Source organism: Zingiber officinale, chromosome 1B, assembly GCF_018446385.1.
Source record: "Zingiber officinale cultivar Zhangliang chromosome 1B, Zo_v1.1, whole genome shotgun sequence".
Classification (NCBI taxonomy): Eukaryota; Viridiplantae; Streptophyta; class Magnoliopsida; order Zingiberales; family Zingiberaceae; genus Zingiber; species Zingiber officinale.
The window spans coordinates 138,488,353-138,560,441 of record NC_055986.1 but is presented as its reverse complement, the minus strand read 5'-3'; the positions used below and the strand labels follow the sequence as shown (position 1 = coordinate 138,560,441).

The 72,089-nt window shown below is 36.1% G+C and overlaps 1 protein-coding gene and 3 pseudogenes across 1 annotated transcript; 2 read left to right on the top strand and 2 right to left on the bottom strand.

Annotated features, from left to right (window-relative positions):
• Positions 1 to 17,742: 17,742 nt before the first annotated feature.
• On the bottom strand, positions 17,743 to 19,778 carry LOC121981802 (H/ACA ribonucleoprotein complex subunit 2-like protein). Its single transcript, XM_042534532.1, has 3 exons — positions 19,549 to 19,778; positions 18,997 to 19,102; positions 17,743 to 18,354 (listed from the first exon to the last, which is right to left on the bottom strand). The coding sequence occupies exons 1-3, from the start codon at positions 19,578 to 19,580 to the stop codon at positions 18,193 to 18,195; spliced, it is 300 nt and encodes a 99-aa protein (XP_042390466.1). The 5' UTR covers positions 19,581 to 19,778; the 3' UTR covers positions 17,743 to 18,192.
• A 14,136-nt stretch (positions 19,779 to 33,914) lies between these two features.
• LOC122042657 lies at positions 33,915 to 44,240 on the bottom strand (annotated as a pseudogene).
• Positions 44,241 to 47,047: 2,807 nt separating this feature from the next.
• Positions 47,048 to 47,174, top strand: LOC121995198 (annotated as a pseudogene).
• A 781-nt stretch (positions 47,175 to 47,955) lies between these two features.
• On the top strand, positions 47,956 to 48,138 carry LOC121995206 (annotated as a pseudogene).
• The last annotated feature ends 23,951 nt before the right edge of the window (positions 48,139 to 72,089 follow it).

Genomic DNA, 72,089 nt, shown 5'->3' with positions numbered 1-72,089 from the left:
GACCGGCGATATTGGGCCATTTAAGGTGAGTGATATTACTTTTTACTTCAAATGTGTCATTTTTTTCCTGGACAATGGTACAATGACAGAATGTCTTCTCAATTTTTTAGGTATATATGATTGAGTTTCAACTTTGATAAATTAACGGATGGATTTTCTTAATGGGCGATTAACCTAATAACACTGAGCTAATAAGGCAGCTGCTACGAGTGCTTCCCGATTTACCTTGGTGGTCGGTAGAAAACTTCTATAGGATCGATCCAATCACCCCATGATTAATCGGTGTAAACTGGATATTTAGTGCCAATTACAAAAAGTGTCATTTTTGAGTCTACAAAGTTTAACATGATGGTAATAGACCCACCCGACTCCGGGACGAGTCCGAACCAAACTCATCCTAGACCTAGAATCGGGTCAATGAGCTAGCTACCTATTGACCTATTTTTGGTTCAAAAATCATATTCGACCCGGCCAAGTATCGAGGCGGCTACAATTAAACCTCTCCAAAAATTGCCAATCAATGGTTAATCGTCATTTCGAACTACCGATTCAATCATATTTTTTTAGTATTGGACTGTTGGAACCGGTAGTTCTATATTTTTCAACAGTTAAGATCATTTGACCATTTTTTTAATCAATGACTACGATTTAGTATTCGTTACTATTGTGCAAAGAGAGGGCAACACCTCTCAACCTCTAACGTGCGTAAGAAGAGGAAGAGAGAAAAGAGATCGCGTGGAGCAACAAGACAAATACGGACAAAAGGAGAGCAAACACGAGGAAGGAGAAGAAGAAGAGAAAGAAGAAGAGTTACCGTGGTTCGGCGTGGTGCCTACTCCACATAAGGGCCGAAGCTTTATTAGAATTCTCTCTACACAAGTTAATCACATCTAATTATTCTTGTTGTACAATAAGTTTACAATGATCCCTATAAATAATTATAAACCCCAGACTCAGTAAAATCATAACAGAATTTTGTTATGAAAAATCACAACAAAATTATGTTATAAAAAATATAACCAAATTCTGTTATATAAAATTGTAACAGAATTTTATTATGAAAAATCTTAACAAATTTTTCTTCCATATCATCTATTGCATTGACCTTCATCCAAATATGGGCTACCTGTCAATAATCTCTACCTTGGCGAATATTCATCCCTTCGAAGAACACTAGTATCTGAATAAATCTCCACCTAGATCTCTAGGTATGAGCTTCCTTCCTCTAACATCTAGAGATATGGATTAAGTTCAAACAATGCTTGAACTTCTCTGTGGTCACTAGCTTTGTTAGCATGTCTGCAGTGTGAACCTTCTCAAGTTGAATTTCTCCGGAAGCAATCAACTCTCTGATCTTGTGAAACCTCACGTCAATGTACTTAGTTCTCGTATGATACACCTGATTCTTTGCTAGATAGATAGCACTCTGACTATCGCATAATAACTTGACTCCACCTTGCTCAATACATAATTCTCTGACCAACTCTATAAGCCATAAAGCTTCCTTTACAACTTTAACTGCTATCATGTACTCTAACTCCGTAGTAGACAATGAAACAATAGATTGCATCATAGATTTCTAACAAATAGGTCCTCCTACCACAATGAACACGTATCCTGTAGTAGACCTCCTGTTATCTAAATCTCATGCATAGTTCGTATCTATGTACCCAGCAACTGAATGATCTTCCGGTTGTTTACTGAACATGATGTCATAATCAGTTGTATTTCTCAAGTATCTGAAAATCCACTTCACTGCATCCCAATGTGGTCAACCAGGATTTGAGAAAAACTTGCTTACCATACTAACTGCTTTCGCCAAATCTGGTCTCGTACAAACCATAACATACATCAGATAACTAACTGCACTGGCATAATGAACCTTTGACATCTTTTGGATCTCATCATCCGTCTTTGGACACTGTATATTGGATAACTTGAAGTGATGTGCCAGGGGTGTGCCCACCGACTTTGCATTCTTTATGTTAAACCTATCCAACACCTTCTCCACATAGTTATGTTGAGACAACTATAATGTCCTTACAGCTCTATCCCTGTGAATCTCCATCTCAAGAATATTCTTGGTCTCTCCCAAATCTTTCATGTCAAATTTCTTGCTCACTAGTCTCTTCAATTTGTCAACCTCTTTCATCTTCTTCATAACAATGAACATGTCATCTACGTATAGTAGTAAGAAAATTAGTGATTCATCTTCAAGGATCTTCACATATATACAGTAGTCATACTCATATCTCCTATATCCATTTTAAATCATGTATTAATCAAAACGTTTGTACCATCACCTACAAGATTATTTCAATCCATAGAGTGATTTCTTCAACTTGCAAACCAATCGCTCTTGTCCGGGTTGGTTAATCCCTCAGGTTGTGACATAAAAATATGCTCCTCCAAATTTCTATGAAGAAATGTTATGTTCACATCCATTTACTCCAGCTGCAAATCGTGATGTGCCACCAAAGCCAACACCGCTCTAATTGACGTATATCTTATCACTGGAGAAAAAATTTTTTCATAGTCAATCCTCTTTTTCTATGAATACCTCTTTGCTATCAACTGAGCCTTGAACTTCACTTCTTCTCCCTCTGACATTGCTTCTTTCTTCTTGAATATCCACCCGCACCCTATAACTTTCTCTCCTTCAGGAAGTTTCACTAGATCCCACATTTGGTTCTTATGCAACAACTCCATCTTCTCTGCAATAACACCCGTCCACCTGTCTTTCTCAGAGCTGTGTATCACCTCTTGAAAAGATGTAGGGTCTCCGCTACTAGTGATAAGGGCTTAAGATACCAAGTCTTCGAATCTGGTGGGTAATTTTACGATTTATCTCATTTTGCCACCAGCTATAGTGCGATGCTCCGTGTGCTCTGAGCTAGAATCACCGGAGTTATGAGTCTCTAGCTTCATCTGCAAACATTTTTCTCCATGTTACTTTGTGGTGTTTCCTTTCCTTCTTCTTGAGTATACTGTAGCATAGTTTTCTTGTCAAACACCACATCTTTGCTGATCACTGTTAGGATCTCTTCGTACGCGGCTAGAGAGGGGGGTGTGAATAGCCGCCCCAAATCACTCGTTTCTTTCTACAAATCAGGTTAGCGCAGCGGAAAAATAACAACAGAAACGTAAATGGAGAAATCAAACCTTAGACGCAGCGATGTAACGAGGTTCGGAGATGAAACTCCTACTCCTCGGCGTGTCCGTAAGGTGGACGAAGCCTATCAATCCGTCGGTGGATGAGTTCCCGGAGAACCGGCTAATATATACTCCTTGTGGGTGGAGAAACCTCGCCACAATAACTCTTGCAACAGCAAGATAGAAGTACACAAAATACAAAGAAGCACAAGACAATATGAATGTAAAACAAACACGCTTGCCTTCTCGTTGACTGGTTGAAGCAGCAACTTCACGAGACGCCTACAACAGCAGGAACCCAGTCGAAGAAGCTCACACGAAGCTTCGGAACTCAACAAAGCTCAAGAGCACAGCAGCAGCTCAGTAGGAAGAAGAGGAAGCAGCATCACCGAAGTCCTGTAGCCCTCTTTTATACCTGCGAAGAAGAAGAGCAGAGAACTAGCCGTTGCGTCGCAACGGCTAGATTCCTGATCGGTCCATGGACCGATCGGACTATGTGTGGATCGGACACAAAAAACTGATCTCCTCTGATCGGTCCAGGCCGATCAGAGAACTCTGATCGGTCTAGGGACCGATCAGGGCTTTATCTGATCGGTCCCGGCCGATCAGCCCTCTGCGCCTCGCTCTGTTCGGCTCGATCGACTCACGATCGGTCACGGGCCGATCGGTTATCCTACGATATGCTACGATGTATTCTTGATCGGTCACCGACCGATCGAGAATATTCATGATATCCGGATCGATCACGGATCGATCCGACTCATGGTTTTCGCCCAAACCAAGTCCAAACCAACATCCGGTCAATCTTGACTGTTGGTACATTGCGCCTAGCATCCGGTCACTCCTTGACTGCTAGGACTCCCCAAGTGTCCGGTCAATCCTTTGACCCACTTAGACTTTCTCTCCGTACCAAGTATCCGGTCACTCCTGACCTACTTGGACTTCCCATCACCAGGATGTCCGATCACCCTTGATCCATCTGGATTTTCCTGGCCGGCTTCACTCACGGGACTTTCACCTAGCTTCACTCACTAGGATTTTCACAGCCTCACTTCATTCACCAATTGCCTGGCTTCACTCACGGGACTTCTCCTTGCTGGCTTCACTCACCGGGACTTTTCAACCGCCTAACATCCAGTTAGGACTTTCCACACCGCCTAACATCCCGCTTGGGCTTTTCCGTGCAAGTCTCCATACTTGGACTTTTCGAGTCAAGTCTCCATACTTGGACTTTTCCGTGCCAAGTCTCCATACTTGGACTTTCCGCCAAGCTCCTGCTTGGACTTTTCCAGCCAAGTCTCCATACTTGGAATTTTCTAGTGCCAAGCTCCTGCTTGGACTTTTCCGTCAAGTCTCCATACTTGGACTTTTTCGAATCAGTCAACCAGGTCGACCTTGACCTACGGTTGCCCAATCTCCAAAACATCTATTCTTGTCCCATATCAAGAATACAACTCTTCCACAGTGTCAAACATCAACATGCAACTCAACTAGGTCAACCTTGACCTAAGGTTGCCCCAACAATCTTCCTAAGTCAAACATCAAAATACAACTCGAGTCAGGTCAACTCGAGTCGGTCAACAGGTCAACCTTGACCTAAGGTTGCACCAACAATCTCCCCTTTTTGATGTTTGACAAAACCCATAATCAAGTTAGGTTAACCCGATAACCTAACTTAGGTTTTCCAACCATCTTCCAATGTCCAATGTTCTTTCCTTGAACATTCTCTGGACATTCTCCCCTTAGGTTAACCCGATAACCTAACTTGGGTTCTCCAATAATTCTCCCCCTTTTTGACACACATCAAAAAGAATTCCAATGTTCTTCCTCGAACATTCCTTGACATTCTTCCCCTAGCTTAGGTTAACCCGATAACCTAACTTGGGTTTCTCCAATAATTCTCCAATGAACACTCTCCCCTTTTTGACATATATCAAAATGAAAAAGGAGGGTATCAAGGTCAAGAGTTTCTTCCTAATGAAAGTCCCATACCTTTCATTGAAACTCTTAATTTCCCCCTTGATACTAAAATCCAACAATCAACTTAGTGATAATCCCATATCACTAATCCTCAAAAGTCTTAAGGAGTAAAAACTCCCCCTAAAAGTCAACTCCCCCTTGACAATTAGGTAAAACTCCCCCTAAAGGTTAACTCCCCCTTGACCATTGCACCAATAATGTCTTTGTGAGTTCCAAACCTTTAGAAATCCACAAAACCCAACTTCCAGCTGAAATTTCAGACCAACAGCTGAAAATCAGAAACTGGCACGCTCTGATCGGTCCCCAGACCGATCAGAAACCCCATGGATCGGTCCCCAGACCGATCCACCCTTCACTGATCGCACTGGATCGTCACTGATCGGTCACCAGACCGATCCAATTCACTGGATCGGTCCACAGACCGATCAGGACTTACCTGGATCGGTCCCCAGACCGATCCAAACTCTGATAGGCAGATTTCTGAAATTTCCTTCCCGAAATTCAGAAACTCCTAGAAAATTCCAAAAAATTCGAAAAATTATGAAATTTTGAGGATACATTCCTCATAACATATACTATCATGGAAAAATAGTTTTCTATGAAAATAACTTCCATTTTTCAATCTTGATAAAAAGTTCAAAAACTTTGAAATCGTTCAAGTTTAACTCAACTTTGTATCACAATGTTCAATGATGAATGCTATCACTAGGAAAGATTCATCAAGGTTTTTCAAATCAATTTTAAAATACTTTTAAAACCATTTGAATTTAGGACCATAATCTTAGGGCTAGATGTACATGACTTGTACACAAGCTTTCCCTATGATCCTTAATTTTTTGAATTAGGGTCATCTAGGTACAAGGACAATGCACCTTGATCCTAACTCATGATCCTAATATCTCACACACATCTAAGGTGTATCAAACCACATTCAAGTCAATTTGATGTGAGATATGGGTTAAGGTCAACTTAGGCTAAGTTCTCATGCATTTTCTAAACACCAATTTGATCTCAATATCAAATTATATGTTTGTCCTTAAATCAATTTCATTGATTATAATGCAAGAGATGATGACATGACATATAATGATATCATAAGTAAAAACATGTGCCAATGTCATGATGTCATGGCATAAAGTTTGAAAACTTAAATAAAGCATGACATATAAACTAGCCTAAGCATTATCATGACATTTCAAATGATAATAAACTAAATATGATGTCATGGCATGGCATATGGCAACCAATCATGGCAAGTTAGCACAAATAAAATACCTAAATTCCCTATCTAAGTATCTTTAGCCTTAGCTAACTTAAAATCTAACCCTAGATTGCCCATATATCCCTAAGAGAAAACCAAACTCCCAATTATGGTATTTCTCTAGGTTTTCTTAAATTATGCCAAATAAGATTAAAATCGATATTTTTCAAATATGGCACAATTTACTCTTCAAGGAGTAAATAATAATTCTTTTTCATTTTCAAAGGTTATCAAAACCTTGAAAATGCTCCTTGAGTGTCAATTTCCTCAAAGTTAGGTTAACTACCCTTCTAATTGGAGTTGACACTCTCTAACTCATCTATGGGATAGAGAAGATGCTCCTAGGAACCCAATATCTATGTGAGCTCATTGGGTTCACTAAATATTCACTAGGGATGACTTCCCTAGCAACCCTCCTAATGACCCTCTTAGGCTTTGAAGCCTTGGTCATTTGGGACTCATCAAGATCAACTCTAGGGGTGACTCCCCTTGTGACCTTGGTGGTGGTCTTCCTAGCCCTAGATTTTGTTCCATAATCGAATGGAACACTATGATAAGTGGGCTTGACCACTTGGGACTTAGGTTTGTGACCCAAACTTTTCTTGTCCTTGGACTTGGGTTTTTGACCCCTAGACCCTAGAGTCAAATCCTTAAGAGCCTTTTCTAGAGAGTCAAGTCTTGACCTCAAGACTTGATTTTCTTTCTCTAATACCTCAAGTTTTGATTTATCATTTTTCTTTGAGGTATTCCTAGGCATATGTCTAGTTGTCTTGGGGTTTCTACCTAGGTTCTCCTTAGCCTTAGATGAGTTAATTCTAGGGTTAGCATTTCTAGAATTGTTCTTATCTAGGCTAACATGCTTGGCTCCTAAGCACATGTATTGATTCCTAGTGTTAACATGCTTATCATTATTGACTAATGCAATAAAATTACTAGCATGTATCCTACTAGAATTGCACGAATGAGCCTTAAAGGATACCTTAGGGTTTGCCTTCGCTCCCCCTTTACACGTGCTTGGTCTTTTGTCCTTGTGAGATTGCCTCCCCCTTGGACATTGACTCCTATAGTGTCCCCGTTGCTTGCATTGGAAGCACACCACGTGCTCCTTGCCCTTGCGTTTTGGGACTCCGACTTCCTTGATCTTTGGCGCCGGTGGAGTCTTCTTAGTCTTCTTTGGACATTTACTCTTGTAATGTCCAAATTCCCTACACTCAAAACACATTATATGCAATTTACTTGAACTTAAAGTGTTTGAGTTACCTAGGGTCGAGGATGGATGGATGCTCTCTTCTTCATCCCTCCCGGAGGTAGAAGCTTCTTCTTCGTGCTCCGATCTTGAAGAAGAACTCGCCTCCTCTTCTTCTTTAGATGTTGAGTAGCCCTCAACTTCTAATTCCTCACCTCCACGATGTGAGCTACTTGGCTCATTAGGCTCCTCTTCATGGCTTGAAGTGGGGCTCTCCTCATGGAGTTTGGCCAAGTTGTTCCACAACTCCTTGGCATTATTGTATTCACCTATCCTACACAACACATCATTAGGTAAAGAGAATTCAATGATTTTCGTTACCTCATCATTGATGGTTGATTGGTGGATTTGCTCCTTCGTCCACTCCTTCTTCTTGATAGGTTTTCCTTCCTCATCCATCGGAGGGGAAAACCCTTCTTGTACACAAAACCAATTTAACATGTTAGTCCTAAGAAAATACATCATCCTTACCTTCCAATATGTGAAGTTGTCGTGAGACTCGTAGAAGGGTTGAACCGTGACATCTTCTCCATAGAGATCCATCTCTAGCCCGTGCTCCCCCGGGTGTTGATCTGTCGAAGAGCAACCTTGCTCTGATACCACTTGTTAGGATCTCTTCGTACGCGGCTAGAGAGGGAGGTGTGAATAGCCGCCCCAAATCACTCGTTTCTTTCTACAAATCAGGTTAGCGCAGCGGAAAAATAACAACAGAAACGTAAATGGAGAAATCAAACCTTAGACGCAGCGATGTAACGAGGTTCGGAGATGAAACTCCTACTCCTCGGCGTGTCCGTAAGGTGGACGAAGCCTATCAATCCGTCGGTGGATGAGTTCCCGGAGAACCGGCTAATATATACTCCTTGTGGGTGGAGAAACCTCGCCACAATAACTCTTGCAACAGCAAGATAGAAGTACACAAAATACAAAGAAGCACAAGACAATATGAATGTAAAAACAAACACGCTTGCCTTCTCGTCGACTGGTTGAAGCAGCAACTTCACGAGACGCCTACAACAGCAGGAACCCAGTCGAAGAAGCTCACACGAAGCTTCGGAACTCAACAAAGCTCAAGAGCACAGCAGCAGCTCAGTAGGAAGAAGAGGAAGAAGAAGAAGCTTCACCGAAGTCCTGTAGCCCTCTTTTATACCTGCGAAGAAGAAGAGCGAAGAAACTAGCCGTTGCGTCGCAACGGCTAGAACCCTGATCGGTCTGTGGACCGATCAGGGAAGAAGCCTTCGCTTCTGTTCCATCCCTGATCGGTCCATGGATCGATCAGGGAACCTCCTGATCGGTCCACAGACCGATCAGGGAACTTCCTGATCGGTCTGGGGACCGATCAGGCTTTATCGATCGGTCCCGACCGATCAGCCCCTCGCCTCGCTCTGTTCGATCGACTCACGATCGGTCACGGACCGGCGGTTATCACTGATATACTCGATGTATTCGATCGGTCACCGGACCGTCGAGAATATTCATATCCGGATCGATCACCAGATCGATCCAGCTCATGGTTTTCGCCCAAACCAAGTCCAAACCAACATCCGGTCAATCTTGACCTGTTGGTACATTGCGCCTAGCATCCGGTCACTCCCTTGACCTGCTAGGACTCCCCGCTAAGTGTCCGGTCAATCCCTTTGACCCACTTAGACTTTTCTCTCCGTACCAAGTATCCGGTCACTCCTATGACCTACTTGGACTTCCCATCACCAGATGTCCGATCACCCTTGATCCATCTGGATTTTCCCTTGCCCGGCTTCACTCACCAGGACTTTCACCTAGCTTCACTCACTAGGATTTTCACCTGGCTTCACTCACCAGGATTTCCCGACTGCCTGGCTTCACTCACCAGGACTTCTCCGACTGCCTGGCTTCACTCACCAGGACTTTTCAACTGCCTAACATCCCAGTTAGGACTTTCCACACCGCCTAACATCCCAGTTAGGGCTTTTCCGTGCCAAGTCTCCATACTTGGACTTTTCCAGTGCCAAGTCTCCATACTTGGACTTTTCCCGTGCCAAGTCTCCATACTTGGACTTTTCCAGTGCCAAGTCTCCATACTTGGAATTTTCTAGTGCCAAGCTCCCTGCTTGGACTTTTCCGTTGCCAAGTCTCCATACTTGGACTTTTTCCCGAATCAGGTCAACCAGGTCAACCTTGACCTACGGTTGCCCCAATAATCTCCAAAACATCTATTCTTGTCCCATATCAAGAATACAACTCTTCCACGAGTGTCAAACATCAACATGCAACTCAACTAGGTCAACCTTGACCTAAGGTTGCACCAACAATCTTCCTAAGTCAAACATCAAAATACAACTCGAGTCAGGTCAACTCGAGTCAGGTCAACCAGGTCAACCTTGACCTAAGGTTGCACCAACAATCACCACCTTGTTTGCCTTAGAATCCCAAAGCTTGAAGCCTTTAACTCCTTTTTGATGCCCAAAAAAAAATGCACTGCTTTAACTTCACATCCAGCTTTTATCTTTCCTCACTAGATATGTGCATATAGGCAGGACATCCAAAAACTTGAAGATGAGAATAATCTACTTGATTCCCTGTCCATACTTCCTCTGATACTTTGCCTTCTAGTGCTGCCCTTGATGATCTATTAATGAGATAACATATCATGTTAACCGCTTTCGCCTAGAAATTCTTTGCAAGCCCTACATTCAGCCTGAGACATCTTGCATTCTCAATAATTGTCCTGTTCAACCTTTCCGCTATCCCGTTCTATTGAGGTGTCCTGCGAACCAAGACATGTCTCATTATCACATGCTGCTCATAAAATTTCTGAAACTTTGAATCTATGTACTTAGTCTCATTGTCTAACCTAAGGCATTTGATCTTTCTTTCGGTCTAGCTCTCCACTTCAGTTTTCCACAGTTTAAACTTTGCAAATTTTCTGACTTGTGACACATAAAGTATACCGAGACCTTTCGTGAGAAATCATCTGTAAAACTTATAAAATACAAGAGCCCTCCACGTGATGCTACACTGGCTGGTCCCTAGAGATCCATATGTACATAGTCCAAAATTCTCTCCGTCTTGTTTATTGCCGTCTTGAATTATATTTTTCTTTATTTCCCAAGAACACAAAATTTGCAGAATTCAAGCTTACACGTCTTGACATCCTTCAACAAATCTCTCTTGTAAAGTTCTAGCATCTCACATTCATCCATATGCCCTAGTCGTATATGCCACAAGACTATATTGTCTGATTTAGACTCCACCGAGGTGACTCCACCTACAACTGTAGTCCTTATCAACTTTTAGATGTTTCCTGCTATCTTTTGTCCTTTCATTATCGTCAGAGCTCCCTTGCTAACCTTCATCATCCCGCTCACTGATTTGTAATTACAACAAATACCATCCAGTGTGCCTAGTGAGATCAAGTTCTTCCTTAGCTCTGGTATATATCTGACATCACATAAAGTTTTGATCACACCATCAAATATCTTGATTCTGACGTTCTTATGCCGATAACTTTGCATGACGTATCATTTTCTATCAACATTGAACCAGAATCCACTGCCCTATAAGTGTCAAACCAATCCTTGTTTGGAGTCATATGATATGAACATGCAGAGTCTAAAATTCATGCATCTATCAACTACTCCAAACTCGATATAACTGATAATATATCTACATCACCGCTCTCTGAATTTTCTTCTTTAACTATGTTTGCAGACTTTACCAAGCTACCTTTGTTCTCTGCAACATGTTTCTTTATCTCCGAACAATCTCTCTTGATATGACCTTTGCCTCCACACTTGTAGCACGTGATCATCTTCTTCCTTCATGATTTAGAACGAGCCTTGTTGTTATTACTCGATCCATGTCGAGATTTGCTCCTACCACGCTCTTAGTTGTTATTTACCAAAAGTTCTTCTCCCTTAGAAACTTCATCGCTTATTTTCTTCCTTTGGTGAAAACCTAACAACGCCCCTATGATCTCCCTAAACCCTTACCATACATCAAAGTAGTAACCAAATTCTCGTACGTAGGAGATGAAGGTAGAGAATTCAACAACATCAGCACCTTGTCCTCGTCTTCGATCTTCACATCAACCCGCTTCAGATCACTCACAATCTGATTGAATACGTTGTGTACTGGCACAGATCGGTTCCTTCTGTCATCTTCAGCTCAAATAATTTCTGCTTGAGATACAACTTGTTTGTCGATGACTTTGACATGTACTGACTTTCCAGCTTTTGCCAAACTGCCATCAATGACTCCTTGTCCATGACGTGATACATCACATCATCTGTAAGATAAATCCTAATTGTTGTTATTGCCTTCACCTGAAGTTCTTCTCAATCTGATTTCTTCATGCTTTCCGATTTTCTTTCTCCTAGTGCCTTCACCATGCCTTGTTGTACCAACAAGTCCTTGACTTTTCTCTGCCATAATCAGAAGTTTTCAATTCTATCAAACTTCATCATATTGAAATTCACAGAAGTCGTCCCCGACATGTTGAAGAAATCCATCAAAACTTGTAGCTCTGATACCAATTGTTGAGAGAGGGCAACACCTCTCAACCTCTAACGTGCGTAAGAAGAGGAAGAGAGAAAAGAGACAGCGTAGAGCAATAAGACAAAGATGCACAAAAGGAGATCAAACACGAGGAAGGAGAAGAAGAAGAGAAAGAAAAAGAGTTATCATGGTTCGGCGGTATGCCTACTCCACAAAAGGGCTGAAGGTTTATTTGAATTCTCTCTACACAAAAGAATCACATCTAATGATTATTATTGTACAGTAGGTTTACAATAATCTCTATAAATAATGCATAAACCCTAGACTCGGTAAAATTATAATAAAATTTTGTTATGAAAAATCACAACAGAATTCTGTTATGAAAAACCATAACAGAATTCTGTTATATAAAACCGTAACAGAATTTTATTATAAAAAATTTTAACAGATTTTTCTTCCATAGCATCTATCACATTGACCTTCATCCAAATATGAGCCACCCGTCAATAGTTACTCTCCAAACTCTATAAATAGAGAGTTCATTTCATTATTTTCACTTACATCTTCTCTACTTATTCTAAATTCCACAATATCTATAAGCTTTTGACTCCACCTCAACACACTTTCGGCTTCCTCTTTCGAGTTCCGATTACAATGGCAGGATGTTGAGGGCAAAAAGAAGGTCGAGGGCGAGGAGGTTCATCTTCATTATCTTGATCTAGGGGGGGGGGGCAAGGAAATAGTGATTCTGAACATTCAATCCATCGATGATGAGACTGAGAAAATTCTAAATTCGACTATGGCACACAAAACACAAGGAAGTACTAATATAATTACTTCTAAGGTTCGGGAAGTTCCTCCTTTAAAATATTCTATTTTTACTAAACATTTTGATAATATCACTCTTCCGTTAGGAGAATTGCGTGCAAAATGAAAATATTATAATACTTCCTACAAATTCTAAGTTGGTGATGACTATGGGTCATTGGAACGATACATAGAAGTGAAGCACCCAATAGAATATGGAATTGATTGTGCTAAAACACAATTATCTAGATTTTTCATTAGTGGAAGTAGTGATTTTAGTTTATTTTTATATTATGATAATAAATTAAAAAAATTATTAGCTAGATTTGTTTCTGTAGAACATCTTTCATTTAATTTTGAATCTAAATATACATTTGAAGATTTTTATAAAAAATTTCTTAATCCATCTGCTAAATGTATTCCTAAAACTATACTTACTCGTGCAATTAAAAATTAGTAAAACAAGGGGAAAATTTTAATTAAATAATTTAGTAAATTAAATAATAAAGTTGCTTTATGTTTCAATATTTGGAGTGATCGCAAACACATTCATATATGAGTGTGATTTGTCATTGGATCGATAATTCCTAGAATATCCAAAAAAGATTGTTATAGAGTTTTTGACGAATCACATAGTGTTCACAACATCTCATAATTATTATGTTTAATTTTAAAAGAATATAGATTAACTTATAAAATATTTTCATTATCATTTGATAATACTAGTTCTAATACCACTAGTATTGAAGAACTAAAATTTATATGTCAACCTATTATTGGTTATTTATTTTTTCATATTTGTTGCATTGTCATGTTTTAAATTTATGTGCTCAAGATAGATTAAAAATTTTAACAAACAATATTAAACTAATTAGAAATGTTATTTCCTATTTATGGTCGCATTCATCTATAGTAAAATCAAGGGGTAACTTTTATAAAAATAATGGAATGAGACCTATAAAATTTCCACATGATGTACCAACATATTAAGATTCAATATATCAATTATTACAAAATTTATTTTATGCTTATTTTTTACATAAAATATTAATAATGCTAATATATATTTATTTTCACAATAATGAAATGTTTGTAGTAGTATTTGTGAAAATTTTAAAATATGTAATGATGCAGCCGAATAACTTTTGGATTTTTATTATCCAATATCTCATTTAGTATTAGGAAATTTTGTAATATAGTATTAATTTTAAATGAAAATAGTGCAAATGAATTTTTATCTTCTTGAATATTAGCAATGAAAATGAAATGAGAAAAATATTTTTTTTGATATTCCTGAAATGTATTAGTGATACAATGATGAAAAGGGGCCCACAGAAGATGGGTCAAAGTAGGAAAGAACGGTTGATGTGAAGGTCAAAGTACAAAATAGTCAAATTACAGGTCACCTGGCTAGGTGTAGTGGGTTGAACGGACTACACGACCGGTCGAACGTGACTATTTGGATGGTTGGCCGCGAGGAGCCTGTGACTATGGTAAGAGATAAGGCGGAAATCCCCCGAACCCTAGTCCCGGCCGAATGCCATGGTCGGTCGAATGAAAGGCAACCCTCCGACAACAGAAAGGTGGAATAAAGGAAGATAATTCTCTTCAGCATGACCGAGCAGGGACTTCCTTGCTGAGCATCCTCTGATCAGTTCTCAGTCGGGCTATAGTGGGACCCACCTGCGTATCTCATCATACCCTTTTGGAGGTTTGTGCCCCTGACAATGGAGCATATCCAGTAGCCAAATTATGCTTTAGAAGTTTTCAGCCTATCACATCAGAGATTTGTGTGCTCGCTTAAGGAAAAGTGTCAGGGATATTGGATTGCAAGGTTGCAAATAAAGTCCCACATTAAAAATATATGAAAAAGATTATAGATTTATAAGAGAAAAATATCTCTATTGGTGTCAGACCTTTTAGGTAGAGTCAAAAATAGAATCATGGAGGCTTAGGCACAAAGTGGACAATATCATCTCACTATGGAGATATCTAAATCCCTTTTAGGTCCAACAATTAGTATCAGAGTTCGGACTGCCAGAAGGACTAATCGTCAACTGTGCATAAGAGTCATGGACCTTGAACGAAAGAAGTGGGGGCACCCATGCCCGGATCAAGAGAACCAGACACCAGGCAAGAAGTTCTAGTAGATCCGATGACTGAGGGGCAGGAAGACCTGGTGGGTCAAGAATCGGACGTGGGAAGCCTATGGTCCTTCGTTTGAGGAGGGATTGTTGGGTTGCAAGATTGCAAACAAAGTCCTACATTGAAAATACATGGAAAAGATTATAAATTTATAAGGAAAAGATATCTCCATTGATATGAGGCATTTTGGGTAGAACCCAAAAAATAAAACCATGAGGGCTTAACCTTAAAGTGGATAATATCATGTCATTGTGAAGATATCTAAATCTGTTTTGGTACTAATAAGGGACATTTTTTGACTTATATTTTCCTAAGATATTTTGGAAAACGTGCATATATTTTGAAATGTGTACATAAATACTACAGTGATACTATAAAAAAGGCTTCCTATCTACATGCGGAGGTATGCGTAACTTTGTTATTCTACACGCTCTAGCTATAGTTTTCTACTATTCTTTACTAAGCGAAGGACTGACTTGAGCATCGGAGAGCCAACTCCGGGAACTCTTTCCCAACCTGACACTAACACTTTTTGTCTTGCAGAACCACCCGATATCTTCATCTAGTCAACTACAGAGCCATATCTTCAGTTAATCATCTTCTCCACTTTCGGATAGAATTAATTGTACTAATTAAAAAAAAAACACAAGAAGTTATTCTAATGGGAATATAAGAAAAAGAAACCTGAGCCTGTGGCGGGGAATTTATTATCTATGTGACCTCAAGCAAGACACCTTTGCAATAAATTCTTTTATGTACATCTTTTTTTATATATATAGTTACCTTTACATTTCTCTACTCGATTGGTATAGCCAAAGAAGACAGGGAGATCTGATAGAAAGTTATAGCTGAGGTTGAACTCATCGTGCCAAACCCAACTCAATTAATTTACAATCACAGTTTAGCTAGAAAAGCATGGTCAAAATTTAAAAAATTTAATTATGATTAATTGAAAATCAAGAAATATTATAATTTTAGATTTTGATCGAGCTAACATATCTAATTTTATAATGTAAATCTTATGCAAGAAATATAATCTATTTAAATTTGTCATGAAATCAAGGAATTAGGCATTTGGTTTGGGTGCAAGAATAGGAATGAGAATGAATTTGATAGTATATTAGAATGAAAATGGATTTAGTCATTTTAATATTGCTATTTGGTTTATAAGTTCCGGTTAGGTAGGTATAGATTCATTTTTCAAATATCAATTTATTTTTCAAAATTTTTATCAAAATCTTATAATAAATCAATATCTTACTATTTTATTAAAAATCTCCCTCCTTTACTAACTAACTTTGGTGAAGCCTAAAATGAATTTACGTTACTGTCCTTTTTTCTATTCACACTAAAAATAATTCCAAAGTTTATTAGTAATTCCACAATCGAAACAATCAGTGATCTAGAGTTCGAGACTCAGCTACGACGTATTATTATGAATTTTTCTCATCATTAATTTTTTCTGGTTATTTTATATAAAAAAAATAAATTAGTCCCACATCTTAGAATTGATAACATTATGATCAAAGAAGTTTCTATAAATATTTTAAGCCGACGATATTTAAAAATATATATTTTTTAGTTTCTTTTACTAAGATAAATATAATATTAAATTAAAATAATTTTTGTCATAGGGAAGCTCATTACAATAGTTTATTGTTGGGACCCAAATAATTTATATATTATTATATTACACACGCAATGTGTGTGCACAATCACACTAGTATATATAAAAAATGATATTACTGTTGCTTTATCCATTTGACTCCCTCCTAATTACCACATAACATTCCCTTGCATCAATCTTTTCTTTCTATATTCTCGGTCAACCCATCCCTCTCCTTCTTTGGCTTCGCTACACTCTCTCCAATCTATGTGAGAGAAGGGACTTGGTCCTTTTCTGAACCTGTTATTGGTTCCTCCGCATAAGGCACCGCCAAAGTTTTGATTTTTTTTTTCAGCTTTGTACTTTGACATCGATGCATTCCTAGCACACGACAGCAGAAGAAGAGAAAGAAGGTTCGCTACTAATGGAAAGGAACGACAGACAAAACGAAGAGAAGACAATGACGGACGGCTATGAGCTACTAGCCTACGACGACTTATGCTAGAGAGCCGACGGTATTATCGCATATGACATGGCCGCTCATCCATCACGAGCGAAGAGAGAATGACAAAGGAGCAATTACTTAAGGGAAACAAATTCTTTTATAGAAAAAGTAAAATAATATTTTTTTAAACTCCGCCCATGGCATGAAGAATCAGAAATATATTCTTAATCCATCGCTTTACTTGAATTTTAACCGTTCCAAATTCTTTAGAAATGATTTCAAAATTTTTATTCCCAAATTCATTAACCAAATACCTTATAATAAACCCAACGTCACTCAGAATTTTCTCATTTGCACAGTCACCTAGTATGTTCCGGCAATCCGACGAACACTTCGCAAGCTAATGCAACGGCTGCATCAAGAGAGCGAGCAAGAAAGCATGCAAAGAGTACAGCAATGAAAAATAAGGGCTCGTTAAAAAATTTCCTATGCCATTTCTGGGTGTATCAAAAGAATTTATTAAAAAAAATATTGATTCCTATTCTCCTATTTTCTCGAAGAAAACAGGGTTACTAACTTTCCATCCAATCAGTTTCCTGAACATACCCTTGCCAATAGATGCATCCATGCCAGTTGATATACTAATACTAGGTTGCGAGTCAAAATTTTGTCAATTAACAAAGATCAGTCACATTAGGATAAAGAACTAACCTGGCAACTAGTTAACAAGGACTTCTATCTGATGTTTAATACCAATATTACAATAAGATCCTACTAATCAACATGCAGTGATGGATATCTTCAAAACTCTTGCTTCTGGATATCGAGTCAAAGTAGGAAGAACTAATGGTTGGCATCCAAAATCAATCCTAACTTAAGATCAAGACTCCACAGTTGACGAAGCTTAATTGACATACAAACTGGCCTACGACTAATCAACCCTTTTCTATTACTGTCTTTTATTAGGCATCTACAAATAGCTATGGAAGGATTAGGCTTACAATAGAAGTGGAAGAAACAGCTCGTATGTAAGAACTGCAAACATGATGTGTATGAGACTTGGACGTTTAGAACATTCAGAAGAGGGATGCTGTGAGCTCCTTCACTTCTGCAACGACCTGGTTGTAATCTGCCTGCAGCTTCTCTTGTACATCCTGCGTCAGCTCGCCTTTGATTGGTTTAGTTGTCACCAATATGCAGCAAGTTGGCCTCTTGGTAACCCCAGCAACTGCAAGATCCTATGTTGAAAGAAGAATTATAAAAGGGGAACAAAAACAAAGGCATAGATAGAAGTAGAGCCCGAACAGATCATGCAGCGGCCTCTATCTCACTATTAGTTGCTTCATGGTTAAATGATTTGATTTGGATCAGTGTCTACTAACAGTAGAAATAGGCAGGCTATTGCCAAGAGTTGAAGAGCATGGTGCAAGGAGAATCTCCGTAGTCAGTCTTGCTGTTTGACTAACAAAAAATGGCAAGCACCCAAGATAAGGTGAATGAATGATTCAGAGAATGTAACAAGTATTGGGGAAATTTATAAAAGGAATATAAAATGGATGTAGAGCGCATGATAGCTCTAGTCACCACAAAAATAGAAACCATCCTAGTTATCTAGGCAATTAAATCTTTTGCAAGCTTTCTTTTTCATAAATGCAACCCTTGGTTTCTAATTTCCTCTAACAATTCCATCTGCTTCAAAATGCGAGATAAAAATCACATCCAGTCCAGAGAATACTCAGGCCCAAAGTGGTTAAAAAATGCTGCAAAGGTTCATGCATCCTCTAAAAAATTGACTTGTTTAAAAGTACATGTGCTTGAACTAAATGGATCTGCAAAGGAGAATTTAAGAAGACAAAGGAAACAAGATGCATCAATCAAACCTCTTTTGAAGGAACATAGATATAAGGAATGTCAGCTTCCTCCAGTAAGATGGGCACATGGGTAATCACGTCCATAGGAGATATATTCCCAGCAATAACACACAATCTGCAAAAACAATGTTAAATTAACATTGCCTCCACAAATGAGAACAGATTAAAAAAACAATATTTTGATTGCTTCTTGGGTATGAGGATTAGTTGTGCTTCTTGATGGTAATAGTTAATATGTGATTGTAATACCAAATCATGAAAATGCAAAAATATAGCACCTGCCATAAAGGAAGACCTTTCCAAATTTTAATTGAATATTTAAATATACTGGTATGAGATGTTCATGTATAATTTCAGTGGATAATAAGAACATTTCAGGATCAAAAACAAGTTTTCGGTAGGCAAAAGGATTTCTTTCTTTTTTTTTTCCGTATGACCCAATACGGACATGCAAAAATGATCTCCATATCCCTAAAAGCCAGAATAACTGGACGATACAGGCTAACACTCACGACCCGATCAGAGATACAAAACATTACTTGAAATAATAGAGGAGGATACCTCGTCGGACGAGCTTTAGGATCCGCTTGCATAACTTCTTTCCGGATAAGGGTTTGGCAATCGGGGAGACGGACATCAACTTCCTCCTCTCCTTCAAAGATTTTCCGTTCTCACTGTCGCTCCCCATCCTTGTCTATCTCCTTCTGTATCTCGACGATTCCCCTGAAATTATGAGAGCAACCAAAGCTTGGGCAGAAAGCACGGCGACGCGTGGCGGCTAAGGTTTTAGTCCTGGGAGGCGCAAGGGTTTTTATACATTTATACAGCGTTCAACAAAGATAAATTTGCACACCGAAGTTTCTCTGATTTCCATGAAGACCCTTATGATTTCAGTATTGTTATAACACCCCTATATATTTTTTTTGATTTCTTTTTTAAAATCCTTTCTTTGTTATAACTTTTAACGGAGAAAGTATTTAAAAAATTGATTTGCATTATTGACAACAACTTCACATACTTTTGTCATCCAACCCTTAATAGTTAATGACAACAATATTTTATTTTCTTTAAAGGCTTTTATCTTTCTCATCTTTATTATTATTCAATGACTTTACTTCTTATTAAATTAAAGTTAGCATCTTTCTACTTACGGTAATCAAACGTTTGTGAGCAGATATTCAATTTAGTAAGAATTTATCTGTATTAGTTTAATGCATAAAAAATTAATTAAATAAATAAATTTAAATAATTTATTAAATTAAATGAATAAATTTGAGAATATATATATATATATATATGTTTAATATTTATGAATAAATATTATAAATTATTCATTAATAATGTTTATAAACAATGTTATGAACAGAGTTTATAGGTCATGTTTATTAATAAAATTATCATCAATATTTTAAGTAATGAAAGGAAATTTTAAAATAAATAAATAAATTTATATTATCAAGTTTAATAATCAATTAAAAAAATTTAAAAATATAAAAGTTTTAAATGATTAAACACCCTTAAACTGTGAACTAACCTCAAGCTCTTAAAAAAGAAATTAAATTAAGTTTGAACAATCATTTTAACGACTTAATTTATTTTAAATTTGACTCAGTTATCTTATCAAATAAACTTGAATATTATCAAATAAACTTGAAACTTAGTTCAACTTGGCTAGTTTATAATATCCTATCAACTTTAGCAACAACCACACTCGTCGGACATCAATTATTTCCTTCTATGCTTTAATAATATAGCGAATCACTTACCGGATGGGCAACATATGCCACCACGCCTCTAATAAGATAAACCTAACTATGTTTATCGTTACTTTGAAGTTCCAAAAAAACCCCACTAATTTTAAAAGGTCCAATAAAAGAATAATATTAAAGACCTCCTAAATTGAATTTTTAATGGATAATATCTCCAAAATACTCCATTAAATATTTTTTTTTCTTTCTAGTTTGCTCATACAATCAGTTCAATTGATCTACTGATTCTTGTATACATGCCCTATATGATTGGAAATGTGCCTTCACTTTACCATAGTTACTAAAATATTTACTATTGATTTTCATTTTGCAAATCACATTGATAAGTAATCTTTAAAAAATGGAAAAAAAAAAAAAAAAAAAGGCATCATATCTTTCTTCCAAATGTAAGTTTAAGATTTAATTTGGATAGGGCTAGACGTGAATCTTTGACTCAAGATATTCCCACATATATATATTTATATATATATTTATATATATATATATATATATATATATATATATATATATATATATATATATATATATATATATATATATATATAGGGTATAGAATAGAAAGTAATGAGAATTAGACTAGGGAGCATTAAAACTTATCCTTAACAGTAGAGACTAGAAATTAAAATAATGTTTTCAGTCAAAAATTTGGAGTTGATTTAAGGCGATCTTGCACTCTTGATTGGATCGAATAAATAAAATCTAGATTAAGTGATATAGCTAGAATCTAGAAAGAGCTACTAGGATTATGATTTGATTTGCTAATATATAATTAAAATGGATGATATTATCTCTATAGTGTAGTAGTAAAACACTTAAGAATAAATAAGAGAATGGGAATTTGAATTTCAATAGGGATTAATATTTTTGGAGGTTAATCTCTAAATGTGCATAAATTGTAATTCGGATTTACCTGATAATTAATTCAAAAGAGAATGCCGTTTACTTTCAAGATTAATCGGATAAAACTTGAACACTTGACTATAAAAAATATTCAATTCAAACAAAGTGTAGATAAAGCGCGAGGCATTCAGTTACTATTTAATCAAATTATTTCTTTGAATTTAACTAAATCAACTAAAAAATATACACATAGACTCAGGAAAAGTATTAAATTGGTGTAAATCCAAATTATTTAACATTTTTACCAACTTAGCACTAATTCAAACTCTTACAATTATTAAATATTTTTTTTTACTAAAAGTGAACTTACAATACATGCATTCGATGCAAATCCAAGACATTTAGGGCAAAAAAACAATTGGTCAAAAAAATATATTTGATGGTCTTGGAGACTTAAAATTTAAAAATATATATGTATATATAATTTGAGAGACATGCATTTAAAGTAACAACAGTGTTTCATGATATTAAGGGATTAAAAATCTAAAAAAAAACATAAATAAACTTAAAAGGATCATTAGGGATACAATATTATTAAAATGTTTGACATAAAATGTTAGTTATGTTGGGCCGAACACATATAAATTTTTACAATCAAAATTTAGAATTTAAAGTAGACTTGAAATTTTATATGACTTGGGAATAGAGATGGACAATCGTTTCTTAGTTCAGGATGATGAGCAATTTAGAAAGTTGCATCATGCAGTTGGGAGAACAAGTTGGAGATGCAGATATTTGTTTTCTAGGTTGTGCTTGTACACAAGTCAATTAAAAACATTCACATAAAAAAGAGTCTCTCATTCATATATATTTACAATATTATCAAATTATGATTCTATATAAATAGACACATTGCCTTAAAATTTTCAATATAAGAGTATTCTTTGGCTCATATCGGAATCAATTTCATCTATTGTTCCCTTCCAATGTGAGACTATCTTATTAGAATCAATTTCATCTATTTTTTTTTCATTCACTTTTGCAACAAGTTATTGCAAATCTTTATTTTTGAACTTTCATATTTTAAGCAAAGAGGGATCAAATTTTGAGCAATTAATAAATCTCCTAATCTATATTTATGGTCTAATCACAACTACCATGAGTTTGATTAGCTAAGGATATTAAAAGATCCATTAATATATTGCTTAAACCATTGTGACGAGCTAACTGCTTTCTTTCTGAAAAAAGATAAAAAAAATGCAACAGGCTAGAACTACGGAACATACAACGTGAAGCACAACATAGCACATAGCTTCTAATAGCCGGCAAAAAGAGGTATACATTAATAAAAGAGTGCAAATAAGTCTTTTGCTTGGCCTATAGTAGTGATGGAGACCTTAAAAGATGTAAAGCATGCACACTTTAGGTTCTCTCTGAAGAACTACATTTGGATGCTAATTAGCAGTTAACTATGAAGCCTAGAGCCAAGGGAAACAGGAAACTAAATAGTAAGAGATACAGTATGATTAACATCTGTGAAGAGTTCTCTCAACTGATTACAAAAGAAAAAAAAAATATTTAAAATGGTCAGAGAGTGACAGACTGTAGTTATTTGCTCACACTTCCAAGATATTTTTTTTGCTTCTTTTCCTTCTCAATTCATATTCTATGATATTCTCAATGATTCTTCTTAATTATCGAGTGGACACTATAGAACAAACTCTTGATATTCTTATTTATGCTGTTTATTTTCACTAACTCATTGAAGGATTATGAATAGATTAAACTGAAACTTAAAGCACTTTGATACTTCTCTAGGCGTCGATCATACAAGATAGCAAATACATCTCATAACTAAACTCATAAAACTATATATAGCAAACAAAAGTAGATTAAACAGTGATCAGTACTTAATTAGTATCAAGTTGTGGAACTGATAGAAGTGGCTTCATGACCTTGAGTATCCACTGAATGATTGGTCTCATACTGGAAGGAGATAATCTTGTGAAAATTAGCAATGAAGACAGAGGCCTTGATGTCCACCTCCGGGTCACCCGAACAACCTTCTTCATCTCTTGGACGGATTTTTCTTGAGACAGTATGCCTCGGTTCGCGCTGACAGTAGTACTTTCCTGCTTCTTCTTTGACCTTTGTAGGCTTTGCGTCGGGAGAGAAACATGATGAGAAATTTCCTCCCATCTATTTGGTTGTGAGAAGGTTGGTGAGTTATGGGAGCTTCTGAGGTTGGCTATCACCATTTATAGGGAAGGGGAAGCCTTTTGGTGATGGCAAGATATATTGGATTTGGTTTAAATGCTTTTTTTTTGGATGCATTGAGTCAAGTCGATCAGATTGCATGTTTGTTACAAAATAGAAAACGTTGTATTCTTAATTACTATAATTTTTTTCTTAAAGAAATTCTATTGAGTCGACTTGGTGTGACCATTGGCTCAACTCAAATTGTGTTATCCTTGTCTCATGAAGTGTTTCTTCTGTCTTCTTGGTTGAATAGGTCATTCGAGTCAGGTTTCCTCACTATATGTGGTCAAATATGATCATTTCCTAGTGTATACCCAACACAAGTTCTTTGAAATCAATAGATTGCACATTTTGATCAATGAGTGCGTGAAGCATCATCAGCAACAACTAGAAAATAGCATATTTTCACAAGAATATTCTGTTCCTTATAAATTAATTAGGAGAAGGGACAAATGATGATTGAGCTTGAAAAGGATACAAGTTTTCTAAACACTACTTATCAGTGAACAGTTTCAAGGATAAAAATTAATAAAATAGCCAATATTTTTTTCCCCTAAAGATCAATTTTGAGAAGTGAATCAGACTGGCCAAAAGTAGATCTTCTTCCAAAGTTTATCGATCAGACCATTTGATTCAATTCAAATTTGATCAACATGGCCGGTTTGGCTTCGCAGGCAGTGAAAGATGAGAGTGAAGATCATTTACTGACCGCAAAGTTAGGACCAATGAGTCCACATTTGTTTTATATCACTTTGAACCACTGCCATCAGAAATTGGTTGGTGAGAACTAATTTTAAATTAGTGTTCAAAGAGCTTCATGTCCTTTTCCTTTGGCATCCTTGTTTTTCGTTCGGCCTACCCAACTTTCAAAAAATATCTTGAAAATAAATCTGAACGCTAGACCTTTAGCTTAATGTTGCTTGCTGTAATCACAATCAACTTAGTTTATTATAAAGTATATAGAATCTTAATCATGAAAGAGGATTGTGTGTTTAAGTGGTGCCTACGTTTAAGAGCTGTAGGATTAATATTCGGCTAGTACAAGTACTAATTAGATTTGGATCAGTGCCAAAGAGTCACTGGAAAATAGTGCTTAATGGAATCCCAGAAATAATGAGAGGTGATTCAGCTCTCTTGAAGATAAAGAGGAATCATTTAGTGATCTAAAACAGTTCTTTCAAGAAAAATTAAAATAAGCTTGTAGATAGTTCCCATAGAGGAACCTAAATAGTAGCATTAGGAAGCTAATAATCTGATGTTTAGGTGATAAGATATCAAGATCTAACAGCTTTGTCATTATTGTTTGAAAAGGGAGAAAGTGAGATTCAAAGTATCGATTAGATATGCAAAAATACCTTCAGTGACCTTCTGGATAAGACCAAGTGTAGTATGCAATCTCATCAATTTAACATACGATGCGTGGACGATCGACTCACTGTAATATCTTTAACAGTTGCATGTGCATGTGTCGTGGTAACTCTTTATTGATAGTTAACATGTTCAATTTAGTGTCATCTGACATGGCTAAATTCTGCTAGCCTGTAGACACATGCTTACTCATAGGATATGATAGAACAAATTCATGGCATTTCGGCGCTTGGAACTTGGAAGAAACTTCTGTAAGAATTGTGATACATCAATAATGAATTGAAGGATATATTTATAATAGAATTTAGTTATCATCAATCTCTAAAGTAGCATTACAAAACAAAACAATAATTAGCGAAGGATTGATCCGAATCCATCGTAAAGGACTATTGCTTCTTACTTGTCACCGGAGATCCTGCAAATGCAGCAGATGTCTTCCATGGGCCGACAACTCAAGATCCTTCTCAATGGGAGAAAAGAAGCAAGAGTAAGAGAGCAACATTCAAGTATGCCCTAATGAACCATATCTCTTTCTTTATATACCCAGCCCAACTTATGGGCACTATCCACCATAAAGCTCATCTCTCATTAAAAACTCATCAATGTTAATAAACCAGATTATTGAATCTACACATTGAATCCACATTCATTTAATCCAAACTTTTATATGCAATTAAGCATTAGATCACTTAATTGAGGTTTATTTTCTTTAATGTAATTAGTTGTGTGTGTTAATAAGTGTAAGCTCATCTTATGGAGATTAAGTCCATTCATGTTGATTTAATTGGATTTAGTCCACTCATGTAGACTTAATCCTACAATCTCCCACTTGGGCTATATTTGATTCCTTATACATCACACAACCCCTTAGTTGAACTTAATATGTCAAATTTGATAGGTTAAATACTCCTTTAAACAATCTGATCCATTAAATCAATTAGTATAGGACTAAAAAGTCATAACTACTATAACTATAACAAGACCCAACATTAATCATAGTACTAAATGTAAGTATTCTGGATAAGTTTTGATGTGATCAGTCAGGTTAAGTAAGGTTCTGTTGTGTTTGATGTCATGTGTCTAAGTGTGTAGGAGCTTAGGAACACAAGAAGTCGAGCAGAATACGCAACTAGCGAGAAGGATGACACAGGAAGGGAGCCGACAGACTTGGTGCATCCAAGGGACGAGGTGCTGCAAAAGAGTACACCGGCGGACGAGAAGGACATGCGTGACTTCCAAGGAATGAGAAGCCGAAGTAGAAGATACTCGAGGAGAAGGCCTAAGTTGGGTTCGAGTGAGCTCAACTCTGGAAGGTCGGAGCATCACCCAAGCAATCGAAGATGAAGTCAATAATCGGAAAAAGCGCCAGACAGTCAGCACAAGGCTGACAAATCCAGGCACTCGGACCAGTTGTGGTGCCGAAGAGGTGCCTGTTGCAGTGGATCATCGTTGAGGCCATGTCAGCATAGGTCTAAGCGCCTAGAGCATCGCTGTGGGCGCTTGGAGAGGGTCCGAGCGCCCGGGATGGTGCCACGTCAGCAAATGTCTAGTTTCGACCAATGGACTATAAATAGAGCCCTAGTATTCTTCATTTGAACAACACTTTCTGTATTCAAGTTATTTCACTCTGTTCTTCAAAGTCTATGCTATGAACGTCCTGTACGAGGTTTCTCCACCTCCGACTTGTGTCGAAGAAGGAGTTGAGTAGTTGAACTTCTTTGCCTTGAATTAACAACTTCCCCGGTTGCAAACTAAGTAAATTGTTTGTGTCTCGTACTTATTTATATGCATTTCGGGTTTGTTTATTAAAGTTTTTTTCTAATCTAAAGTCAAAAGTTTCAGAAAGAGTATACTTGTCTTTTCATGGCAATTCATCCCCTATTGCCAGCTGCATAGGACTGACACTAATATCATTAACAATATAGATCAAATATGGATGTATAGTACAAGAATGACATGAAATGTGATCTATAAGTGTTTATTCTCAATAAATTCTCTTTATGACCCAAACAGGGTCCAAATCATATTTACTAAAACCTTATGCTAAATCACAGTGGTAAATCATAATTCAACTTTATGACTCTAAATGGAGTCCACATCTTATTTACAACAACCAAATGTAAAACTGCAATAGTAAATATTATATCCATATGTCAGACAAGTCAAAATCATGCACACATATAGAAAATCTGTAATATATACAATGAGCCAAAATATGTGTTCATGAATATACAGAGCATCATACAAAATATAGATTTCTACATAATGAGTACTTTATCAAAAGGAAGAACCCCCCATATTTAACACATGCTATTGAAACACATTGGGTGAAAAGCCCTTAGTGAGTGGATCGCAACATGGAATATGTCCTTCTATGCTCTATCATTATTTGATCATTCTGACTCTTTCTTTAACTGTCAGAAACTTTATATCGATGTATTTAGTCTTTGACAAACTACAATTATTCTTAAAATACAATTCTATAACTTGATCCTTAATGACCTATCAATGCCCCCAAAGATTTGTAAACCTGTGATAAGGTTCCGCATCCATATCCCGTGGTTAGAAGCTTCATAGCAGGTTGTAAATTCTACCTCCATAGTGGAAGTGGCTATAAGCGTCTGTTTGACACTTTTTCATAACATTACCCCTCATATCATTATGAAGACATAACTTGAGATGGACCTCCTCATATCTAAGCATCCAGGAAAATCAAAATCTGAATATCCAATGATCTCTAAATGACATGATCTCCGATATGTGAGTATGTAATTCTTCGTTTTTTACAAATACCGCATAACCCTCTTTACAACTTTTTAATGCTCTGGTCCAGGGTTACTCATATCTACCCAACATCCCTATAATGTACGCAAGATCCTAACGCGTATAAACTTGAGCATACATCAAACTCTCTATTGCAGACGAATAAGGGAATTGTTGCATTTCATTAATTTCTAGTTCATGATGTGGACATTGTTGCAAACTAAGTCTATCACTCTTTGCCATTGGAGTGTTGTCGGGTGCACAATTCTGCATGTCATATCGAATGAGCACCTTTTCTACATATGCCTTTTGTGATAATCTAAATGTGTACCTTGAATGATCAATTACAATCTGTATGTCTAAGGCAAAGGATGCATCAGCAAGATCCTTCATTTCAAATTTACCAGATAGAAATGACTTGGATTCTAACAGCAAACTCTTATCATTGCTTGCAAGTAAAAAAGTCTCCTTGTAATCAATGCCCTCCTTTTGAGTGAATCCCTTAGCGACTAGGTATGTCTTATACTTTTCAACATTGTCATATGCATGTTGTTTGGTTTTAAATATCCATTTACAACCAACAGGTTTCACACCTTCAGGTAATTCGATAAATTCTCAAACGTCATTGTCCACCATAGACTTCATATCTTCCTTCATGACTTCGATCTATTTTTCTATATGATAGAATTATTTGACTTCTTGGAAGAATGTGAGATCATCTTCCAATCTAATGTCAAACTCATGCTCTTAGAGATATATATAATTATAAGACATCGTGAATCTCCTTTCTCTAATATATCTCCTTAATGACACTTGATCTTGAGGTGGTTGAGAGTCATTCTCAATCATAAGAGGGAATTCCACTATTTGAGATGACATACATTCCAATTGAATTGGAGAGGACATAAAAATATCGTGGTCAATTACCCCTTCCGGTTGTATAACTTCAACTTTATATAGAATGATAATCATTTCACTATTAGTTGTATGGTAGTTATCATATTATGATCATCATTGTTCTCCTCAAATGATATTTTCCTACCTTTATCACTCCTACCATTTTCAATAATTTTGGCATTTCCTGTCTTGAAAAATGATCTACTCAAGGAGTTGAAATATTTGAAACCTCTTGGGTTTTCAAAGTATCCTATAAAATGGTAGCTAACAGTTCTTGAGTCTAATTTCCTTTCATTAGGCCTATAAGGCGTAGTATCAGCTGGACAACCCCAAACGTGTAGATGCCTAAGACTAGGTGCTCTACCTATCCACAATTTATATGGGATTTTTGTTATCGCCTTACTAGGAACTCTGTTGAATAGGTAAACCATAATCTTGAGTGTCTCACTCCACAAGGACTCTGGTAGAAAAGAAAATACAATCATACTTCTCACCATATTCTTAAGGGGTTGGTTTCGTCGCTTTGCTACACCATTCAACTGAGATGTCCCAGGCATGGTGTAAGGTAATCCACAAATGACCCAAGACGTTTTTCACCTTATCCGTCATATCTATCATAGTATTCACCACCACAATCTGATCTTACAGTCTTAATTTTCTTACCAAGTTGATTTTCAACTTCAACTTTGAAGGTTTTGAACATATCTAGAGATTGTGTCTTTTTATGAATAAGGTATAAGTATCCCTATCAGGAATAGTCATCTATGAAGATTATGAAGTATGCTTGATCATTCCAAGAAGCCTTAGGGAACTGTCCACATATATTTGTATGTATAAACTCTAAGACACCATTACTTTGTATTAAACCCTTATTACTTTTGTTAGTTATTTTTCCCTAAATACACTCAATACAGATTCTAAAATCTAACATATCGAGGGAATCGAGAATTTCTAGTGACATTGACCTCTCTAAGCATTGTTTAGAGATGTGCCGTAAACGCTTATAGCATAATATGGATGAATTCTCGTTTGTCACATCATGCTTCACACCTATACTATACATCACAATATTATCCGTATAGATTATAGTGTATAATCTGTATAGTTTGTTAATCAAGGAACTCATACCACACAAGATAGAATTTTTTTTTTTAAAAACTAATGGTGCGTTTGGTTTGCGCGTTTTTTATTTTCATTTTTTGAAAAACGTACATTTTCTAGAAAATAGAAAATGAATTTAAGTCATTCTCTATTTTTCTATAAAATACTATCTATTTTTTTAAAAAACGGACATGGAAAATGTAAACTAAACACCATTTTTTAGAAATACGTGTTTTCCAGAAAATAAAAATAGAAAATGCGCAAACCAAACACACCATAAACTTTCCATTTCCAAATGAACAAGTGTATTTGGATTTGTCCAAATATGAAATAGAAATTAAGTTCCATTTAAAAGACGACACTACAAATGTATTTTTCAAATTCAAAAGTATATTGCTCCCCAAACAAACTCTACAGACATCTATTGTCTGTACCTTTGCCTTCTTGCCAGTTCACATATAGGTGAATCTTTCAACATCAATTGTCATTCGACTCCTGAAGCACCATACATAGTTACACTTATGTGAGTAGTTGCACCAGTATCTATTCATTAAGTGTTATTAGGTATAATAACGAGGTTGACTTCTGGACCAACAAAGTTGAAAATTTTACCTTTCTTGATATGTCAGTTGATATATTTGGGGCAATCCTTCTTCAGATGATCATTCTTTTTACAAAAAAATAAGTTGAGCCCGGATCAGTTGCTTTTGCACCTTATGCCCTGAAGCCCTAGTCACTACAAATTGTTTACCCTTACTCTTAATATTACCATTCTTCTTCTTGTTGTTTAAATACTAAGATGAGGATGCATAGTGAACTAAGATTAGGATAAGGTTCACAATGACACTTTCAGACATGTCTAGCTTTAATATCTTAAGCCTTGTAACGAAGTTAGACACCTTCATGATGTACTCCCTAATGTTACCCTTCCTATTGTACCGTATGGACACTAACTTCGTGAGAAGTGTACTAGTTTTGACCTTTTAATTTGAGATGAATCGGTTCGCTAATTCCTTAAGGAAGATTTTAGCATCCTTATTTTCAGTAATTCCGGAATAGGCATCCTCATGATCATTAGACTCATGCGATTTGATCGCTCCCACTTGTCAAAAATCACCTTTTGATCTACAATGAAATCATTAGTTAAAGGTGCAGGACAATCATGCCTAAATGCAAAGTCTAGATCCATGCAGCCCAATAAAACTGTAATATGTTCTTTCTATTATCCAAAATTTATGCCAGTAAGTATAAAGATATTATTCAAATTAGTAAACATTGAGAGTACAACATAAACAAAAGCAAAGAATATAACTCAATTTAACAAATAAGCCATGTATCTTTATAGTTGTGTAATAATAATACAATAAACAAAACATGCTATTATATGGGCATTAATAGAGATACCTAGTGCAACATTATATCAAGTTTTTAGACTAAATTGTAATTTACTATTGGTACTCCCCAAACACTTATAATTACCTTCATTTGTCACATAACTTACATTCCTTTAGGTTGACACATTATGTGCATGATACTTTATTTATGAGTTTCCTTAGTTAGTTTATGTTTTCAACTATCACTCACAATATTTCTAATCGGCCATATAGTGCTTCTTCCTTGAACCAACACATTATGCACATGAGTTAAAAGTTTAACTTAATTTATGAGCTTCCTTAAACATACATTCGACATAAGAATAACTTTCCTTTGGGCCAATCACCCTTAGCATAGATATACATCCCTCTATACAAATAATCCTATTCTCCCCAATAGTTCTCTCTTTGGCGATAGTATATATTTGACTAAGTAGCAAGAGAGAAAAAGAATCCAAGAAAAAACTATTGAACACTAAACTAAATTTAGTTATCAATTGACTAGTATCAGATATCAATCAATTGATACCCTTCTTAATAGATTAACAATAGGCGGGAATCAATTGATACACATGTTAATCAATTGCTTAATCGATTCTGAAAGCCACTGTTCGCAAGTTCATCCACTTTAATTGATTGGTGTAATCGATTGGTGAAGGGCAATCGATCCATTGATCGATTCAGAAACCCTTTGTGGACAACCCAAATTCAGTAATCGATTGACTAGTCGATTGATGAACATCAATTGATCACTCAATCGATTCTAAGACCTTCTATTTGTAATTCTAGGCATCTTAATCAATTGACCCTTATGCTAATCGATTGGTAAACACCAATTCATCAGCTAATAAATTTGGGAGCCCTCTGTTTGCGATTATGGGCTTCCTAATTAATTTATCCTCATGTTAATCGATTGGTAAACACCAATGGATTAGCCAATCAATCTGATAACCCTTTGTTCACAATTCTGGGTTTCCTAATCGATTAATCCTTATGCTAATTGATCAGTAAACATCATTCGATCAGGCAATCAATTTGGGAACCCTCTATTCATAAATTTGCAATTACCAATCGATTGGGGACCATCTCCAAATTGATTGATAGTTGAAAAACCTGATTCCTGATCACGATTTTTCAACTCAAAAATCCTAAAATCGCGATGTCAATCGTGTTCTTTGTAGATAATGCAAAAAAAAAAACTCGATTCATAGGTTAAATCCTAACCTATCTATGATAGATTCAACAAATACTAATCAATTTCGCTTATCCATATGGAATCAAATGCAAAAAATTGATGTATATGGGTCAAACCATTGAGAATAAGCTAATCCTTGGCTCTAATACCAATTGTAAGAATTGTGATACATCAATAATGGACTAAGGATGTATCTACAACATGATCTAGCTATTATCAATCTCTAAAGCAACATTACAAACCAAAATAATAGTTAGCGAAGGGCTGACTTGAATCCATTGCAAAGGACTATTGCTTCTTACTTGTCACCGGAGATCCTGCAAGCATAGCGGACGTCTTCCACAGGATTGAACCGGCAACCCAAGGTCCTTCTCAATAGGGGAGAAGAAGCAAGAGAAAGAGAGCAAGATTCAAGCATGCCCTAATGAACCATATATTTTCCTTTATATACCCGACCCAACTTATGAGGACTATCCATCATAAATTTTATCACTCATTAACAGTTTATCAATGTTAATGAACTGGGTTATTGAATTTACACACTGAATCCATATGTATTTAATCCAAATCCTCTTTATATGCAATTAAGTGTTAGATCAACTTAATCAGGATTTATGTTCTTTAATGGTAACTAATTGTGTGTGTTAATCAAGTGTAAGCAACCTTATTGAGATTAAATCCACTCGTAGAGACTTAATTGGATTTAGTCCACCTATGTGGACTTAATCCTACAACTTCCTCAAGGACTAGGCAGGACTAGGTTATAGGTTAACTTCAAGCAAGCATGTGGAAGACTTCGTTGTGTTGAGAACATGAACTAGCAGGTTTGTGGAATGAAACAGTTGAGATGTCTAGAAGATAGGAAAGAGTACGTAGTATAATTGACACCACATATCGTTGTTTGGCTGTGTATCACAGGGCCTTACATGTTGAAAGGAAGGCTGAAACATTATCAAATCACTCAAGGACAATTTGAGCATGCTGAAGGATAGCCTGCAAATTCTGCCTTGGTTCGTGCTCACTGGCATCCGTTTAAAAGTGAGTATAGAATTGAGATTATAGTGATCGAACTCAAGGAGGTCAGTAGGTAAAATGAATTGGGCAGGCATGTGTTTGTTACAGAATGACTTTACCAAACGATATATAGCTCTTCCTTTGAGGCACACGTTAGGAACAGTCAAGATGAAATTTGGCACGCACTTGTCGCACTTATGAACTGAAATAAGAAGTCCAGTTCGAATGGCAAGAAAAAGTAAACGAAGAATGATTCCACGAAGGATTAATGAATCAATAGCAGCATTAGATCTTCAGAGAGTTTTTGCATTTGCAAGTTGGAAATTACGGGGGAAAACTAGTATTATTTAATGAATACTTACATTTATCCACTTAATTCTCAGAATCTGAATACTTGGTTTGACGACAAGCACGTGCAATGAGTTGAACAAAAACTCAAGGATCTACATCAACAAAGGCTACACTAACACAAGGACTCATTATCTCATCTTATGCCCATCAAAAAAAGTCAATAACCCTGAGCTCTTTCTTTTTCTGTGCATGCTTTGGTATCTTAATCAAGAAGATATATCAGTAACTGCTGAGACATGTACCACTTTCTAGATTGGAAATAAAAAATGAGGCATGTTAAAGAGAACGATATACGCTCTTTATTTGCCTGAAGAAGCAAGTCGAATTCGATCTCTCTTCCGAGCAAACCATCCGTCCTTTGGGGAAGATGTTTTCCCTTGAGTGGCCTGCCTTAACATCTCTGTAACATGAATGGAAATCCATTTATGAATGTCAAACTAGCTGAAATCTCAAATACAGGGGATTTATCAAATACCTCTTTCCCTCTCAAGTTCTTGATCCAGCTCTTTTTTCCACTTACTCAGCCTTTCTGAAAAACTGTTGTACATGATTCAACTTTTAGGGATAGATAGGAGGAAGAAAAAGAGAATAATCTTAAAAACTTGTATTTAGACTGCTAACCTTGGGTTCATGGACTCTGGTTGAGCATCTTGAAGAAGTCCGCCCCATTCATAAAGTTGGGGTGAAATTTCTCTTATAATGCCATCATCTTCTTCTTCACTCCTTGACTCTTGCATGCAGCAATTTCCAGGGCTCGCCTTATTTTCTAAGTCAGCAGGCAGAGCAGTTATTCCACTTGCCGCCTTCTTTGGTGACATTTGGATCTTAGGAGGTAATTTTGGAATTTTCACCACATTCTCCTCGCATTTCTTCTCAGAGTAGTGCTTGTTTTTGTTGTTCAGACTATTGTAGAACTCATACAGCGGCGTCTGTAGCTTCTTCAGATCAAGGGCCAATTATAACAAAACAGGAGAGCTCTTACTTACCGATCTCAAACCTAATTTAAGCTATCAAATAATTAATGCAAGAGAAACAAGAAGCTGAGTCCCTACCTTCTCATCTAGAAACGCTCTAATTTATCATCGTCCACTGGCTCTGAAGAGAATGCAAAATCATCTCCCCCATCTCTTGTGCATGAACCCTCAATGACAGGTTCGTGTGAGTCATCCAAGTGGACTTTGTGTTCTGGACTGACGTCAAACTTCTGCGGCGGCCGTTCATCAAATGGTTCAGACATTGGGTTGAAACTCTAACAGAAGTCAAATGATTAAAGTTACTGAGCATTTTCATTGCCATCTGGTGTTACTGATATGCAAGAATTAAAAATAGGGACTATATGACCTTTTAATGAAACTTACTGATCCAACAATTGGAAAATCGTCTATATCATCCAGCCGGCACATATCACTACTATTACTTAATTCCCATATAGGTTTGACATTAGTAAATTCCCCGGGAACAATGGAACAATTTCTGCTACTATTTCCATTTTTATCCAACTTGTCACCATCATTATTGCTGCACTAACATTTCTCCATAGTGAATATTGAGATTTAGTGAAAATCTACAAAATATCACTAAATTTTGGATGACGCCTACATGCTTTTTGTGTACAACTTGGATGTTAGTGCCACATCTCGAGAAGGTTCCTGGAAGAGAATGTCAGTTCAATGTGAAAAAGATAAAAATAATAAAGGGAATGGACTCAGAATGAATAGCTTCCAGATGGAATGAAACTAACCCAAATGTGAGAATGGTGCATTGGATGCAGATCCTTAAATTCTTTGGTAACAAATGGATGCTGAATAGCCGATCAAGACAAACATATAATACAGTGTTCTAATAATCGATTAAAAATATTTCCTGGATAAGCCAGGATACTAAAAAAGAAAATACAAGTTTGTTGGTTGTACCTGGAGCAAATCAGAGGTACTAGACCTTAACTTTGGTTCCCTCTGTAAAATAAGACATAAGTGCGCCAAAAACATCTGGCAACAAACACAAGGAGAATACGACACTATGCAAGGAAACAATTGCTATATATAAAGTTATTGGGAAAATACATGTTTTATAGCAGTGACATAAAAGTAACAGTCAAGCCACCGACGAAATGATTGCTAATGAAAAATCCGACGCTGGCAAATGACTGGTTTAGTCAAATTATATAAGCACTAAATTTGTGAGAACATGCCTAGTGTTCTTCTCTTACAAGAGATACAGTTGATAGTAAAAAACTTTTGCATCTACAAGGCTTTCAACAAGAGAATAACATAAGGAAAATAGTTGTCTTCAAATGACATCCCATTTTGATTTAGATTACCATTTAGAAAACTTATTTAAAGGCATCAAACAAGAAATAAATGCAATGAGTTCAAATGAAAAATGAAAACATGCATACTTCTGTAAGCATTTCAAGAGAAAATCTTTAGCCTCTGAAGACAGATGTTCTGGTATTGGAGGATGAGATTTTGTTGTTCCAATATGAAAAAGAGCGGCAACCTAAATGATGCTTCAGTTTTAAACCTCAAACATAAACAGATGCATATATATATATATATATATATATATTGGATAAGTGAACAAAATTCAAACATAAAAGGGAAAGATCATACCTCTTGGCACTGCTGACTCCAGGGAGGCTTACCAGTAGCCATCTCTATGACAGTGCAACCAACACTCCATATATCAGCTGAGCTGAAGCAGTTAATTGGTTTTCAGTATTTATAAAATTTCTCACATAGAATATAATGTTAAGGGAAGAGCAACTAATCAATTGGCAGCCTCACATGGACAAAATTGGGTAATACATAATATGCTTTGGAATCAACACAGAAATTGCAAGCTTGCAATCATTACTGTTGGAGCAATCTAGTGACCCTAGGTTTTGATGTTTGGGCAAAGATTTAAGTTAGGTTTATTGTTGTATTTGATATGCAGTGTGAGTGTGCAGGATACAGGTACAACAAGGAAGTCCAAGTGTGATCTTGGCAAAGGAGGAAAGTCCAAGGATGAGTCTTGGCGGTGTAAGTCCAAGCATGTAGTCTTGGCAACGTAAGTCCAAGTGTAACTTGGCAATGGATGAAGTCTCGGAGGCGCGACCTCTTGGCAAAGGAAGACCCGACAACAATGGCAAGGCCGATGGAAGCTCCAGAAGGCAAGACGTGAAGGATGGGGAGGCATCCGAGGGACCCAAGGCTGATGGAGGAGGCTAGAAGGCTAGGTCTAGGTTGGTCGGGCAGGGACGAGTGCTGAGAGATTGTACTCGGAGTAAAATATAAGAATTAGGGTTTACTGTAGCGTTACTGTAGCAGTACTGTAGCGTTACTGTAGCAGTACTGTAGCAGTCGACTGCATGTTTTAGCAGTCGACTGGTGCAGTCGACTGGCAGCGAACAGAATGTGTGAAATCGAGCCGTTGAGGTGTAACGGTCGAATTTCCACAGAGGGCAGTCGACTGCATGTTTTAGCAGTCGACTGGTAGGCGGGGTTTTCAACCCGCGGGCTATAAAACCAAAGCTTGGGAGCTTGGTTTGAGTTGACGAAATTAGACTTGGTTAAGGTCTAATTAGTAGTCTACAAGTGCTCAAGAGTTTTCCTTGTGTCCAAGAGGTCTTGGTGAGTTTGTGGTGAGGTTTCTCCACCCACAAGGAGTTTGAGCTAGCCGGAGGTCTTCCGGGGAGTAATCCACCGACGGATAGGGATCGTCCACCTTACGGACACGCCGTGGAGTAGGAGCTTTATCTCCGAACCACGTAAATGATCGTGTAGCTTGGTTTGCATTCTTTCTTGTCTTGTATTTTGTTTAGCTTGTTTATTTTTGTATTATTCCGCTGCGCAAGCTAACAACGTAGGAAGCGAACGATTTGGGTGAGCCGCTATTCACCCCCCTCTAGCGGACGTCAAGGTCCCAACAATTACATCTCAGAAACACAAAGCACATTTTCAAAAATTGCAGGAAGCATTAAACAATCAAGGCTTTAGTACAACTATCAGTTCTCTTTCACTCTTGTCTGGTGAATAAGCTAGCACAAAATGAAGTTCAAACATGTTTCATGCTTCAATTGTCAACTTTATTTTCCCTGTCATACAATGGATGAGAAAAAGACCGTGGGAAAACACTATTTTGTAACTATAAATAAATAAATAAATATATATATATATGTGTGTGTGTGTGTGTGTGTGTGTGTTCCATAAGTCATGGGATCATCATTCCATAAATCATGAGATATGATAGCGTATTTAGTTTCTATAAAAGGTTATTTAGATTTTTTTTTTGAAAAAAAAATTGTTAACGTTTTTATTAGAATAATTAGTTTTATTTATCTGATGAAGAATATTGGGATAATTAAGAGTTTTATTAGAAAACTTTGTTATTTTATGAAGAATAAGTTGTGTCAATCTATAACAAGGGGTTAAAATTCCATATAAATTTTGAATTGATACAATTTTCAATTTCTGACGTGATATCAGAGCCGAAATTTGATGATTTATCCTTTCGCTCACCATTATCCTCAAGTTTCAGCACCACCCTCATCCATGAATCATTCACCCTTCAATACTTGGTTGTTTTAATAATTAGTTTTATTTATCTAATGAAGAATATTGGGATAATTAAGAGTTTTATTAGAAAACTTTGCTATTTTATGAAGAATAAGTTGTGTCAATCTATAAAAAGGGTTAAAATTCAATATAAATTTTTAGTTAATACAATTTTCAATTTTTGACATGGTATCAGAGCCGAAATTTGATGATTTATCCTTTCGCTCACCATCATCCTCAAGTTTCAACACCATCCTCATCCATGAATCATTCACACTTCAATACTTGGTTTGGTTCCTTATATCTTTCTTCGATCACCACTCTTTATTGTGATTTCCTTCTCTCCTTATTCTTTCTTTACGAATAAGCAATTAATTCTTTCTTATTTCTTTCTTTTGTATTCTATATCTTATTCCTAATTGATCCCCACTCTATCTTCGTGTCCTCTTAATCTTATTTTCCTTTACCCTAGTGCTTCTATTCTTTTTGCCTATATCTTTCTATTATCATTCCCTTGTCATATTTGTCCTCTTTCTCTTGCCTACCCCTCACCTCCTTTTGTTCTACATCTTCTAAACATTTATCTTGTTCTCTTTTGTTTCAATTGCCTCCTTGTTCTTCATCCTCTTATCATTCTTGTTTCCGTCCTTTGCAATTTTTTTCTCTTGTACTTTTTCATTGTATTTATAGTTAACTTCTTATATTTTTTTATTTTCTTCCTTATGCTCCTTTATCTTCTTTATATCTGTCGGCCTATTAGGTTTTTATAGTTTTGTTATTTTTCTTTCTTTAACTCATTCTTTGTTTCTAATTTTCTTATTATCGATGTTTCTCTAATATTCTCTCTCCTCAACATCACACATCATTTCCCCTACCGCATACTTTGCACATTTCCTATTGTGTACATCTTTTACCTTATTTTTTGTTTAACTTTGTTTTCCAAAGATGAATATTTTTCATGTAACTTTTATTTCTTGTCGCGGAAATAATCTCTTGCAATGCAAGGTAAAGCTATATACAATAGACTCTTCCCTGGGACTTTACATTGGCGGAAGCTTCGTGCACCGAGCTATCCTTTTTACCTTTTACCAACCTTCATAATCAAATTACTATTTCTAGTTTTCATCATTAGTAATTTATCTTTGTTGCTTGCCCTATATTGCCGATTTTCCCAGTTTCCTTTTACGAACCTTCATAATTAGATTCCTTTTACTAACCTTGATACCTAAATACCTTTTACCAACCTGCATAGTTGAATTTTTATATTGCTCAAAGTGCTCAACCTTCATTTTTAATTTTCCCTATCTCGGTTCTCACTAATTTTTCTTCAATTTATATGCCTGCATACCTAGATTCAACTTGTGCTCAAAGAACAAGATGGTAGTCCCTAAATTGATGCAAGTCCAAGATTCCAACTCAAATCCTAAGAATGAGTTTGATGTGAAGAATGTATTTTTTCCACATAGACCTAGAGGAAGAAATTTAGATGGAGGTCCCACTAGATATAAAAATAATTTGGATGTTAATCCTGTATGTAAATTGAAGAAAGCCTTTTATGGACTTAAGTAATCACTACGGGCATGGTTTGACAGATTTGCAAGAGCTATGATTGCCATGGGGTATAGACAAAGCCAACGAGATCACAAATTGTTTATTTAACACTCTTCTTCGGGGGAAGTTACAATGTTTTTAGTGTATGTTGATGATATAATAGTGACAAGAAATGATGACAAAAAGAAATAATTCTAAGTTAGTGTTTGACGGAGGAGTTTGAAATCAAAGTATTAGGAAGTTGAAATACTTTCTTAGGATTGAGGTGCTCACTTTAAGTGAGACATTTTGATCTCTCAACAGAAACATGTTACAAATTTCTTTAAAGAAACAGTAAGACATCATGCAAGCCAGTTAGTACTCCAATAGGCCCAAATTTCAGACTTGGAATGGCAGAAGATGTTGCAATAGATAAGGAAATGTATTGACATTTGGTAAGACAAATTATTTATCTGTCTCATACACGACTGGATATATACATGACCAAGCATAACATATATAGTTAGCATGATTAGTCAATTCATTCCTAGCCCAAAATAAGCTCATTTATAAGCAGCTCACCAAGTATTATAGTATGTCAAAGGAAGAGCAAAAAAGGAAAGGGCATTCTGTTGAAAAGAAATGGATGTTTGGTACTAGAGGCATAAATGGATACTGATTATGCTAGATTCTTAATTAACTTGAGGTCAACCACCGAAGTGGTAACCTCATGACATGGAGGAACAAGAACATGTGATAGTGCTGTCTAATGAAGAGGCAAAATTTTAAGCAATAGCTCAAGGTGTGTGTGAACTACTTTGATTAAAGATAATCTTAGAAGACTTAAAGATCTAGTAGATGTGATCTAATGAGACTTTATTATCAAAATAATTTTGTGATTAATATAACTCACAATCCAGTACAACATAATCGAACAAAGTAGATTGAAATTGCCAAACACTTCGTCAAAGGAAAAATTAAAGAGCAAATTAATTTGTACCCTTTACGTGTCTACATATAAACAACTTGCACATATAAGTAGCCCAATACTTCAAAGTATTATATCCAAGTTAGGAATGATAAATATCTATTCACCAACTTGAGGGGGAGTGTGGGAAAACATTATTTTGTAAGTATGTACATCCCTAAAAATTAGACTGAAAAATATTCCATTAAAAATCAATATGCTCAAGAGATGTTGATGTTTCATGCATTCCTACAAACTTGCATAGCATGGGATAAAAGAAAATTCATGTATAGATTAAAAAAGTATTAATGCTACTGCCCCAAATTCGTAATATAGTAATGCATAGGAAAGAATCTTAAGGCAAAGATACTCTTTGGAAAAACCCAATTTAATTACATTTGTATATTTGTGGACAAACCAAAACGACAAAATTGTTATAATGAAGTGTCGTCAATTTGGCAAATGTTTACAGGATATGGAAGACAATCTTCTTGAACATATAATGAAGTTAACAGTATTATGCAACTATGTCAAAGTTGTTCGTGTGAAATATGAACTATAGTTGCACATGAACCATCCACACAACAACATGAACAGTGATTCCTTTTGTTGCATATAGAACTGGCCTTCTGAAAACAATATTCTCTTACAACACAGAGATGGATCTCCTCTAACATCTTTGACATAGGAATACTTTGTCCCATTGACTATGAGATTCAACAAAATCAATGTTTGTATCCTCCTAGACTAAATGAATGTACAAACAACCATAGATTAAGATCTAAAACAAACTAAAACAGAACAAGTTTTATAGACAGCAAAAATACAATAAAAAAAGTGATCGTGAATCCATTAATCGGCCCCATGTAGAATTACTTACTCAAATAGACTTATATTCATTTAGTGCAGGTTTTAACTCCTTATTTTGTTTTGGAGATGACATGGTAAGAATCAATGCTTACAAGCTATGCCCAGTTTGAAGAATTACTTCTGGTGCCATTGATCCAATATGGAGTTCCCTTCATTGACTTGGCTGCATTTATAGTAGCCTGAAAAATATCATGTTGATGCATTGAGAGAGTTTTCTCAAACACTAACATCTTTTCTAGCAAAGATCAATTGTTCAAAAACAAAAAATGCGATCACATTGATTTGGCCATATTCATAGTAGCATGACAAAGTCATGTTTATAAGTTATGAGAGTTCATTCAATAGATGAACTTCTTCTAAAACAAACTGTTTGTTTGCTAAAAAACATGTTGGCACGTTAAGAGTAGTTTCTCACACATTAACAACTTGATTAATTGTTCAAACTAAAAAGATAATCACAAGACTGCCTTGGCCGTTCATATTAGAATGACAAAGTCAACTCAATAAGTTGTGATAGTTAATTCAGTGCATGAACAACTTCCTCTAACACAAACCAATTTGCTAAAATACTGGCTTGGTTGCAAACATAGTAGCCTGATACAATCATGTTGATAAGTTAAGAATCAAAAGAGTTCTATTATACATGAACAACTTTCTCAAGCACAGACCAATCGTTCAAACAAAAATTATATAATGGTGACTTGCTCCCCCTGTTGTAGATAATATTCAAACAAACAAAAAGTAAAAAATAATAAGATGAAAAGTTTGTGAATTTCATAATCTTGCAATTTTAGATAAATAAAGAAATACAATCGGAATGGATGCCCAATTATGAATTGAGATCATAGGATATCAAAATCCTTCTCAGATTGGCTTCCTTAAAGATAAAAAATAGTAACTTCTTGGAAATCCATATTAAGTAGTACAATGTTCAGGCAAGACCTAGAGTAGAATTATGATTTTAAAGAACATTGATTTGGTCGTAAGTATAAAAAACAGTATTTGGATGGGTAATATGGTCACAGTTGCATTTATGGGTAGGTAGACAAATTTCTCTAGTACCAGCTTTGCAACTTGTTTTGATGCCCCAAAATCTGCCAGCTTGATGCAACCCTTGTTGTCCACAAGAATATTAGCCCCCTGAGGCCAAAAAGAAAAAAAAAGAATCCACTACAATGAAGGGAGTCAGCTAACAAGATATTAAAACCAGAAGTTTCCCAGAAAATATCATGCCTTTATGTCCCTGTGCATGATCCCATTTTGATGAAGATAGTCGAGCCCCTGCAACAGCTGCTTGGTATACATTCTTATAACCTGTTCAAGGAGGAAGTTAGTTAATTTTAGCAAGCATCAGCATCTGCATTAGCCCGGTAATCATTATTGTGAAATCAAATACTTTCAGCCTCTGGAAAAGACCCAAACTTCCCGAGTAAAGATGAGATGGATCCTCCTGGGACAAACTCCAGCAAAATATTAAAGTCTCCTCCTCTCTAGTTATTCCTAAATATCTCTGTCATATGTGAATCCTAAAAGATGTCCTTTTAAGTAAAGAAATAGATGAATAGTCTTAGAAAATAGAACAGTTACAGCACAGGACAGAAAGCACTCACGACAATATTTGGGTGAGAAAGATTCTTTAGAAGCTTTACTTCTTCCTCGAGCTCCCATATATGAGCCTACCAACAGGTTTATAACAAATCATAGATGAAGGGAACCAAAACCAAGTTTCTCTCTTATCTTCAAGCAGAATATATGTATACAGAAGAGACCATAACCTGAGATTTCTCCTTGGAAGCACTGCTTGTCCCGATCAAGACCTGCAAATAAGGGAACCGATGTCAAGAAACATCACTGAAGAAATGCAAGTAAACGTCCAATACCAGAGGGAATACAAGAATACGATACAAGAAACCCACCTGCTTCACGGCAAGCAGCTCTCCTGATTCGAGATTCATACCCATATAGACATGACCAAAAGCGCCGCAACCAATGAGTTCACCTCTTCGCCACAGGATCGGAAGTACATTATCTTTCTCCTCGGAGGGCGGCGGCGGAGGAAGTTTGGGGACAAAGCCCCCGAACCCTAGGCCCAAGAGCCGATCTTTTCCACAATCCTGTCACCTCCTACGCCTCCGTTCCCATCAGAGCCTGTTCGAACCACGAGGGATCGTCGCACCGATCCGAAGATGTCTTGCATCGTCATTTTTCGCTGCCGCCGCTGTTCTGCTTCACTCCGATTAGGGTGCTTCCGACAGTGGATCTCAGGGGCGTCCTCCGGATCTCATCTGGGGAGAAAATAGGAATCGCAGCGCTCTCAGTTGCAGATTGGGCAGCGAGCGAGCAAGCGTAGAATCGAGGCGATCGAGAGAGCGAAAGAGACCGAGAGAGGAGCGAAGAACGATGGTGGAAGCGGGGAGGCTCCCCGCTCTTCGCACTCCTGTGCCCTTTTCAAAAGTTTCGAGTTATATGGACCAAAATGTCCCTCACAGCCGTTATTTTGATTTTTTTTCTACAAAAATTATATGATTTAAAAAATATATATATCGAAAGCGTATATTCCTTAATCTAAGCATCAAATTTTTTTACTTTTAAATCTCTTGCGCAAGCAAATTAGAACTCTTGTTTTCACCCTCTAATCATTTAACGATAGATTATAAATTAATCGCCCTTTTTTTTTAATATCAGGTATTTAAATTTTACTATTCGATTAATATAGAAAAATAAATTCAAGAAGTACTGGCTCCCTAGCATCCCTTGCCACCACAAATGACAATAAATTTAGATTATTTTAATTAGTACAAACTTAAATAGTATCCAAATAAAATATGAATCAAAGTCATTCTTAAATCTGGACAAATTACAATTCAATTACTTGTTGGCCTACAAATTAATTGACTATATATCTATTAACAAATTAAAATATATAATATAAATGTAATTAAATGTAATCAGAAGCCGAATTAGTTAACTACACGATGGTACGATTTATTTATATATATTTTATCGTAAGAGCAATGATATTAGACTATTTAGGTTGAATGATATCATATTCTATTTTAATTATCAATTAATTATTGGTCAAAATTAAATATTAAGATTGTATTTGATGAGACGTAATTAATCTTATAATGTAATTAGGATGTAATTGATTTTTTTAAGTATAATTTTAAATAATGTAATGTAATTTGAATTATAAAAGATAATAATTTTTTTTATAATTTGGATTACAAAGTTAATAATATGTAATCTGAATTACATTCTAACACTAAGATTTAATATGCCAAATATATTCTTAGTCATCCTTAACGGTGCCCTAGTGTCGACTCACGGATATGAAGAGAGAAAAATACAAATACATAAGTCATAGGCGTATGGTGGGGTAAATCTTAGGTCGTCTGTTCTTGAGAATCGATCCTTGATAATTATGCCAAAGATATCATATGTTCATTATCTATGATACACCCAGAAGGCATCATCCTCGTAATAAAAAATTACATATATAATATACAACTTTTCACCAAACATAATAATATAATATTAATTACATTACACTATATTATAAATTTAATTATATTACCCACTTATTACATTAAGTCTAACCAAATACATAACAACAATCAAATTTAGTAATTAAACTTAGTCAGCCAAAGGAATCCAATAGGGGGTGTATTGTTTTCCTACATAAACTTTCAAGATTTAAAACATTTAAAATGAGAGTACATTATTATTATTATTATTATTATTATTATTATTATTATTATTATTACTTTCACCAAGTAAACTAATTTATAAATTTAACTCAAATCAAAACTCAAACTTATAACTCTCCACAAACAGTCAATGCCGCCCGAGTGAACGTCGATCATTTGAAGGCATTGTAAAAAATCAAGTTGTAACTAAGGTATTTGTAAATATCGGCATTTTAAGATATTGTAAATATTAACTGATCATGAAATATCATCAATATTTATATCAAATTAATGTTGTCATCTATGAAACATACAACAAAACTACTGTATATAGAATTAAATAGAGTGCCCTATAAGGTTAGGCACTCTAAGCAATTAATCAAAGATTCAAATTTTAATTACAATATATTATAAAGATTTTTCTTTAGTAGAACAATAAATCTAAGAATATTAGTTATTTGGATAAATCTCCGTGAATACTTCTTAATTTACTCTAGTAGTATATGAAAAACTTTCGTATGAATTAGTCGATTTGAATAGTTGGATACTAGTTTATAAAAAAAATATTTTCATTTAATGGGATAAAAAAAATCTGAGACATTGGTTGTTGGGCAAGATATCGCTCATGTTTCTAGATTTACCTGATGGCCAATTTGTGGGACCGAACCGTCTACCTTCTGGACTAATTGAATCAAAAGATCAAACACCTCAATTATAAAAATAAAAATTAAAAAAAAAAATAAGAAAGGGATGAGCAGAGGAATCTCCTTCAATCGCTATTCTGTGGTCCGAAATGAGGATCTATAGGGGAGACAAGAATTTTTTCGCTACAGCCACTCCTTCATACACCCCTCATGAAACGAATGACCACAAGGCATTGCCAAAGCCTAAATCATCACCTCGAAATTGTCTAGGCAGATGGAACAGAAGCTATCTTCTCCCGTCATAGTTACCATCTGGAGCCCCTCCACCATAGTTGTGGACACGCCTCGACCCTCTATTGTACTGGTTGATCTTCATGTTGTCGTTGCCCTCGAAAAAGTACTCATAGGTCTCCCGAATCACAGAGTAATAAAGTTGGCTAGCAGAAGCAGGAGTAATGGGGATTTCATTGATGGAGTACCCCTAGAAATATATAAAATTATAAAAATATTAGAATCTGCCCCATTAAAAAAATAAAAGTAGGGTCATTACTTACAAATTAAAACTATTTTACTAAGAATTTGTTCCCTTTACTAACTAATTTTAGTGAAGGCTAAAATAAAATTACGTTAATATTTATTTTTCTTTTCATATTGAAAATAATTTCAAGGTTTATTAATAATTTTCACAAATACATCAATCAGGAGTTGCGGTATATTATTGGAAAATTTTCTCATTAATCAATCAGTGATCTAGAGTTCAAGAGTCAACTGCAGAATTTTCTCATTAATCAATTAGAAATCTAGAGTTTTCTTTAGTCCCACATCTTATAATTGGCAACATTGCAAGCATAAGAACTTCTACAAATACCTTCGGTCGATGATGTTAGAAAGCATAATTTTCTTGGCTTTTTTGCTAAGATCAAGTATGATATTAAATTAAGTTTTTATAAGGGGGAGACTACTAGGATTGTAGGCGTCATCCTAGCATTGCATTATTGTATGGGTCTGGCGCACCTTTACCTAATTTATTGGCATTTTTTTTTATGATGGAGAGTCCATTATTCACATGGATTCATGCACACCAATTTTTTAAAGTAGCCCTAGAAGTATATAAAATTATAAAAATATTAGACTCATGCCCCACTAAAAAAATAAAAATAGGGGCAATACATAAAAATTAAAACTATTTTCAATAGGTTAAGTACCCCTAGAAATACATAAAATTATAAAAATATTAGAGTTTGCCTCACTAAAAAAATAAAAATAGAGGCAATATATACTTAAATATTAAAACTATATATTTTATTAAGAATTTGTCCTTTTTTCATTTCATACTAAAAATAATTTCAAGATTTATAAGTAATTTCAACAAAAGCATTAATCAGGAATCTAGAGTTTAAGACTTAGCTGCGGTATATTATTAGAATTTTTTTCATTAATCAATCAGTGATCTAGAGTCCGAGACTCAGCTGCGGCATATTATTGAGAATTTTTCTCATTAATCAATCAGGGATCTAAAGTTGGAGACTAAACTGCGCCGTATTATTGAGAATTTTTTCTTTATCAATTAGAAATCTAGAGTTTTCTTTAGTCTCACATCTTATAATTGGCAACACTGCGAATAGAGAAGTTTCTATTAAAACCTTGGGTCGGTGATGTTTGAAAGTATACTTTTCTTGGCATGGCTAAGATCAAGTATTAACTTTTTATAAGGGGAGTCTATTACAGTAGATTGCTGTTGGGATTCTCGGACATCACCCTATAGTATTGCATTATTGTATGAGTCTGGTGCAGCCTTACCTAATTTATGGGTGACATTTTGACTAAGATTAAGTATAGTATTTGTTCTTATCAGTTTAATATCTGATATAAAAAATTAACTTATTTTTTATGAAGTAGAGTCCATTACCTGCATGCATTCATGTATTATTTTATGCATGCAACTAGGGGCGAAGCCACGTATGCTTTGGTGGTGCAACTGTCCCACCTTAATTTTTTCTAAGTACCCCTAGAAGTATATAAAATTATAAAAATATTATACTCTTGTCCCACTAAAAAAAATAAAATAGAGGCAATACTTAAAAATTAAAATTATTTTTTATAGGTCAAGTACCCCTAGAAGAAAATAAAATTACAAAAATATTAAAGTCTACCTCCATTATAAAAAATAAAAGTAGGGGTAATACTTAAATATTAAAACTATTTTATTAAGAATATGTCTCTTTATTAATTAATTTTGGTGAAGCTCAAAATGAAATTACGTTAATGTTCTTTTTTTTCTTTTCATATTGAAAATAATTTCGAGGTTTATTAGTAATTTTCACAAACACATCAGTCATTGATCTAGAGTTCAAGACTCAGCTGTTGTATATTATTGGGAATTTTTTCTTATCATCATTCAGTGATTCAGAGTTTGAAACTCAGCTGCGACATATTATTAAGAATTTTTCTTATTAATCAAGGATCTAGAGTTTGAGACTTAGCTGTGATGTATTATTGAGAATTTTCTCATTAATCAATTAGAAATCTAGAGTTTTCTTTAGTCCCACATCTTATAATTGACAACATTGTAAGCAGAGAAGTTTTTATCAAGTCGATGATATTAGAAAGTAAATTTTTCTCGACTTTTTAGCTAAGATCAAGTATAATATTAAATTAAATTTTTATAAGGTGGGGCAACTGTCCATCTTAATTTTTTCTAAGAGCCCCTTGAATTATATAAAATTATAAAAAATTATGGATAAAAAAATATTCAATGTCAAAATGTGTAATTAGAAGAAATAAACAAATTAATAATAATGAAATAGATAAGACATTTAGTTGAAGATTTTTTAAAATTAATTATTTTAATTACTTTATTGATCATATTATTTATTCAAGTACGTTTGAGTCATCTAAGATAATTTTAATTACAAAATTTTAATTGCTTGACTTTCTAAAAAAAATCTTTAAATCATGATTTATTTATTTTTTAAAAAAAGGACATGTCATCTAATATTGTTGGATGATTTAGATTTATTTTCATAATTAAAAATTCTAAAATTAATAATAAATAGAGAACTAAAAACAACACTTTAAATACTAAACTTTATAAAAAAATTAAATTCTTTTACTAATGCATGATATCTTATTTACACTAAATAATATCTAAAAAATTAAATAATTTAAAAAAGTTATCAATTAAAAAATATTTATTATCAAAACTTAAATATAAAAATTTAATTAGTAATTTTACATCTTAAAAAATAGAAAATTATATTATATATATAAAGTTATCTTTGAAAAATTACTATTTTATTTTTAAAAGAAATATTAAGACTTTTAATATTTTTTTCTACCTATGATTTCAAAAAGGATTGAGACGGCATTGATTCGAGGCAAGAGAAATTAAGAGAGATGGAAGGAGGAAAAAAGGGAAATTATACGTAAAAATAGAATTATCCTTGTGAAGAAAAAAATTGCATAGAAGGTGTCGTAAAGTTATGAAACATAGAGAAATTGGGAGAAGAGTGAGCGGAAATGAATTCGGGAATAAATATTTTGATCAGTGTTACCATGACATAGGCTTAACAAGAAAATATAGGCCAGGTGGTGCACGTAGAGCATCTTTTTATTTTTTTAGGAATCGAATTTTAGTTTTAACGAATAATTTTTTTAATAAATGATTAATATAAAAAATATTGGACTAATAGGCCATCTATTACCTTCCAAATTTATTATAATTGATGAAAAAATTTTATAGGACTAAATCATCCTCCTAGGATTAACAAGCTTAATCAGGATATTTGGTGCCAAAAAAATTTAAAAAATTACTAGCCTCGACTTAGTTTTTTACCAAGTATCCCAGATTATTTTAACTGTACTAAAATCTAAATTCATAGGATAATATTAAATCTATTTTAGATAAATGATAATAGAATAATTATTTTCAGATTTTCCATTTCTATCAATTTCCTCATATCTTGCTGTTCTCAAAATTTTCATTTACTTCCCATTAACTGTTCTCAAATTTAGATTTCATTCCGATTGACTTTTGGTGACCACGGAAAAAGAAAATACCCTAAATCTAATTTAACTAAGATAAAAATTTCAATTGGATAGGTTAGAAATATCAAGAAACTGTTTCAATTGGATGTGCATTTCATCTTGTCGGACTATCCTCTCTCCTTGTAAGGTGTTGTGTTGCCAGCCAAGCTAACTCATTCTTGCTAATTTAGTAGCCTTTACGATTGATTTCGTTCGGAATCTGAGTCAGAAGAAGGCCGATGAAGATGACGTTGGTATTGACGGAGAGACAACTTTGATACACCCGATGTATACACGTCCGAAAAGCAAATCCCCACGTGAAACTCAGGGACAGTGGTGACGAAACCAGTGGTACTTAAGCTCTGCGCATACTCAAACAAGCACCCGGAAAGTTAGAGACCAGACACCAGGGAAAAAGTCTTCGACGCAGGCCCTCCAACGCTTAAGTTAAGTACTTTTTCACTAGAAGAATAGTGTACGAAGGAAAAAAGAACTGTAGAAGACGAATGCAAATTTGTGCGTACCTGATTAAGGAAAGGGACCTCTCTTTTTTATGTGACGCTGCGTACCTTCGGAGCCTGCATATTGTTAGAAAATGTCGGGTGTCAGGGCCTCTCAAGTGAGAGAGGATGTACGGTGGCCACTTATTGGTCGAAGGAAGGTTCCATTCGTAGTTGATAGCAGACTACTGCGATATTCCCATATGTATGACAGTTATTCCTTGATAGGAGGTTACGATTCTTTGACATTATTGTCACTTAGCACTTTCCGTCCCGCCCGTGTTTAGCTATAGACAGCTCGGGATAACCGTTCAGATGTACCACCCGACTTGAGTCTTGATGAGGAGGATGAGCTGTGGTGAACTGGTTGGGTTCCATCTGAGACTGTGGCAGGAGACCCATCCTTCATGGTTTGACCGTTGAAGAGTCGGTCGGGAGTTGTATAAGTAACAGTATCGAGACTATTTATAAAGCCCGAGCTGGGGAAGTCCGATCAATCGGGGGTAGGTCAGAAACTAGTACAAGATCCATCTTATGTCTCAAATCCGGGGGACTTGCCCTGCCCATGCTTGACCAGGAATTATACGACTGATGATGTGAGGTGGTCTAACTCCCTCTTTCTCCTGACTGTTGACTGCTACCTCCCCTTGACTATTGACTGCCTGGCCTTATCAGGCCCTACCTTCATGCATCGTATCACAAGCCTCCCCTCCAAGTCTAGTCGAAGGAGACTCAAGTCAAAATAACTAGACCCTAGTACTCTTGTGACTCCACATGCGTACAAGGGACTGGCGTGTAGCTGATTGTCTTTGCCAAGACTGAAACCGGTATCCTTGTCACCGTGCTGCTATCGACCCAGTGAAGGTGGCGATGTTGTAGTAGATGAAGACAATCCAATGCTCAAGTTGTTGACAAGTGTTCGCAAGAGCAGTGTTGGCTCATACCTTGCGCCTGGGCGGAAGCCAGTTGGCTGACTAGAGGTCATTGATTGCGAGAGCATGCTCGTTTATAACTCGCGTTGGGGTGAGAGTATGGAAAACCGATTAAGAGGTCATTGGTCATGAGAGCATGATCACTTATAACTCGCGCTGGGGTGAGAGTCTGGAAAGTCGACTGAGAGGTCGTTGGTTTTGGATCACAAATGATACTTAACATTATTAATCCAAGTCCACCCATGTTACAAAGTTGATTAAATATTTATTTCTATAATTGGCTTCCAGGTTAAACATGGCGAGACACTAGGCCTTCTTGGTTATGGGATCATCCACCACTTCCTTGACAAATCCTTTTACAGAAATTCAATATGCAATCTCCTTATAGTAACCCTAGGTTTAACCAATAAGAACAATCGAATCACAAGATCGAAAAAGAAAAGAAAAGAATAAAAACTCGAATCATAAATTTGAAACCTAGAATCATATGCCTCTTGTGTTTGGTATCTCAAAATCTATACAAAGGAAAACTAGTATGATGCGGAATAGAATTACTAGTTATATTTTTCTTTATGAGCAACAACCTCTTGATCTTCTATCATATTCTTCTTCTTATCTCGGACGTTGTGTGGGCAACGATCTACCAAGATGAGAACCACCAAGACAACTTCCTTCTTGCAAGTTTCGGCCACCAACATTCAAGCTCCAAGGGATGCAAGAGCAAAGCCTCCTTTCTCTCATTCTCCAAGCAAAATCCGGCCACCACAAGAACTCCTAGAGATGATATGGTTCGGCCACAAGAAGAAGAGAGAAGAGGATGATTAGGGTCGGCCACACCAAGGAAGAAAAGAGAGAGGAATAATAGATGATATGTTGTGAGGTGAGGCACCTCTACCCTCTATTTTATATTCCTTAGTCTTGGCATATAAGGAAATTTAATTATAATTAAAATTCCCTTATTCTCATTGCCATTAGTTAATAAGGAAAATTTAATTAAAAATTCCTTTTAACCTTTTACATGGCCGACCACCTCATGTGCTCCAAATAAGGCAAGTTTTAAACACAAAATTAAAACTTCCTTATTTGTTTCCGGAATTTTTTAAAATAATTTTTTTTTTAATAACTTTTCCCTTCATGGTTGGTTATAAAAGGAAATTTTATAAATTAAAATCTTTTTATTAAAACATGTGAATGATTTCCAAAAAGGAAAGTTTTCTTTAAAATTAAAATCTTTCTTTTAATCTACAAATAAAGAAAGATATCAAATCTTTTCTTAGGAGGTGCTTGTTTGGGGGGTTTGGAATGGGAATGGAATGAAACATGTGCTTGGTTTGGGGAAATGAAGGTGGGACCCACGGATTCATTCCTCTAAATAGAGGAATGGGCCATTCCCCACTAATATGAGGGGTATAGGTATTATTCCCATTTCATTAATATTTGCAATCAATCTCATATCCTTTCCCATTCCCTTACCCGAACCAAGCGCCTCCTTAATGTTTTGTAGAAACTATAATAGGAAAGCTTTAATTTTAAAACTTAATTTCTTTTAAATTATAAAGATGGCTAAAAAAAGGAAAGTTTTATCAAAAATTAAAATATTCCTTTTAACTACAAATAAGGAAAGATATCAAACCTTTCACTTAATCTTTTGTAGAAAGTTATAAAAGGAAAGATTTAAATTTTTAACTCTATTTTAAAATCATGGTATCCATATAAGAAAAGATTTTTAAAAATAAAATCCTTTTATTTTATATATGGCCGACCACACCAAGCTTGGGCTCCAAGCTAGGGCCGACCACTTTTACTTGGCTCAACCTTTGGCTTGGCCGGCTCAAGCTTGGACTCCAAGCTTGCTTGGCCGGCCACCTAAGGTTGGGTAGGAAGGTGGATATATGTGTGTATAACACTTTATAAATAAGAGGTTACGATAGGGACCGATAAAAGGAATTAGTTTTGGTCTCCCGATGAAATTAAGCTTCCCGTGTTCGCCCCGAACACCCAACTTAATTTCATCAATAATAATTCATACCACTAAAGAATTATTATTGAACTACCGCACCAATCCTAAATTACATTTTGAGTTCCTTCTTATCATGAGTGTGTTAGTCTCCCTGTGTTTAAGATACAGAATGTCCACTAATTAAATGAGTTACTAACAACTCACTTAATTAATATCTAGCTCCAAGAGTAGTACCATTCAACCTTATCGTCATGTCGGACTAAGTCCACCTGTAGGGTTTACATGACAATCCTTATGAGCTCCTCTTGGGGACATCATCAACTTAGATTACTAGGACATAGTTTCCTTCTATAATCAACAACATATACTGTAAATAATATCATTTCCTAACTTATCGGACCTCTTGATTTATCGAGCTAAATCCCACCCTTTGATAAGTCAAAGAAATAAATACTAAGTACACGTGCTTGTTACTATATCGGGATTAAGAGAACACACTTCCATAATAACAAAGGTCTAGTTCTTTTATTAAGTTAGTATAAAAGAACTTACCTTAAATGGTCCAGCTCAATATACTCTGAGTGTACTAGTGTAATTTTATAGTTAAGATAAACTAATACCAAATTACACTGCGACTATTCCAATGGTTTGTTCCTTTCCATTTTAGTCATAAGCTACTGTTTATAATTTATAAGGAATTGATAACATGATTTTCTGTATGTGACACCACACACCATGTTATCTACAATATAAATTAATTGAATAACTACACTTAGTATATAAATGTAAACATTTGACCAATGTGATTCTTTATTTAAATATAAATGTTTACAAAAAGCTAGGCTTTTAGTATACACTCTAACACTCTTTTGCTCCTACGTTTTTCAATTTGGTAATGACGGGAGAAATGATAATCCCTTGGTATGCATACTTCCATTCCGATTTTGATAAGAGTGACCTTAAGTCGGTACACTCTAACTTGCAGCTTTCTGAAGCATACAAGCTTCGCCTTCCTGGCCTGACGATCATCCTTGTCCTCCTCCCTCCGACTTCATGACTTTCTTCAAGGACCAGCTTCTTGGCGGTCTGCGCTTTTCTATCCCTTCCTTCTTTTCATCGTTGAGTCGATATTTTGGTATCCCTTTATCTTGGTTCACCCCCAATGCCTTCCGTGCAATGTGCGAATGGTAATTCTGTGTCATCTATATGATATTTCTTTAACTCCTCATTTTTTTCATCATTTCTATTCCCTCAAACTATCAGAGTTGGGTATTTTTATTATGTAATCTAGGACCGGGTATAAGTTTTTTCGAAGGAATGTATTCTTCCAATAAAGGCTGGAAGTCTTGTTTCTTCTATATACAGTTGTTTGAGTCTGTAACTTGGCCTGTTGAATAGCGTCCCAATCTTCCCTCTCCTTTTGAGTTAAGTGACCATCAACACCGGCTAGATTATTTCACAGCTTATGGGAAATTGGTTGGGGTGCAACTTCAACTCTCTTGCTTGCTATAGGAAAGTGTGTTGTACACCTTCAGATTAAGGCCCATCCGGATGCCTCTGACTACACCTTTTGATAAGATCAAACGACTCTCCTTTCATGTCTTCACTAACTGAGGTATTTTCCTTTACCTACAGAAGTCATCATGTTCAAAGCTTTTGCCCTCGACTCCTCCAAAATGCCCAGCGACATCCTGAGGAAGCGAGGAAGAGAAATTATGTCTGGCAGGGGCCTCCTCTCAGCAGTCGGGGGAGCACGAGGCTCCCAAGGATGAATCTTTCCCTTCGGCAGAGCTTCTCGCTGAGGTAACTGTTAGTGAGAAGGCGTCTTCTCCGTCCTCCGAGTGACCCTTGCATCGTCAACGCAAGAGATGACTTGTCACTCCCTCAGTCCAATCTCTCTCTCTCTCTCTCTCCCCCCCCCCCCTAAAAAAAGGGCACCTCTATCATGGGTGTCTGCCAAGGCCAAAACTCCCGCCCAGGAAAGCACTCCAGCTTCTTCAGAGGTTGTGACCTCCTCTCCTGTCCCTACCTCAGTCCAGGAGCAGACATCCTCCCAAGTGGAAGGCCAGCCCGAGATGGTATGCTTTCACCCCTTCTCGCCCTAAGGAGCGATCCAAGGGATGGTATGCTTTCACCTCCTCATTTCAGTTGTCGTCCCTTCAAGTGTTGGGTCCAATCCCTTCTTCCAGCACTTCTCCTAACTGCGGCCAGGTACAACTGCATGGTGCCTTGGCCGACTCATGGAAGAGCACCGCCGACCAAATTTTAGAATACCCTAAACTGGACTTAGCCGACGAGTTTTCCCGATGAATAGTGTCGGTAAGTGCTATCTGCTTCCTTTCTTTTCCTCAAGACATCTCTAATCCTATGTTCTTTATATACTTGTGTTATGGGGCTGAGCCTCTCCCAGTATGTAGCCGGTCTGCATTGACAGAATGAGTCCTTGAGAGCTCGAATTCAAGAATTGGTGTCTCCTGCGACCGCAGGCCATGCTTTGACCTGACAACCCCTAAGAGCCTGATTCAATACCACCTGCAGGCGGCGGAGGACCAAACTTGAACTGCACGAGACCTGACCCATGCAGAGTCTGAGAAGGTAAAGTCCCTGAATGCCACCTTGAAGAACAGTGAGTCCAAGCTTAAGTTTGATGGCTTGAGGAGCGTCCAAATCCTGGCCGACTTGGAGGGGAGGGACACAGAGGTTACCAACCTCTTCTCACAACTACAAGACCTCCAAAAGGCTCATGCCTCCCTGCAGACAAACCTGGTGGCTAAAATGACAGATTTGTCTACCAGCGCCGATTGGGAGGCTACCCTTCAGAAGCAATTGGATGTGGCTCAGGCTACTCTCAAGTTTGTGTAGGTGGGGTTCTCAGCGTCAAAGGCAGAGGCAACAGCTGCTCGCTAGGAGTTGGTCGGGGCATGGGACGATGCACACAAGGCTCGGGAAGAGCTGAAGGATTACTAGGCGAGGGAGAATTCTTGTCTTGCAGCTCACAAGACCTCCTTCCTAGCTTCCAAGAATTTTGGGGCTAAGGTAGGCCACCTCATCAATCAAATATTGTGCTATGGAGGCGAAGGGGCCTTGTTATAGCTGTAAGAAAAAGGTTTTATCCAGTCAACTCCTCTTGAAGACTTCCTGGACCGGGCCCGTCTTCTCAACGAGCTCCCCGAAGAAGCATTCCCTATTTTTGAATAGTTTGTTCTATCTTGTAATTGCCTCCTTTATTCTAAACAATAATGTTAGGTTCTATACCTCCCTTTGGCTTTTGAACTTGAAGTTTATTGAAGATGCTGTGTAAGTGAATATGCTATTAGCGTGCAATGTTGTGCCTAAGTGTCTGCTGGGTTTGCTCAGGACCCTTTGACATTTCCCCTTATACGGCTAAGTGATAGATTAAGTGTCTGACTCCTTTGTGGATGCCTGGTCGGCTTATCATCCGGGCATGCATCGTTGAAAGAAGGGTGACCTCGTACCCATACCAACTACCTGCCCAGTCGCAGGACACAGTGATTCCAAAGTCATCCCGCCTGCCCAGGCGAGGATTACTGTAGCATCGTCTGTTTCCGATGTCATAAAAACTTCCACTCCTTTTTTTTACCACATGTACTTTGATCTAGCTTTTTCTAACAAGACCATTCCTACATGATATTCCAAGATGATCCAATGGCCAACATCATTTCTATGCCTATGGCTGATGCCACCTACCTTGTCTACGGATCACATGATTGACACTGATGTTGAGGCGTTCTTCCGGGCGTCCCCCTCATAACTATAAATAGTATGCTCGACTTCTCCTTTGGACTCCTCACTGATAGCTAGAGTCACACTACAAGAAAAAAAAACTGATAGACAACGCTTTAAAAGCGTTGTCTATGTGGCTGAAAAAGCGTTGTTAAAAGTACTATTGTTAAAAGTCTGCTTAAAGACAATGCTTTAAAAGCATAGTCGTTGTAGCAAAGACAACGTTTTTGCAACGCTTTAAAAGTGTTGTCGTTTTTTACAAAGATAACGCTTAAAAATCATTGTCTTTTTTAAGGACAACGCATAAAAAGCGTTGTAGCAAAGACAACAATTTCACAACACATACAAAGCATTGTCTTTTTTAGCAAAGATAAGATTTTTTAAACTGTTGTCTTTTAATATTAAAGACAAATAAAAGATAAATGAAAATGAATCTACTTCAATCAACAATATATTATTAAATAAACAATCAAGATAAATATATAAATTATCATCCTTACACTTCTATAGCAAACATAATTACTTGCATAAAAAAGAAATTTTAATTAGGACACTCAAAACTACTCTCGACTAGATCTTATTGCATGAACTTACACTACAACAAAAACTACAAACGACAACACCCCTACGACAACGGTTTTAAGAGAAAGCGTTGCGTATTTGCTCAAAGACAACGATTTTTGCCAAAACCGTTGTCTTTGAACTCCCCATTAAATATAAAAGACAACGGTTTTTGCAAAATTGTTGTCATTGAGTAACTTTTTTTAAAATGACAACACTTTTTACAACGGTTTTATAATCTGTTGTCTTTATCCGCGTTTTTAGCGGCTACGACAACAGTTTTGAAAAAACCGTTGTAATTGAATTTGGTCATTTTCCCCCTCGTTGTTTTCCTTTCTCTCGCTATTTTCTTTTCGGCGCCGTCTTTTTCCTTCACGCTCCCAAACCTAAGGCAATTTTCTTTCCCTCTCCTCATACAATCTCTTCACGCATCCCCTGGATCTTTCTCCACGACGGTGTGCTCCTCTCGTTTCCTGGTGAACGGGTTTCTGAGTTCGACAAGGCCCTTTGACCTTCCATTGTTGCTTTTTTTGCTCGTGGAACCTTTTGATCGGACGAGGTGTATTTCTTCGCCAAATGTGGCACTCCTACTCCGTCGATTCATAACCTAGGTCTTGTCTTCTTTGGATTTGTGCTAGAGCCATAGTCAAGGTAGATTCATAACCTAGGTCTTGTCTTCGTTCATAAATTTTGTCTCAAAAAATGAAATCTACTTTTGATTCTACTATGCTTGTATTTGCTAGCACAACATTCTCTTTTCTTCTTCTTTTTAGCTTTTGATTTGCACGGTAACGAAACCTACTTTTGAGCCATAGTCACGATTCTTGCAAACTTGCACGGTAACGATCGTTGCAACTTGCAGGTCCTTAAATCCGTCTCTTCTTACAGCGATGCATCAGATTCGTTCCTCGCCTCCTCACCATCTACTTCCGCGGCCAAAAATGGCGGAGAACGGAACTAGCGTGGAGGAGAGCGAGGGGAACGGGGAAAGCGACAGATTGGTGGACTCCCCCTAGGGTAATCGTCGCGGTTTTTGCTTCCTATTTTTGTGGTTTGGATACTGGTCCGCTGGCTTCGTATTGGCGGCTGGAATTTTTTTGTGAGCAGTGTTTTGGAGATCTAGTGGATTGGTCATGTGTGGCGATTCTATTGATAGGTTTTCGTGTGAAAGGAAACTTTTAATTTGGCATTGATGATAGGGCAAATGACCGAGTGGATTCTGAAGAATCGTTGTTTGTTGGATGGTTATTGCATTAATCATCGGGTAAGTAACTGAGTGGATTTGGTCCCATAAGGATGCATGTAATTCTTCTTAGTGTTGGGCTCTCGTGAATCCTGTCAGTTCAAACTTTTTTTTTAAATACTGATTCCGCTGGTTTTACGTTGTGATTGCTCGATGTTACACCAACTATTTTTTCAAGGTCTACTGCTAGTTCATTGGTCTATCAAATATTGTTGATATGGAAAACCATTGGGAGTAGAAGTTATCAAGCAAACGATAGAGAAATAGTTAATCAATGAATCAATAACCCCTTTTGTCATCATGTCTCTTTCCTATGTTCAAAGTGATTAACTTATCAAGCAGGCGATAGCGGACTAGTTATTAAATGAACCCTTTTGTTGTCATGTCTCTTTACAAGGTTGTTATTCCCTTCTTACCAAGCAGGCGATAGTGATTTATTGTTAGTGTTGATGCTGCACTGTTGTTTCGTTTCTTATCAATACAGTCAAGCAGTTACTCCATTAGGCATGCTGATTAAAACATGAAAAAATCTTCATGACTACTATACTTAATGGGTGTATTAACGCTCCTCAATACTTTGGCTTTTGGTTGTTGGCATGCTGTTTATTTCTTATTTATTTGCAACTATTCTCCATTTCTAAGGATGCTGACTAGCTGATGTATATACACACTGTATTTGTTATATACAATTTTGTACTAATTAACCTGTGGAGTGTGGACCCACTAAATGAGCGCTGTTATATGATCAAATAACAGAAAATTTAAGCACTAATAATAAATCATGCATGCTATATGAAGATTATTAGTGTCAGTGACCTACCTCGACCCACAAGGCACTTAGATTGAGAAATGTTACCACTGCACATTTCCTGCTATCTTATATGGTAACTGGGCTTCTAGAAGTTTAGGAGGACATTTGTATGCACAGAGGAAATGAACAAGCAAAGAAAAGGGAAAAAGAAGTTTATGTGGGAAGTCGTAAAGGTTTATATATTATATATACACACATATGTTTACTTGTGATTAATTTAAAAATATTTAACTGTGCATTATTCGTTGATAATTTTTTGTTAACATAGGGTCCTCGACAACCTGATGCTAAACAATGTGGGTTTTATGTGATGAAATTTATGAGAGAAATTATTGAAGGAAATGCTACCGGCGAGAAGGATTCACTTAGCTCAATGGTAATATTTGACATATTCTCAATTTTCTCAAATAATTTCTTTTATTTGACTTTGCTTCTTCATTACTGATTTTTTTTACTAAATTAATCTGGGTTTGTTAACAGTTCAAGAAAACAATTTACTCCAACGAAGAAATTGACGAAGTACAATCCGAATGGGCGGATTGCGTACTAGACTATATTCATTACTAGGTATAAATTACTAGACTCCAAAAAGATGGTTGAACACTTTGTTTGTGACTCTATGACTTATTGATTTTGATTCCTTACTGCCAATAATTTGTTTGTTCACAGCTAGCTATCTCCTTTGCTCAATACTTCATTCTTGCATTTCTACCATGAGCAGAATTAGCTAACATTTCCCTTATTTATTGCCTCTCTTTGTGGTCCAAAATTAATAATGGTTGGGTTGTGTGAGTAGCTTATTTAGTTGTTTTTGAATTATGCAAGGACTGACAATGTGGAAGTTATCTCTTTGTGAATTGTTAGATGATGACCTTTTGTATCTTATGAGTTGCTCTACAAATTTCTTGTTTGTACTCTCCTTATGGTTTTCATCTATATGCCATGACTTAATCTTATTTTTCCTCCTATCTCACAGTCTCCATGTATACATCTTTAACATTTTACCTAGTATTTTTCTACCATCCAAGGAATATCTGATATCTGTTGGGATGTCCTAAATTTTGTACCTGTGTTTGTTTCATTTGCTAGTTTAATTTCCTTGTCTAATCCTATAATTTATTTTTTTTTTACAATCGCATTTAAATTTTTACTATGTTGAACTACATACTTTGTTGATGACTCCTTGAGCATAATACTACTATGGCAAAAGTACATTCGAAATTCATTGTTGATGACAAATTTTTATTTCCTACTTCCATCTTGTTGGTGAAGATGTGTCTTTTTTCCACTCTCCGTCCATTTATCAGAATTTAAGGCAGCAGCAAAGCCTTAAATTATGTTCTTATATTTACGTCTATGCATTTCTTCCTCAGTGCTACTTCTTTTATTAGAAAAAAGAAATCATAGCAGGAGAGACTCCTATCTTATACTGTTATTTTGTTCATCTTCTCCCCCTTCGTCATAATATCTCTACGTTTTCAGCCAACACACCCAAAGATCAACCTTTTTGTAAGCTACAAGCCACGTGATTAAGGAGGTAATTCTATTGTGTTTACTTTCAACTCTACAATGGAGGCTACGTAGATGTAAAATGGAAGAACTCATGTGGATTTCTCTTTTTAATGTTTTCCTTCTTTTAATAGTGTTACAAAGATGATTGATGCGGAAGAGATATCCCAATTGTGGAGTCCATTTCTCAATTATCTCATCAAATTAGAGAAGGAGCTGAAATGCTTCATATGGTAGTGTTATTCAGTCATTCTAAGGCTTCAATTCTCTAGCTTCAGTGATAAGAATAATTTTCTTTTCATTTGAGAGTTTATTTAGAATGAAATAATATGTCTTATTATCGTTTATTTTCTTGCAGCAATGGTTTGCTTAGAACACCAAAATTATTACCTTGTAATCACATAGTTTGCAGGTATTTGTGTTCATTTGTGTGTTATTCCAAATCTAATGATAGATAATACTAAATACAAAGTCATTGCTCTAAGCATATTCAGCGACTGTGTTATCACTCCTTTAACCAGTGAACATTCTGTTTGCCTTTCTTGTCAAAACCCTTTTCGATACGAAGATATAAATTTGTTACAATTAACAACTTTTACACAGCTCTGAAATTATAAATCATTTCATGTGTTAGCCTTTCTTCTAAATATTTGCAGACACTAGGCATGCTTTTCACGTAGAAAGGATGGTGAGCCTTTTTCAAGAGATGGATGTTGCTATTGGCAGCATTATTCAACATAGACCATCACCTAAAAATGTGCTTATTATGCAAAATTCTCAACTTAGGATGAAACGTCCTAGTTTGTGATGTCTGTAGCTGCAACACACTCTAATAAATATTTCACTTGCAGGTGATAAACCACAAGGAGTACATAATGTACAAGATAAATCATGCCATTCACCCCTCTCCAAAAAAGTTTCACTTGTAGGAGATGAACCATCAGAAGTACATAATGGACAAGATAAACCAAGCCATTCGTGCCTCTCTAAAAAAGTTTCACTTGCAGGAGATGAACTGGCAGGAGTACATAATGCACAAGATAAACCAAGTCATTCACTCCTCTCTAAACTTGCAGGAGATAAACCAAGCCATTCACTCCTCTCTAAAATTGTGCCTGGTATGCAAAATTCTCAACTTAGGATGAAGCGTCCTAGCTTGTGATGTCTGTAGTTGCAACACACTAATAAATTTTCACTTGCAGGTGATAAACCAAGTCATTCACGCCTCACTATGCAAGCACATCTTCGTCCATTTATCACTTGCAGGCAAAATTTTCTAGGAATTGATATGTTCCATTCCTTTAGTTGTATCACCTAGAAGAATCATCAAGGCAGGAGTAGGTAGAAAGTTAATTTAGATACTAACCTCACTATGCAAGTTATCGGGACTGCAACAAATGGTGAATGCCTCTTCTTACTGTACACAATGCATTAGTAGCTGATTTTGTTTACATGCCTTTCAGTACCATTCGTGCTCTATTCGGCATGAAGATCTAGGCATTCTGTTGCTTGAAATAGCGGGTGAGCATCGATAACTCAGATTGCAGATTCAATAATTCAGTGATACTAATCTCATCAAACTGTCTTTTGGTTAAGACCTTCATAAAGATGCATAGAAACTGTTCTCATAGAATATTTTAAGGATTTTTTTCGATATATTGTTCTTGATGATGCTTGTTTTTCTTTCTTTGTAGGTTGTTGTATTGACATCCGGAGCATAGGAAATCAATACCTCCATTTGCTTCCATTTGCTCAGTTAGTTGTCTCTCTTCCATTTGCTTTGTTTCTTAATTGAAGATATAATTGTTATAACAATACTTCTAACAGATAACATTACTTGTTTCCTTGTGTAATTCTAATAGTCGGGTTCTCTAATTGTTTGTTTCCTTGAACCTTCCATAGATTGCTATTTTTTCTCTACAACACAGAGAATTTGTATTAAAGTTCGCATATATATATTTTGAATGTTGATAGTGAACTTAATTGATTTTAATTTCCTTGTCTGTTTTCAACATTTGCCTAGACAAGTTCTTGTCATTTTGTCAATCTTGCCTATAACTCAACAAGTCTGCATCCTAAATCAATGTTTAGATGCATTTTCCGCAGGTTTAGTTAATTTCTTATTGCCATGAGTATCTTTTAAGAATATTTTTGACTGATTATTTAGAAACTCAATGGCAAGGTCAATGACATTCATTGATCTAATAGACAGGCACAGGCAGAGTAAACTTATTCTGCGAATTTAAATCTATGTGCATAAGTTTTCCAATGGAAGGTACCAAGATAACTCTAAGTTGGTTAAATTGCTTGTATTTTATTAGTTTGTATTGTATTAGTTTGTATTGCATAAGTTACATTCTGAGACTATAAGTTGGTTACATTGCTTGTATTTTATGTAGATTTATATGAATAAATCTAATTCTGGAATTCTGGAAATGAGTGTTGTCCTAGAATTGTTTTATATTAGACCTATGCGAAATCATGGAATTGCTTGTATTGCATAAGTTTGTATTTCATAAGTTAAATTCTGAGACTATAAGTTGGTTATATTGCTTGTATTTTATGTAGATTTTTATGAATACATCTAAATCAGAATTCTGGAATTTTGGTATTGACCGTTGTCATTGAATTGCTTTATATTAGAGCTATGTGAAATCCTGGAATTGCTTGTATTGCATAAGTTTGTATTGCATAAGTTAAATTCTGAGACTATAAGTTGGTTATATTGCTTGTATTTTATATAGATTTATATGAATAAATCTAAATCAGAATTCTGGAATTCTGGTATTAATTACCCGTTGTCATGGAATTGTTTTATATTAGAGCTATGCGAAATCCTGGAATTGCTTGTATTGCATAAGTTTGTATTGCATAAGTTTTATTTCTTAGACCATAAGTTGGTTATATTGCTTGTTTTTTATGTAGATTTATATGAATAAATCTAAATTTGGAATTGATAAGTTTTGTTTAATTTTTCTGTTGCAGGTACGTAACTCAGTCAATTCGTGTAGCTTGAGACTTTTGATACAAGGAGTGAGCTTTGTTAGGTTGTAAATTGCCTTGCTAATGTGTAAAAGTCATATGGAGAACAGTACTAGAAAACATGTGATTTATGCATGGTTTGATACTACTCATCTTGTATATGTGTGGCTACAAGATGAATTATATATGGATGTTTATTTTGGATTTAATTTAGTAAATATTTAGTTTTGTATTGGTGGTTTGCTTATAATAAAATAAGATTGGTTGTTTGGTATTAATGAACATTAAAGACAACAGTTAAAAATATTGTAAAAACTAGGTAAATCACAATGAATTTTTTTTGTAAAAAGTGATAAAAGACAACGGTTTTATCCGTTGTAAAATATATTAAAACTATTGTAAAAAAAAATAAAACGTGTCAAATATTATCTACCACAACAGTTTATATCTGTTGTAAAAAATGTCTACCACAACGGTTTATTTCTGTTGTTGAAATTATCTACCACAACGGTTTTAAAACATTGTCGTATCCTTCGTAGCCAAATTTTGGGCATATAAACAACAACGGATAAAAACCGTTGTCAAATGTCTACAAAGACAACGGATTCAAAACCGTTGTCGTAGGGCAATACATTCTACAACACCCTCAGTTACAACGGTTCTTTGACCCTACGACAACGGATAATATCCGTTGTTGTTTGCAGTTTTTGTTGTAGTGTTAAAGGATCTTAATAGATGCTACTTATCATCTTGACTTGAATGTTCTTTACTCATTGGCTTTAACCATCTCCTCGCTTAAATCCCAAAGCCTTCTTGATAGTTCTCTGCATAAACAGTAGCTACATTAGACATTAGCATTTAGCGAACTAGATCCCAATCTATGTGACACCCTCAACCTAACTACTTTGCCGTACATAGATAGTGTTAATTTTATTCAAGATAATCAGCAGTAAGCAAATCTTCCATTACATTTTAACACAATATAAGAGCATTGACACTTGGATACATCATTTATTTTCAATGATGTATGCTTATCTAGATTATCAATAAGCAACATAAAGATGGCACAGAATTAAAACAGATAGATTCCAATACCTAACTGTCAAAAGTAAATAAAGATGACACAGAATTAAAACAGAAAAAATAGTTGCACATGTAAATTTGTAGAATTGCCAACCCCAAATGAATGAACTTGCAATTTTTTATTATCACATTAAGTCATGGAACTCACAAGTGTAAATTTGTAGAATTGCCAACCCCAAATGAATGAAACTTGCAACTTTTTGTTATCACATTAAGTCATGGAACTCACAACTGAAGACTGGAGGACTAGTCGAGCAAAGAACCTTTGCTCTCTGGAGTTTGGCTCCCAAGTGGGAGACCGTTTCGTTTGGTCGCTAGCCTATGGAGCAGTAGGCACAGTCCAACAACTCCAAGAGGGAGGGTATCTATTCTCCAACCCTCCTGAGGATTTTCTGGACCATCATTGAATCATCAAAGAAATGTCCAATGATGTTTTTTAGAGTTCAAGTGACATGGCACATTTATTGTTTCATTTTTCTTTTACTTCCCTTGTTTACAAAGCTCGTCTTTAGCCTTTCAGTTCTTGCTTTCTATTAGTGTTCCATGATTTCTTCCTTGGCTAGGTCCACTCGTGGTTACTATATGCATGCACCTGTAGTGCTCATTCCCTGACCTACATCTTTTCCTCAAATAACTGTTAGTACAAAAAGTAGCATTTTCAGACATGATAAGGCTGAAAGTAATTAGCACTTCATGGGCAGTCCAACTTTCTACCTCGACCGTCCTATAGGTAATAGGCACCGGACGCCAGTTTTTTAATGACCTTATATGGATCGTCCCACTGAGGTGCTAACTTAGTTACCTCTCCTACCAGTCTGATCCTTTTTCATACCAAATCCCCTTCTCCAAAGAAACGGGGGATCACCTTCTTATCATAGTTTTGACGCATCCGTTGTCAGTATGCGGTCAATCAGGTGGTTGTCCTCTCACGGGTCTCACTGATAAAATCCAGCTCTGAAAGTCACCGCTCAGTATTCTCAAGGTCATATAGTAACCGTTGGACGGATGGAATGCCAATCTCAATCGGCACGACTGCTTCGCTACCATCGATGAGATGAAATGGGGTGAGCCCTGTGCTTGCCCGTGGAGTTGTTCGGTATGCCCAAAGGATGCTGGGAAGTTCCTCAGCCCTATCACCGCCTACGTGATCAAATTTGACCTTCAGTCCCCAAACTATCTCTCTGTTAATGACCTTAGTCTGCCCATTGCTCTGAGGATACACCACGGAAGTGAAGGCTTGGGTTATGCCAAACCCCTAACACCATTCCTGGATCTTGCGTCTTTGGAACTGTCTTCCATTGTCTGAGACCAACTTGTGTGGGATTCTGAATTGTTATAAGATATTCTTCCATAGGAATTGGATAACGGCTCCTTCCGTTATCCTGGCCAAGGCCTTTGCATCCACCCACTTGGAGAAGGGGTGCCCCATGATGTCCATACCCCATTGGTTAAAGAGACAAGAGACTATTGAGGTATTCAAAATCTCGGTCGGCCGATGGGTTAGGTTCTGATACTTTTGGTAAGAGAAGCAAGTGACCACCAAATGCTGGGCATCACTCTACAAGGTGGGCCAAAAATACCCGGTCAATAATACTTTGCGAACTAGCGCCCTTCCTCCTACATGACTACCGCAACATCCTTGGTGAATTTCTTGCAGGGCATATTCCACCTCGTCTAGGCCTAAGCATTTAAGCAGTGGTCGAGAGAATGCCCGCTTGTATAATTGATCCCCGATCAGTGTATAAGCATGGACTCTCTTTATAATCGATCTAGCTACTTTAACATCAGCGGGTAAGATAACTTGTTGAAGATAAATGATTATTGGGACTCTCCAGTCGATTGATTTTTCCAAGTTGTTCTGTAGGTTGATCTGAGCTATCAGGAAACTCTAGGCTATCGACTTATTCAGAACCCAAGTGGTTAAAGAGTTGGCCATCTTGGCTAATTCATCTGCTCTCTGATTGTCTGTCCTGGAAATCTTGGTTATTGTGACCTCCTTGAAGCTTTCTTTCATTTTCTCATGCACTTCTCTGTAAAGCTGTAGCTTCTCATTGTTGACTTCAAAAGTGCCGAACCACCAATTGGGAATCTGAGTAAATGATTACCCATGTGGCTCCTACATGCCGAGCTGCTTGCAGTCCAGTCAAAAGTGCCGCATATTCTGCCTCATTGTTAGTAGCTCTAAAGCTTAACCTGACGGCTAGTTGCATGATATCTTCTAGAGGGGATATAAGAAGTATCCCCACTCCACTTCCTTGTTGAGTAGATGACTCATCTACATATACCTTCCATATTTCCTCAGAATCATGCTGATGGATCTCCATCAGAAAATCGACCAGGGCTTGTGTCTTGATCGCAGTTCAGGACTGATACCGTATATCATATTCTCCCAGCTTGATTGCTCATTTGATGAGATGACTGACTATCTCCATGTTGGTAAGGGCCTTCCCCATGCTACTATTGGTCAGTATAGTAATTAGGTGTGCTAGAAAGTAAGGTCTTAGGCGATGGGCCATGAGAACCAACCTGTAAACCAACTTTTCGAGGGTCGTGTATCGAGACTCGACCTCTTTCAATACATGGCTAAAGAAATACACTACCATTGTGCATCGTCTTGCTCTTTCACCAGGACTGTCCCCACAGACTTAGGGGTAGATGACAAAAACACCCAGAGTGGCTCACCCACGATAGGCTTGAATAAGCAGGGCAGAGTCTCCAGGTGCTGCTTCAGCTCCTCGAAGGCTCGGCTATATTCTTCATCCCATTGGAATTTGGCAGCTCTCCGAAGCACTTTAAAAAAGGGCATTGCCCGGTCTACGAGCCAAGATATAAACTCGGATAGTGTAGTGATTCTGCCCACCAACTTCTAGACTTATTTCAGATTCCAAGGCACCTGCATGTCTCGGAGTGCCTGAACCTTTTTTGGGTTTGCTTCAATCCTCTGCTCAGTAACAAGGTATCCCAGGAATTTTCCTCCTTGAGCTCCAAACAAACACTTTAAGGGATTTAACCTTAGCCTATACTACATCAGTGTGCCACAGGTCTCCTCCACATAAGCTAGAATAGTCGTCTATTATTACTAGACAATATAAGCTACCATTTATTGATTTGACCCCATGGGAGTCAAATAAGTCTAAGTGTAAAAGTTCTAGTATTGAGTTTATTTGAAGTTGATTTGTTGGCTTGTGAGTAGATTTTGTTTATTTTCCTTGTTGACAAACATTACAAATTGTTTAGTCTAAGTTAGGTAATTTTGGTAATCCTCTAACTAATCCATTTAATTTGCTTATATTTCTGAAGTTAGTGTGTGACATTCTTCTATGTCATAACCAGGTTTATTCTTTTTGTGTTAAGTAACACTTAATTGAAGAAGTGGTTATGTTAATTGCATAAATGTTGTCTTGTCTAAACCCTTTTAAACTTATAGTAGGGTTATCTAAGTGCTTGATTAAATATTCTGAAGATAAAAACCTAACCTTATATCTAGTGTCACATAATTGACTAATACTAAGAAGATTATACTTGAAATTTTCAACAAGTAATACTTTTGTAATAATAAAGTTAGTTCTAAGTTTAATATTACCTATACAAATTACTTTGAATTTACCATTGTTCCCAAAGGCAACTGTTCCTAAGTTTTGTAGGTTAATTCAGTGAATTTAGTGTGATCCCCAGTCATATGTTTGGGGCAACCACTGTCCAAGATCTACTTAGTTTCCTACAACAGGTAGGAGTTAAGATTAGTTTGAGTTTGAATTTAATTTTATTTGAAATGATTTTAAGTTTAACTATTTAGTTAAAGATTTTTAATAAAATTTTTCTTTGGTTAAGATGAATTTTTAAAGTTAAAATAATTTTTTTTAAGTTAAATATTTTTAAAATAATTTTTTTGTTAAAATAATTTTTAAGTTAAATTAATTTTTAAAATAAATTCTAAGTTAAATGAATTTTATAAATTTAAAATAATTTAAGTTAAAATGATTTTTAAGAAAAATTTAAGTTAAAATAATTTTTTAAAGAAAATTTTAAGGTAAAATAATTTTTAAGAAAAAAATTTATGTTAAAATTAAAATTTTAAAGTTAAAATATTTTTTTTAAAATTAAACTAAAATTTTTAAAGTTAAAATAATTTTTGTAATAATTTAAGTTAAAAAGATTTTAAAATAATTTTTAAAGTTAAAATAATTTAAGTTAAAAAGTTTTTTTAAAGAATAATTTTAAAGTTAAAATATTTTTTAAAGTTAAAAAGTTTTTAAATAATTTTTAAAGTTAAAATAATTTTTAAAATAAAATTTGAATTTAATTTTAATTTAAATAATTTACTATAATTTTAATTTTATTTAATTTCGTCCTTAGTCATCTCACCCGATCTAAATTTTCAATCAGGGAATCCTATAATTTTTGTGAGATGAGTTAGATTCAGTTTCAAAGTTTAATTGAACTTTGTGTTAGATTTAGGTTTAGCTTTGGGCTCAACAAATAGACATTCTTTGGATAAACTTCTGGGCTATGATGAGTCACCTGGACATCATTAGAGTAACCATGCATTCGAGGTTTTCCAAATAGTCCTATCCACTGAACTTAGTACAAAACCTTGGTCTAACTAGTTAGGATCCGTAAGGGGTAGCTTCAGTTAGTTCTACTCAGCCAAATGCACCAGGTCGAAGCCATATCTTCCTAGACATGCATAGACTGAGCTTCTTTAACCTACTATCATCCAAAACTTCACCAGTACCATAGTTTAAGTTAAACTTTTGTCCCTTTTTAACTAGTCCTAATTACCCTACCGGGTAGGTTAGTTTTGGAGTTGTCGGCTATTCTAGAGTCTCCCCTCGAATTATTGATCTGTATTTTTAATTTTAGTTTTGGGTTTATGTCGATTACTTTTATAATTGAAATTGACTTGATGATAGTCTGATGTTGGGTAGGTTCTAAAATAGTTTGATTTTGGTTTAGTTGGTCTAGGTTTGTGTTTTAGCTTTTGATTTGGTTTATCTGATTTTACATAATATATTTTATCTTTGGGTATATAATATTAGTTAATACCTACTTGCGTGGTTAAGTACGCTTTCGGAACCCAAACTTTAATTTGTTGTTTGTGTTGTGTTATTAGTGATATAAATGATTTATTTGAATTTGACTTGTATCCAAGTCCAGATTTATTGTAAACAACCTTTTGACTGTTTAAGATAAGATCTAAATTTTTATATCTAGTTGTAAATTTTTCAAAAAACCCTTTAGTTTTTAATTTTAGCTTTTAATGTTAAATTTTCCTCCTCAAGTGTTAGAATTTGATTTGGATTTGATTTTTCAATTTGTTCCTTGAGTTGTTGGTTTTCCTCAAGGAGCATTTTATTTTGATTTTCTTGTTTGGTTATTTTTCTATTCAAACATGAAATAACCTTAAAAAAAACTTTTTGCTTAAATAAAAATTTAGCTCATTGGGACCTTCGGAAACAAGTACGGACTCGTGACTCAATTCGGGTTTGAACCCGTCTTTCGATTCGTCCTCTAATTCTGATTCGCGGGCCATCAGCGCGAGGTGACTTTGGTGCTTCTGCTCTTCGGCTTCTGATTCCTCTGAAGATGAATCATCCCATGTCGCTTTGAGTGCCTTCTTCTTGGTTGTCTTTGACTTGTCGTTCTTTAATTTTGGGTACTCGTTCTTGTAGTGACCCTTCTTGTTGCATCCGAAGCAGGTCACGTTTCTTGGTTCAGTTGTGGAGTTGATCTTCTGCAGGTCTTTTCAGCTAAAGTTCTTCTTTCTCCCGGTGAACATCTTTCTTACCAAGTTCACTAGGTACTCTTCGTCTTCTGAATCTTGGTCAGACTCATCTTCAGGTTTAGGCTTGGTCTTTGTCTTTTCCTTGGAGGAACCTGCAAACAGAGCGATACCTTTCTTGGTTCTGGCGTTAGTTTGCTCGTGTAACTCAAGTTCACAAAATAGTTCATCTAACTTTAATTTAGAAAGGTTCTTCAAAATCTTGTAGGAATCCATGATGGATGCCCACAATGCATTTCGAGGAAACGCATATAGAGCATACTTGATTAAATCACGATTTTCCATTTGGTGGCCGATAGCGTGAAGTCCGTTGAGGATGTCTTTGATCCTCGCGTGGAGCTGACTTGCCATTTCTCTTTTCTACATTTTAATAATAAATAAATTATTTAAAAGAAGGTCTTGTTTGGTTACCTCGGAGTCGCTGGTTCCCTCGTGTAGTTCGATGAGCTTGTCTCATAGTTCTTTTGCGTTTTGGCGTGGTCCCACTCGGTTTAGCTCTTCCTTCGTCAACCCACATTGCATTGTATTGAGGGCTTTGAAATCCATCTGGACTTTCTTCTTTATGTCCGGATTCTACTGTTCTGGGTCCAATAGATTTCTGGAGTTGTCGACAGGTGGCTTGTAGCCTCTGGTGATACTAAACCACTAGTCGAAGTCGGTCTTCAAATAGACCTCCATTCACTTCTTCTAGTAGGGGAAGTCGTCACCGTTGAACGGAGAGGGACGAACTGTGCTGAAACCTTCGATCTGACACATTGATCTTGCACACAAGGAAACAAGAAAAAAAAGTCCCAAGACTTG

Coding starts and splice junctions, on each gene's coding strand:
- LOC121981802 (XM_042534532.1), bottom strand. CDS start 19,580: ATGCAAGCGGATCCTAAAGCTCGTCCGACGAG. Junction 19,103..19,548: donor CCTAAAGCTCGTCCGACGAG/GTATCCTCCTCT, acceptor TTGTTTTTGCAG/ATTGTGTGTTATTGCTGGGA. Junction 18,355..18,996: donor TCTATGTTCCTTCAAAAGAG/GTTTGATTGATG, acceptor CTTTCAACATAG/GATCTTGCAGTTGCTGGGGT.